This window comes from Megalops cyprinoides, chromosome 25 (genome assembly GCF_013368585.1).
Source record: "Megalops cyprinoides isolate fMegCyp1 chromosome 25, fMegCyp1.pri, whole genome shotgun sequence".
Classification (NCBI taxonomy): Eukaryota; Metazoa; Chordata; class Actinopteri; order Elopiformes; family Megalopidae; genus Megalops; species Megalops cyprinoides.
Genome location: NC_050607.1, coordinates 8,165,669 through 8,228,261, shown reverse-complemented (window position 1 = coordinate 8,228,261; position 62,593 = coordinate 8,165,669). Strand labels below are relative to the sequence as shown.

General features: G+C 42.0%; 6 protein-coding genes across 6 annotated transcripts; all 6 read right to left on the bottom strand.

Moving 5' to 3' along the window:
- Window positions 1-5,132: 5,132 nt before the first annotated feature.
- Window positions 5,133-12,657, bottom strand: LOC118771854 (ubiquitin-conjugating enzyme E2 N). Its single transcript, XM_036519969.1, has 4 exons — window positions 12,563-12,657; window positions 8,293-8,539; window positions 7,859-7,999; window positions 5,133-5,314 (listed from the first exon to the last, which is right to left on the bottom strand). Exons 1-4 carry the CDS (start codon window positions 12,590-12,592, stop codon window positions 5,268-5,270), a joined length of 465 nt encoding a protein of 154 aa, XP_036375862.1. The 5' UTR covers window positions 12,593-12,657; the 3' UTR covers window positions 5,133-5,267.
- An 800-nt stretch (window positions 12,658-13,457) lies between these two features.
- mrpl42 (mitochondrial ribosomal protein L42) lies at window positions 13,458-16,489 on the bottom strand. Its single transcript, XM_036520450.1, has 5 exons — window positions 16,399-16,489; window positions 15,900-15,963; window positions 15,476-15,560; window positions 14,295-14,458; window positions 13,458-13,745 (listed from the first exon to the last, which is right to left on the bottom strand). The coding sequence occupies exons 1-5, from the start codon at window positions 16,475-16,477 to the stop codon at window positions 13,700-13,702; spliced, it is 438 nt and encodes a 145-aa protein (XP_036376343.1). The 5' UTR covers window positions 16,478-16,489; the 3' UTR covers window positions 13,458-13,699.
- Window positions 16,490-17,217: 728 nt separating this feature from the next.
- On the bottom strand, window positions 17,218-24,818 carry pwp1 (PWP1 homolog, endonuclein). The gene is made up of 15 exons (XM_036520145.1): window positions 24,662-24,818; window positions 24,340-24,398; window positions 23,455-23,618; window positions 23,244-23,329; window positions 22,875-22,971; window positions 22,564-22,674; window positions 21,875-22,005; window positions 21,604-21,674; window positions 21,385-21,481; window positions 21,228-21,289; window positions 20,299-20,410; window positions 20,117-20,207; window positions 19,537-19,658; window positions 19,286-19,391; window positions 17,218-18,956 (listed from the first exon to the last, which is right to left on the bottom strand). Exons 1-15 carry the CDS (start codon window positions 24,725-24,727, stop codon window positions 18,853-18,855), a joined length of 1,479 nt encoding a protein of 492 aa, XP_036376038.1. The 5' UTR covers window positions 24,728-24,818; the 3' UTR covers window positions 17,218-18,852.
- Window positions 24,819-26,354: 1,536 nt separating this feature from the next.
- LOC118771730 lies at window positions 26,355-28,465 on the bottom strand. The gene is made up of 2 exons (XM_036519736.1): window positions 28,395-28,465; window positions 26,355-27,462 (listed from the first exon to the last, which is right to left on the bottom strand). Exon 2 carries the CDS (start codon window positions 27,450-27,452, stop codon window positions 26,433-26,435), a length of 1,020 nt encoding a protein of 339 aa, XP_036375629.1. The 5' UTR covers window positions 27,453-27,462; window positions 28,395-28,465; the 3' UTR covers window positions 26,355-26,432.
- A 3,954-nt stretch (window positions 28,466-32,419) lies between these two features.
- ano6 (anoctamin 6) lies at window positions 32,420-52,373 on the bottom strand. The gene is made up of 20 exons (XM_036520053.1): window positions 52,034-52,373; window positions 50,092-50,162; window positions 48,042-48,170; window positions 47,641-47,706; window positions 46,988-47,266; window positions 46,400-46,513; window positions 45,606-45,721; window positions 44,928-45,062; window positions 43,955-44,060; window positions 43,652-43,712; window positions 43,178-43,323; window positions 41,015-41,092; window positions 40,387-40,612; window positions 39,933-40,102; window positions 39,089-39,186; window positions 37,712-37,842; window positions 37,220-37,425; window positions 35,895-36,106; window positions 35,211-35,316; window positions 32,420-34,634 (listed from the first exon to the last, which is right to left on the bottom strand). The coding sequence occupies exons 1-20, from the start codon at window positions 52,116-52,118 to the stop codon at window positions 34,425-34,427; spliced, it is 2,745 nt and encodes a 914-aa protein (XP_036375946.1). The 5' UTR covers window positions 52,119-52,373; the 3' UTR covers window positions 32,420-34,424.
- A 2,430-nt stretch (window positions 52,374-54,803) lies between these two features.
- Window positions 54,804-58,746, bottom strand: LOC118771671 (ADP-sugar pyrophosphatase-like). The gene is made up of 9 exons (XM_036519679.1): window positions 58,684-58,746; window positions 58,436-58,503; window positions 58,048-58,100; window positions 57,846-57,953; window positions 56,968-57,063; window positions 56,311-56,412; window positions 55,809-55,817; window positions 55,635-55,688; window positions 54,804-54,910 (listed from the first exon to the last, which is right to left on the bottom strand). Exons 1-9 carry the CDS (start codon window positions 58,744-58,746, stop codon window positions 54,804-54,806), a joined length of 660 nt encoding a protein of 219 aa, XP_036375572.1.
- Between the last annotated feature and the right edge of the window lie 3,847 nt (window positions 58,747-62,593).

The window sequence follows — 62,593 nt, the reverse complement described above, 5'->3', positions numbered from 1 at the left end:
AGCCTGCTCTGATTTCCCAAATGACGTGCCTTAGCGCCACTCTGCAAACCTAAGTTTATCATCAGGTGAAGTGTGTAAATTTGAAATTTGATTATGGTTATTTCACACAAATGACTGAACATTGATGATGGAAGCATGTGTCTGGGGAGGGGTGTTTGAGAGCAGATTTGCCAAAGCCAGAATGAATCCAGACCAATGAAAACCTTTCCCCCGTGTGTGAAAGGGAGAGGCATGCATTCATTGTGAGGTCAGGGACAGAACATTAGGGGTCTGTTCAAGGCTTCTGCTGCACAGGGAATGACAGGCATGTCGTTAGTCAGAAGGGACATTCAGTGGGGTGCGTGTAATGTCACGGGTCACACGGCCTCTTGGGAAACACAGGCCCAGAGTTGCTTCTGTGACGAAAGCTGCCCTCTCCTCGTCACCTCTTCCCTCTCAACTCTGCCTTTATCTGTCAGTGGCGTTTCAGGGTGGACACACAACAAGGTCCTTGTGTTCTGAAGAGTCACTGCTCAGTTTGTATAGCTAAGAAGAAATGATCAAACCTAAATATATCAGGACCACTGCATCAAAGACATGCAGCCAAAGTGAGCTTTGTAATGTTTACATTTTGTACAAGTATTTTTAATTGCACATTTCAATAGTTTATTGAAAGCTTTGTATTCATTTTAAGCTACAGTTTTGTTTTTAAAATGATCTTTATTGCATGATCACAAATAAAAAAAAATGAAACTGATGTTTAATGCATTCCATCTTTCATCAGCAGTTTGAATACTTTAAATTCTTGGGTGAACTTAAGTTAATGATCTTGAATGTTAGAATAATATTACAATTACATTACCATTTCAAAACCATTTTATTTTTTACTTGCTGAATTATTTCTATACTTCTATAGAATTTCTATACTTATGATTAAAAACGTGAGTAAAATTTTCATCGTCTTGTATGGGGAGATTGAGAATTTTGCCAAAGTATGAATGCAAATGTAGTGTTATACATGGAAATATGTACAAATGCTTTCAGTGCACAAAAAATTACTCCTATGTACAAATTATACTGTATATTCTCTATGTCTGTACTTATACACTTGTAAATATAGGTTTGCCACTCACTTTGTCACTCTGGCTAAGAATCTTTTAAATGACAAAACACCTTGAATGCAACACTGTTTTGATATGCAACAGCACAGGAGCACACATTTTCCTCTTATTTCATGACAAGAGCTACAAATACCAACGTAATGACACAAATTTTGTATGACAGTCTGTTCAAAGGATAACCTGTCGTAGTAGCATTTAGGGATTCCCTTCATTGCGATCAGCTCAGAGCAGTGTTCAATATGGCGAGTCAGAAGTTAACACTAATGTTGTAATAACTTAATTGGAGCCATTGATTGGGTGGAAGCTCAGATAACCTGCTCGAGGTCAACGGATGGATGAATAATCACTCAGTACTCCAGGACTAAATGCAGCCATCAGTTTTGTCCAAATTCATCAAGTCTTTGATTTTGTGTTAGTTTACAGGATTGAAAATCCAGCTGGCCTTTTGGCTTTTTCCCCCTTCCGAAAATAACTTTAATGTAAATATTCATTTTGGGTTAAAACAGTTGTATGGACTCGTTTCAGATGGATACATTGTTACAAGCTTTAAATTTTAATTTTGGCTGCACAACATCGTGCTTTTGGGGTTTTTTTTATTTTGCTGAGATACCATCATCTTGGGATTTTGACATCAGCCTGGCATTGCTGATGGACACTGCTGGCTGAGGCACTTTCACACTGCGAGCTTTTACCAAGTAAAAGCTTCAAGGCTGAGTGGTCCTGCAGTGCTTTAGCAAACATGTACAACTCAACCACAGCAAAATTTAGCAAGCCAATGAAATATTTATTGCAATTTGGCATTTTGAACTTACCAACTATTTGTGAGATATTGCAAACTTCATCAGAACTTGCTTGTGTTGTTTTATAGCCCTTCTTTCTCTCTTTTCCTGTCTTGTTTTGCCCAAACACACACAGAATGGGAAAAAGTAGGAAGGCTGCAGCAGCTGCAATGAGCCTATTTTCCCTCTGCTGCAGCTTGAAATAAACCAAATCAGCATTTATATAATGAGTCCAGGTGTGGAGATGCAAACGCAATCACAAATTAAAAGCTTTCCCCAGCGTCCCCTGGTCTTACTGCATTGTGATGTTGGATTAATATCTTCAAGTGTGATAAACAAGTGGCTTTGCAGTGTTGGGAGCTCTGTAGGGCAGTGGGATGAGATGACTATTTGCAGGGTCGGTGACTGTGGGTTCAAACCCTCCCAGTTGTGTTCCTTTTGGCTTTGCAAAGTCACTTTTTACATTTAGTAAAAGAGAACTGGAGGGTGCAGGGGAGTTTTTGGTGTTGGAGGATGAGATTGTCGGTTTGAATCTGAGAGCTGGCCTTGAGCAAAAGGAAGGGTGGAACTCAACGCTCTTTCCCACACAGTCACACACGCACACAAATCTCCTGAAAGGTAAAAGGGAGAAGTCATAGGACTGGATGAACCATAGAGACCTTCCTTTTGGCTGTACATTTTCATTGCAGCTGTTTTGTTTTTGTGAGGAAATAACTAAGTTTGGGAGAAATGAGGAAGTAAGCTTCTTCTCTCCCCTGCCCATGTGCCACACCTCTCCATGCATTTCTCATCCGATTTCTGAGCCTCTATCCCTTTTCTCATCACTTCACCTGACTGGATCAGACCCCTTCCCTTCCTGCAACAGCCTCAGTACCCTAACAGCCTTTACCTCCTGTTTCAAAGCCTTCTTGGCCCATAAAAACTAAAATGAGAGTAAATGCTGTCTTTGCCTGTTGTACCTCAGCATCTGCCATGAGGAAGATGGCGTGGTCAGCATTAAACTGACAGCCTTGTGAATACAAAGCAGTGACCTTACCCCAGTGCCAATGTGACCATAGATGGGCAGTGATACTCATGAACTTCCATGTTAATATATGGTGAGATAAGCAGATATCTTGAGAAAGACTGGAAAAAGCAGCCTTTACAATCTTTTTGCAACCTTTTGCAACCTTCCTAGCCAATGCAGCACAGTAGCCAAGATGTTGCTGTCAGAAGGAAACAGGAAGAGAGGTTTCGCCCACGATCCTGCATCTACAAGAGGGAATGGAGTCTTGGAGGCAGTCTTAGGAGCAGCAGAGAGTCGATTTGATTCCCCCTGTGCCTTGTAAAGCAGAAGCCGGAGCTGTTTGTGAAGCATCCACCCCGAGGACCCCTTCAACGTGTCTGCTCTGTGTGCTGTATCCCTCCCCACCTCCCTTCTCCCATTCTGCATCTCCCCCCTCTGTGTCCATTTAGGTGTGCGTCAGCTGTCCTTCCAAGCAGAGCCTCAGGACAGGGCTGTGCTGTATCATTGCAGGTTGAGTCAGAAGATGTCAGGCTTCAGAGGGTGGACTGACTACATTGTAGTGAATTTAGACGACCACTAGGTGGCCAAGGCTGAGGATGAGAAGGCTCTTTTTTATAGTCGAGGGAAGGAACTGACACATGAAAAGGTCAGTGCAGGATAAGCCAGCCCGTTGGAGGAAGTTTTGTCATTTTTTAGTACGCTTTTTATTTCTGAAAGCATCTAGTGAGAAATCACACTTTAAAATTATTTTAGCAACTTTGAAAATTGAATGGTATGAAGGTTTTTTTTTTAACCCATGCCACACTTATGCCACTCATCATGGTCTGTGGTGCTTTTAAACAGGATACTTTGTCACACCTTCTCCTGCATTAGGCCAAAGGTCTCCAGCTTTTTGCCTCTCGGGTCTAGTCATACCCTCTCTCTCTGCCTCTCACCCTCCATGAAACAACACTCCCTCTGTCTCCCACCTTTGGGGAGGCTGTGATCCCCCCCTCCTCTCAATTTTTTAAAATTAGATACCCAAGATTGATACATGTTTTGATGGTTTCATTAGTCTCCAGGTCAGGGCCATCTGAAAGTAATGAAGTACAATGTCCCCTGACACCGTGCCCTAACCCTTATCCCCTAACCCCTACACCTCATGGCCAGTTTCTTTCCCCTGACCAGATGGGTGCAGCAGGCAGACAGGTCATTTGGGGGACATATCAGCAAACTGATAATGTGGCCGGGAAATTAAGACCATGTGGAAATGTTACGCATTATCTGGCCCTGGGGAGAGGCAGAATACATGCTGGAGTTCTCATTTTGGAATTCAGACATCCTACCACTCATATGTCCTGAACACACTTAAACCCATGAAGACAGAGATAACCATCTCTCTTATTAATCAACAGACTTTATTTACAGAAAGAACAAAAAGTATGTAGGCGAGTTGCTTTCATGTCATTTTGCTGGAGTAGGAAACCATTTTTTCCTGTTTTCATATAAAGAATGAATTTACAATGAGATAATTTATCACAGCCGTTTAATCCAGAGCAACAAAGAGGCTCTGACTGGTTTGCTGCTGTTTGTAGCACACCCCAAAACACCTCAAACCTACATTTCGGTGCACCCCTTTCTTCGGTAAGTAACACCAGATAGTTGAAAAGTTTTGCAGTAATGCACCAACTGACTCCCCAGTCCTGCTCATATGACAAGATGAAAATAAAATACTAAGACCACATTGAATAACAAAAATATTTTACTAAAACAAAAGATTTACAGAATTTCATTTTTTTTCTTCAAATCTCAGACAAGCCATAGAAAAGTCACAAGCCTATATTAGCTTAGAGCTGTCACAGCAGTGAGAGTGATGAGGATGATGGCGGCTTTGTTATGCTTTTTAGTCGTTTCCGGATGCGTACTTTTTAAAGCAAAGCTTTGTTTTTGTCTCTACACCATCTAAAGGGACGAACCACAACTTGATGAAAGGGGCGTGGCTTGGGTGGGGCTAAAGAGCTGCATCACGAGAAGAAAAACAGTAAAAGAAAAGTAATAATCCCATCCCCACAGAAACCCCCTGCTGGCCCTTCCCGATGAGGCTGACCAATGCCAGCACAGCACAGCTGGACCTCCCTCCCTCCCCCCCCCCCCCACACCCATGCCACACAGACAGCCTCCTGCCCATGCAGTACAACAGTGAAGCAGGACAAAGACAAAGATTCGCTAATGTGCATTTAAATCACCAATGGTCTGAGCTTTGTTTTGTTTTTTTTTTCCTCTTTAATATAAGCTGTACTTGTTTGTATTTTTCTAAGACTGTGTCCTTTAGGAGGAAGAGGTGGTCTTGGCTGAACAGGAGGAGTTGTGTTTGCGCTCGACGTTCACGCTCCACTCCCATGCTTACACTTCAATGTTGTTTCCAGCGTACAGCCGGGTCCATGTCCGGGCTAAAGACACAAAAACCAAAAAAGAAAAAGAAACCATATCAAAAACATTCTGCATGCAGGCACAACCATGGTTTTCCATGCTTTCAGTATTAAGAGTAAGATTAAGAGTATTAAGCTAGCCGCACATTTCTGGTCTTCTAACAGCAGCTGTTAAGTAAAGCAATGCAGTGCCTACTTCTCTTTCAGCTGTACTCTTTACAGCCTACCCCTCTGCTATAACGATAGAGCTTCCTCAAATTCAAGTGCCATTGGGTTTTAAAATAAATGCTATGAAACCCACTTTAGAGAAAATTACTGATGATACTCTTGTATCTTGTACACCCCACATAAAACATTAAGTGGCAAATGATTCAAATGCTTGTCACAAACGTTCAGCATCTAAAACAAAAATACGTACGTATGCGTTTTACTTTCAAACAGCCACCAGTAAAGCTGTGCAGAATTCTGTTACCTGAAACAGACACTACCACATGATCTCAGCCTGTTTCACAAGGAAGAGGGACTCCAGTAACAAATTCATTGCATCAATGGGTGCCAAATTAAAGCACTCTCTAAGGTATAATGAGTTAAGACAAGAAAAATCATCCTATATAGTCTGACGATTACACACTACCTACAAACAATGAGGAAAGGGGAGTCGTGTGACCTCCATAGCTGTAGACTGCCCTATACTCTATGGCTACGCCCACATTAATATCATCAATACCATTTGACGGCATCAAACACTTTCCTGATAAAACTACACGATACAGAGCTGCCTGTACTCAGGCAAAGAGAGGTTGTTTATAGAAAACACAACTAGCAGGATGAGGAAGGAACCAGGCCAGACTAGCTACGCTCTCGAAGCCCTGCTCAATAACCCCTTTTCTGTTGCTGCTACTCAAACTCACAGGCAGTGGCCTGCCTCTTTCTTCCACTGCCCTTTTCAGGTTTTCGTGGGGCAACAAGGGTAGGTAAATTATGGCTATGTTGCTCAAGGAAGGCCAATTCAGGCGTTGGGCAGCTATGGGACCGAGCAATACTTAGACTGTCAGCTTTTAACAGAACTGGGAGGTATGGTGACCTTTTTAAAGACTCTTAACTGTTCCCCAGGGGTGGAACAAGCTACCTACATCAGTCAGAACAGCAGAGCGCTGGGCCCCTGGGTGGCTCATTCATCAAGGCGCTTGTCTCGAATGCAGGCTAAGCCCCACCCTGGATCGAACAACCCGAGTCTGACCCCAGCCATGTCATCAGCCAAGAATGACTGGGAGCCCACAGCAGAACAAGAAATTGAGTTTGCTTCCTGGGGCAATGGTTGGGTTTGTTTCCATTGTCTTCACACTGCTCTGCCACCCTATGAGTCATTAGGTTCATGTTCACTAGTCAAAGTAACATCTATCCTCCAACTAGCAGTCACTTAACTAAGGTGCCTCATGGGACTTGTAGTGCGTAAAAACAGCCCTTGTTAATACACAAGTATATCAGTGGATTGCCTTTCACTTGCCTCAGTACTCCTGTATGAGTGCACAGGTTGCAGCAGTGAGACTAATGCAAAATTGGCCATTCCACAAGAGTAGGCCATCTTCTGGCACAGACTGAAAATCTCCTCTCTCCTGTCACCTTTATACCAGAGGTTCTTGGTCACTGGTGCACTCTACAACTGTGGTTTTAGCTCTTTTTTCTTTGACTGGCTATATGTCATTTGACTGGGGAACTTGCATGTATTGCATTTTCTACTTCTACTCCTACAAAACACACTGCTGATTGGCTGAATGTAAGTGATGTCATAAACCTTTCACAGCAAACAGAGGACAGGTGATGTATGCAATATGAATCTGTTCCAGTTCGATCAAGTTCCCATTACAGTAGGTTTCTGTATTCCGTTTCTACTTTGGTGGGATTGTGTCCGATGTCAGGAGTCAGAGTGCTCGCTTCAATGAAAAACAAATCAACAGGGCTTCCTGTGTCTGTGCCCAAGTCCCTGGTCCTGAGGCCCCCAGGGGCAAAACAACTGGTGAGCAGCAAGAACTGGACATACTGCAGCCAGAGAATCAGCATTGTACACATAGACAGTGTGTGCAAAAGCTAAATGCATTGCTGGACAAAGCAGCAGCATCACAGTGGCAAGTAGCTATAAAATGCACCCTAACTCCAGCCAGCCAGCATCACATTAGCATAAAACAGACACCATCTCTATGGGTACCATGCCATGATGATCCTCAAAACAAAGCCCCCATTGCTCTTTTTTTCCAAAACTTTTCATCCACACAAGGGACTCGGATTCAAAATGAAGCTCGCTACAGTGGCAACCGAAGCAGTGTGGTGAGTCAACTTACCCTCCACTGTTGGCTTCTGGTCATCACTGGCAGATGACATGGCCAGTTTTGAACCCTGGCTGTCAGGCTCAGCCTGTGCTAGTAAGAACTACCTTTGCTGTTCGATCCAGGAGCCCCAATCTCATCTTAACTTTATAGAAAACGTAACTTCATCAAACTCTCAATCTGGCGGCAAATCAAAACATGCATAACAAAACAATACGCACAGACACACCCTAAAGCTCACCTGTCTCTATGGCTTGAGCTTCGTTGGTTTTCCACTGCTCTGCGACATCATTTGCTAGTGGATCATCAGGGTTGGGAGCGCTTAGTAATGCCTGGATGGATAGCAGCACTGTACGAATCTGCAGGGCTGGTGACCACTTATCTGCAGGCCAGAGAAACAGAACACAGAGACAGAGAAATAAAAGGAGACCTGCATACAAAAAGATTTCAGCACAAAGTCACTCTCTGTTGATGCCCTGACAGAAGTAATCTACTGACTGATAAGAATAGGCATTTCATGGGTTCAGCTAGATGCAGGTGGATCTACCTGTACAGCTCATGCCAATCCTACTCAGATATCACACAGCTGTATGACATCACAGCCATACGATGACATCACAAACACACAGTCACGACTGCTCCATAAACACAGTCAAACTGGAACGAGGTTCTTACCTTTCAGAATATCTAGACATATCCTCCCCAGCTTGTCCACATTGGGGTGATATATTTTGGTCATGAAGCGTACTTTCGGGGCAGCCATGGGGTACTCTTCCGGGAGAAAAAGTTCAAGTTTAAAAGTCCCCCCTTCAAACGGGGAGTCCTGGGGGCCCGCGATGACCACATGGAAGTAGCGGGCGTTGCCTTCGTCCGGCTCCGCCTTTATGCCAGGCACGGGCTCCGCCAGCAAGCGCTGTGTCTCCTGCGCACACACACACACACACACACACACACACAAACAGACGGTCAAGGGATGGACTGACATCGGCCGCAGAAAGACTGAATGAGCAGAGTTAGGTTCCCAGTCTACTGAGAAAGTGGACATTTCACTTTCTTTTTCAACACTTCTGAGAATTTTGCCCCAATCCAGCTGAGCAGCCACTCTTGTCTTTGGCTTATGCTCTACCAAACCGCAAGGGACTGAAGCAGATAGCCTGCCTGTGTAAAAATGCATTACCCTGCAAAGCAGCGCTACAGCAAGGAGCAACACAGAAGAATCAGCTCAGGTGTCAACTGGCTTAGCGACAGTGCAGATATCCACTCCAATTCAACGCCTCCGCTAACATTTTTATCAGCGCATACAACCAAGATGAAGAATGTTACATTCCGGAATGTTCCATACTTTGTCCACTAAGTGATGTGATGCTCTGGGACACAGCAGTGATCTTTATTCTGGTTGGTTATTACTTCAGTTTTAAACAGGTCAAGAATTAGCAATCCATAGGTGTCTAGCCATTTTTTTTTCTGGGGAATTACCCCTTTATGGCTTTTCCCCCTCCTCTCTTTTCACTCCACTTAGGAATCACCCATCTTGGTTGCCTGTCTATCCTTATTCAGAAGTGCTGGTGCAAGGCTAGCGCACTTCTCTGGGGATAGGCTCGTCCCTGCTATCACTGAGGGACTTTGCAGGCACCTCACAAGACATCAGTGAAGACATCTGTTAGTAGCGTGCATTGGCTCTGTCCCAAACCAAGTGAATGATGGAAATGTTAAATGAATGAGTCTATACTTCAGCTGACATCACACAAATGCATACTTGAGGACAGAACAGAAGGGTATTGTTTGGGAAGACATTCAGTATAGGCGCTGCTCAGAACTTTTGAAGACAAGAGATTACTTTACTCCAAGAAATCCTCAGTAAATTTCTCAGTTTTAGAAATGTAACAATTTAAATATTACACTTAAAAAAAAATTAAAGTCAGTGGGCTTGCTATACATTACAGTGAATGGTGTTCATTTATAAATCTGACTTTACTGTGAATAAAACTAATGATTGCAACTTGATGTACAGATAAATATGACAATGATTCAGATTAGTTTGACTCTTCATGGCCATATAATTTCTGGTCCCTTTTACTTAAAATGCAAAGGAATCACTTTTGCCAATGTTTTGTGATTGTTTGATAGAAATATTCAATCGTACAGTAGAATTCAATACCATATGTGGTAAATCTGAGCAGCTCAGTGCGCAAGGCACTCAACTGCAAACTGAGCCGTATGGCCCGGGTTACATCCCAGCCAAGCCATCGACAGGCAATGACCAGGAGCCCACCGTGGCAAAAGAAAATGACTTCACTCAGCTGAGCTTCCAAGTTGCGCCAATCTCAGGCACCCGCTGAGAGCAGCTCAAATAACGTCAGTGGAGAGGCTATCCTCCAATCGGCACCCACTTCAGTGTGGCGCACTAGCAGAGAAAACAACAGTCACTGCATGTGAGTGTATCACAGGACTGCATCTGCTTTGCTTCAGCACTCCTGTATGAATGCAGGGGCTGTCATTATGAGGGAAAAAAAATGCAATTCCATACAGGGTTGCCTAAAGGGTCCCGAGACCTCATTTCCACTTCTTCCTGGCTTGATGACACTGCATCAGGACAACACACCTTCTCATGTGACAACCGTGCCTTTGCAAAGCTCCACCCCGCCTGAATATGGTTGCTAGCCATAAATTATCCAATTGATCCAATTACCTCAGGAAGTCATGGATAATTTCTATGCTTAAAATCAACTAATAGCACTCATAAGTAAAAAAAACAATGGTCTTCAACATGATTTTAAGGGGTACATTCCCAACATTATTCTTTCAGAGGAGACGCCTACAAGGAAAGTAACAGATGCCAAAGCTCACGGTGTAAGGAAAAGCTCAAGAGCTATGGCTTCAGACCATGTACCATGACAGAGCAGTACTGTTCCTACACTGTTGGGTAAGTTTACATGGCTAGGTAGTTTGGTTGTTTTTTGGACTCATTCTAACTATATTATAACAAGGTGGATATTAAGTAATGTTTGCCTTTCCTCCTAATACATATATCGGTCTTCACATTACCTCTCTCATATTGTCAGTCTGATGCATAGGCTGGACCTTCGGTGTGCACAAAAAGTCGAGCTCCTACCGTTATAGCTATTCTTTACATCAGCTTATGCAGTCATTTAAAAATGTTAGGAATCTGTCTTTCGCAACTGAGGTATGAGTCAGAGATAGTTAGCTTGACAGCTTTCCCTAAAAGCCGAGATAGCATCAATACCTCAACCTTGCTTGTAATGTGACTCTTGCATTGGCTGGTAAGTACAGAAATTATACTAAGTAAAGAAATTATACTTCAATTAACGGTAAATAAAGATTTTTTACAGATGACCTCTGAGCAGATGTAAACATGCTTTGTTATCGTTCCTGGGTTAAACTGTGAATGCGATCTTCTGCAAAGTTTCATCCCGTGAAAAAAAAATCCTCGAGTAACTTTTGCTAGTGGAAGGCTACGGTGATGATGCAGGTTACTGTGGTTAGTTACGGTTGCTAAGCACCGATTGAAGGATGGTTATACGTGGGAGGAGCTGTGCAAGGGGTCAACTGCGCGATGCGAACGTGACAGTTCTGCCGTGGATGCGCATCTCTAGACTTCAGCCTAGTAACATATAAGGAATGAGCTGTGAAGGGGTGTGGAATCAGATCAGCGGAGTATATCCCGCTAAATCATAAAACCTTTAACCACATACTATTTTTTGCGACCAAATCCATGTCAAACTTGTTCATGATTTTCCATCCCCTTTTCATTTTTACAACCAAATGAGCTCTGCAAATATTTACAGAGAACTAATCACTTAGTCTAGAAGAGTAATTTACAAAATTCACATACGTCAACAAGCTAGGTCCTGTAAATCGCATCAGCTACCGATTTCCCCTTTTATTCTACAGCGCCACAAGTGCGTGCATGTCGCTCATTTCCAGCATATTCTGCCAACAAATCAAAATAAAAAAATATTTCTACTCCTACACAGACGTCAAACTTTCCTTAGCTCACACTATAGCGAGACCATCATTCTACACTCTGCCTAGTTCACTGCCTAAATAACATTAACAACTCGCAAAATGGAAAAAAAAATGCGGCGAGCGAGTTGCAAGCTATAGATGCTTACGTTGCTATTTATTCATTTAAACAGATGCAATGATGCAAATTGTTTCCGCGGTCTTATACAGCTGACTACCTATGAATGTAACACTAACACACACCAACTACTCGACGGTGGACTGAAAATTTGAATATTTGGCCAGGTGGCGAGCTCGATAGCTGCATCTGCGTCTACGGTTGACATCGCCTCATTCATTTCACAGGGCCTGCGGCGCGAGCAGAGCCGCCCACGAGGCCTTCTGGAAGGAAAAAAAAACATGCACGAGCCCATGTTTCCCTGCAACCCAAGCCGAACGTCCAGGCTATCGACTTCCCCGTGCCTATTACACCGAGAAGCTTTATGTCAGCGGAACAGGTGCACTGCGTTAGACAGTAAAATGGCCAGCCACCGGGCCATGCATCAAATAACAATCATTTTAAGGATTCCCCCGCCGGCTGAGCGCTGCTAACATTACTGCTAAGCGAGGTACACCGCCTTCTTTTAGGCAATCCGGTCACAATTTCGGACTAGCTTGCTATACTGTACATGACCATCCAACCATATTCATTATCGCACTCTGAAGCAGACATGAACAAATAATACAAGGGACAGAGACACATTTCTCCGCCATCTTTTACCGGAGAATATATATTTTTAACCCAGCTTTATTCGGGCTTGTGGCCGCGGATAAACGGAAGTAAGGCTACGCAAATACTCATAGCGCCGCTCACGATCAAGATTTGCTGCACGTACGCACCCTCACCGTTATTTTCACTGTTTTCGTGCATTCGTTCAACCAAGGCCACCGACTTTTACCGCATAAAAGAGTGCACATTTACCTTGATGATCCTACGGGGCAGTCCTGCCATCTTGTCTTAATGCGGTTTTCGCTGTGAGTCTTTCACTGCTTCTTCATTCGTTTGCACCGACAGCGCATGCGTATATCTCTTCCGGTCAATTGCGTCAACTCACACGAGGTATGATGGGACAGTTCCGTTCCAAGTGCAACATGCATGAAGTAATTCACGTCCAACTTTGCTGTACATTCCAAATCTCTGCTGTACATTTGAGCTGAACTTCATGTCCCAAACAAAAATATTTTGTACATTGATGAAACACGTTTTCGCTTCTACACAATTATTAAAAGTGGATGCAATGAGTAAGTTTTTTTTCAGCCAAGAATTTGGTGGCTATGCATAAGCATTTTCTAAATGTATCTAGTGCCCTGTGGAAGCTAGCTTGCTGGCATTTAGAACAGAACACTAGCGTATAGTTCCTGCATATATTTACAGCTCAGTGAAGAGCAGACTGAACAACACAAAACTATGGAGTTAGGTCACCAGTTCAGTTCCTAGGGGGGCCCACTGCTGTTGTACCCTTAAGAAAGGTACACATTCCGAATAGCACCAATAAATAACCAACTGTATAAATAGATAACATGTAAAATTTCTGGCAACTAAGTTGTTCTGGATAAGTGTCTGGATAAACAAAAATAATGTATGTGTTATATATGTATTTGGTCCATCCCTTTCAGTTTCAAAAGAGCTGAAGACTGCTTATGGTTCACAATATTTTAAGAAAACCCATGTAAGACAAACCACACAAAAACTATGTAGTTGAATCTTCAATAACACTCAGATTTTATTTCAAAGTTTTTTTCTTTTACAATATGAGACAATTTGGACAATGTCTGCTTTCAATGTGATATATACCAGGGTGGGAAGTGAGTACATTAAAACTAATTTAATTATAATGAATTATAATTAATTTGCTTAATTATCTTTATCATATTTAAATCATATTATGAAACATGACTATCATCAAATAACTACAACATATTCAACATAAGCTTTTCATCTTAAATCGAATCCTTGCTTTTTAAAACAAAATTCACAAACAGTTGATGACATCATGGAGACTGAGTTACATGAAGTGTATGAAAAAGGCTTGAGTTTCCGAACGGGCCGCTGCACTGATCATCTGTCTTTGGGCGGATTTTTATTTATGCGTCTCATGTGATACCTGGGGAATAACAGAAAAAAAATGATTCCATCATGATTCCAGGGTGTTCCTAATTCCGGAATCCAATGCTGCTTACAGAAGGCAGTCCACTGCAGCATGGAACAATATATCCTAATGCAAGAATCATGCCACATCCACCTTGCTTAAATGCAGATTTTTTTGTCAGCATTTCCAATTTAATTTGAAACCAGGATGGTTCTGTGGAAAAAAGTCACTTGCTTCTCTTACAACTATTAACATGTAAATGTAATTGGAGCTCCAAATTAATTGTACATAATCTGGTAAAAGACAGTATTAGATTAAGTACTGATGATTAACTAGATGGATCTGACGTAACTGGATGTGCAAAGCCGAAACTGAGTAAAAGCATCTACCTGGGTTTTCGTTTTAAAGTGACTCACCCTGCACACCATTTAGATAGGAGTGCCTCATCTGCAGAGGAGTGCTGCATACTCTCAATACCCGTAGCACAAATGCTGTCATCAGCACAGCCTGACAGGGACTGGGCATCTCAGGGCTTTATGCAGGTGCAACAGAGAGGAGACTTACTGTCCAACCGGGTACCAGCGGTGCTTGGTGGTGTAGAACATTTTCGAGAGCTCCTCAATGGTGGGGCCTGATTTGTTCTGCAGAACTTCTTTACTCAAGTGCGCCTTCAGAACCTGATCATGTGTTTCCGCAGGGTTTGTCAGAGGGTCTGGCCGGGGGATGGGCTGCATGAGACATTACCGGAAATCAGCCCTTCAGTGTTTCTGATCAAGCTTCCATGTGGGTGGTTTTATGCATCATATCCTATCATGCATAATTCATTATATTAATATAATTATTGCAGCATCACAGGTTTATCCCAAGATGAAATAAGATGAGAAATGTCAGTCCATACAGGTCACTTCAAGCCTTCATCTGAAGTCTCCAAAAGGATATTACTTGGTTTTATAATGGCAAGCATGAAGAACTAAAAATATAACCTCATGATCCAAGTTTGTTACAACCAGCAGAAGGCTGACTATCCAGCTCACAAGTTCAGTGTCTGTAATAAATATGACTTTCAAACAGAGTATTAAATCATTTTTGTAAGTAAATATGGTGTGGTGGTTTGATGTCTGGGAACCACTGCTACTTATCAACTGCTTTGTTCCAAGACAGTGAAGACAATGACAGTAATGGTAGCTTGCACAGCTTTGCTTTTGCATATTAGCCAGGTATTCAAAGCAAAGGCCCATCTATGATATCAGGTCAGGAACAGGAGCTAAACACTACTCATGTTTAACAAGAAAGTAGCTACTTGAAACATTTAATGTGAGTTTCCATCCTCCTACTCTCTCTTGCTAAGCAGCTGGAGTATGAACAAATAGAATTGGTTTTTTGGTGCTAGTTGCATCAGTGACACAATGTCTGACACTGCTGACTTGTTAAGCCACCCAGGTACCAAGCTAGATTTTATCAGCAAGCGAGTGATACAGATAAAAATCTAAATTGCTGGTATTTCCAACTGACACTGGGCTCTTGCCTCAAGACTATGAGAGCATTAACCAGGAAATGAAGATGATATCCCGTAGTACAGTCACAAGGACACATGGTCAAGTGCATGGCTATTTAATAAAGTTGTGTGAAGAGGAATACAAAATACAGGGCCACAATGAACACCTGCGAAAAGCACTGCAATTTGTAACAACATGCATTCAACAGAAAATGTCCTATACAGAGCAAAAAAAATTTCCCAGACTCACCTCTGTGAGCTCATATGGAATGTCCACGGAGGGATGGTAACACACTACAGTTTTGCCATCAGAGGTCAGGCCAATATCCACTTTGCTGAGAAAGACAGGAGACTCACAATGCACCCATTCCAATACCTGAAGCTACACTGCACTGGCCTGTGCTTGCCTCTCAAGTGAACTCAAGTGAAAAAGAGGTTTCCTTGCCTTTCGAACAAAGTTGGTCTAAGCGGTCACACTTTAATAACTTAATTGTACATCCAGTTACACATATACGCTCAGGCAACTTAATGTATTTCCCTACTATAAAACAGAAAATTAATAAATCTGAGCATCATGCACAACCAACAATATAGCTACACATGCGACGACTGGGTTAAGTAAGGCTACACGTAAGAAATTAAGAGTTGACTGCTAGTAGCTGCTGCACACCTACCAGGTAAAATCACCTTCGAGGGTAGGAGATGTGGATTTAGGACGAGCGGACAAGACGGTTCCAGCTGAAGACGACAAACAGTCAATGTGTAGTCATTACATCAAATATTTAAGTCAAATATTTCCCCAATGGGTTTTGACATTTCATACCGTTTCAAATGGCAGTTTCCCTAGCAAACAGTATCTACTATGAACAAGTCTTACGTTCTCATAGCTTGTTTGATGACAGCCAGACCTAGCTCTTGTTAATCTGAATGGATATACCAGCCCTTTAAATCCAACAAACATGAATACTTATTGCACTTTTCTGGAAGATACAAACATAGTTTCCTTAAAACCTGAAGTGATTTTCTCGCTAACTAATGATTTATTCTTTCGTTCTTTAGCGTTAGGCTACCTAGCTGGCTAACGTTAGCTGTAGCTTGCTGGAAATGAATCCATTTTCCGCCTTTCCATTTGGTGATTTTTGGTAGCAGTATGCTTTGTCGTTATTCGCTTACCTTTAAATTGTTTTTGAGAGACAACATGAGAGAACCGTGAACACAAACATTTTAACCTAACAGCTTGACCTGCAGCCATGCTTGTCCGCGGTGCAACAGTAATTGTGTTCCGTGTGAAACAGTGTCTTAGATAAGCGTATACAATAACAAAGTGTGCCATCTACCGGAGTACACAGTACTCACACCGATGTGCCTTCCTCAAATCGCCAGGGCCAGAGTTACGTTTGTACAGCAAAATGTCTTTTGTCCGTTTTAATCGATTTATAAGATATTACATGTATGTTATTATTATTATGAGCGTGATGTCATCGGGCTACACCACAATGCCCGAGTTACGCTACCCATTTCTCATTAGTTGGTGGTCATATTTATTACAGACACTGAACTTGTGGTCAAAATCCATACTTTGTACATTAAGATCAGTGAGTTAAATAGTCTACTCCACTGCATCTTTCCATTCACTGTTATTACTAGGTTAAATATTGGTACATACAGTATATGTACATGACATGACACCAGAGTGTGACATTTGACTCAACCCTCTTGTTCTTAGCCCTAAAATCAAATAGCCATGAGCTGCTGTAAGACTCTGTTGTGTTACCTACCTGATGTATGATCCTATGCCACGATACGCACTGCCCTGGTACTGCTGAACTTTACCAGTATGAAAACAGCCCTTGCAACAAGTTGAGGACAAAACTTAAAAAAAACTCCATTTGACAGACACAAACAATGCTCCACTTTTTTTTTTTCAAAACATCCACTTTTTTTAAATTTATTCCTTTTAGTCAATAAATCTTATGTCTGTTCAATATAGTTATTCAAGGATACTGTCCATTAACACAAGATTACTCTGGTGTTTAGGTCTTTTTTGTTAATGTCCAGCAGAGGGACTTCAAACTCAGTCATTTCAAAGACCTTTATGCCATCTCAAAAATAAAGTTTTTATTCACAAGTACCAGATTAGAGCAGCCATTGCACAGATCAACCAATCTTAATATTATACGGATGCTTCCACTAATTAGGTATAAAGTGACCTTTATCAGCTAAATCACATGGGATGTACACTGTGCCTGCTCTAAGATGATTCTGGTGAACAAGCTGAATCCTAACATTATTCAAAAACCTAAAGCACAACCCCTGCACTCTTTAGCACCTTCATGTTTCAGAGAACACCTGCCATCAAAGAAATATTTGGGCTTGCAACCATCCAGCAAACTACAGCTTTTAAGAATGCTTTGGAGTAAATAATATTTGTATAGGCTTTGAAAACAGTGACTAGCACAATAAATTAATTCATTTAATTCCCCCCGATCAATATCTACCCCCTGTCACATGTTTATGTATAAACATTATGTCTACTAAAATGTTTATTAGTACAAAATAGTTACATGATCAGAGTACACAGTGGCAGAGAAAACTGGTCTCTGATTACAATAAAATGGAGACATCTGGAATGGTATAATCTGGATTTCTATGGTAAAATGGTGCTAAAATTGAGGGGGTGTCCACTTCTTCCTCCATGGATGGGACTTTACTGAATTCTGCACATTTAGTAAATCTGTTATGACAGAAGCGCGTAATTCCTCACTGCAGCGAGAAATGCAACCCTGCCCATTTCCACAGGCAACCTTTGACCTTGTGGATTTGTAAATGCAGTCTGGGGTGTGGTCCACATTTCATCCAATAGATGGTATTGTATCAGGTGCTCCAATAATTCTGAAGGAGGAGAAACAGCTGCTCGAAAACCACAATCACACAGTTCCACTGCCCCTCACTTTCTTCATTCAATTCCCCAACACTGTTTGGCTACTGTCACAACTCCAAAAAAGGATTGTGCCAGAAAAAGAAGGTAACTGTTACCATCTGTGGTTAGTATTGACTATTTTACAGCATTCAATGACTGATAAAAAAGGCACAGCTACATGGGTAACTGCACAGTACTGAACTACAGCTCCCAACACTTAGCATGCTTTTACAGGGTTGTGAGGTGATCTGGCAGTACTGTGCTGGATAAAGACAAATGAGCACATCATGTCCAAGCTTCCATTTCTCATGATCTCATGAGCTAGGGTTTGGAAAAAAATCAATCTATGGATCTCAGACAGGAAGTAAAGGTACATCACATAGGAACTATATGGTTCTGAGAAGCATGTTTGCATATTCAGAACTGTATCTGAATACTGAAACTGTGTCATGCTTGGGCATCTACATCAGCAAGCGGATTGCATTAATCCGAAATGGAACCAAACCAGTTTCTCACACCTCATTTTGCACCTAAGAAATACCACAGAAAGTAACAAGCCAGACATTAAATGCCTTAAGAGAGAGAGGGACAGGGCAAGGTGACAGTCCCGTCTCAGTGGAAGGGGGAGGGTTCCGGGGCAGTTCCATCTGTGTCTGGAGTGGTGGGGTGACTCTAGGACAGTTCCATCTTAATGTCCAGGGGGAGTTCTAGGACAGCTCCATGTCAGCTGCAGTGCTGTTGCTGGATCTTGCTGCTGCCTCCCCCTCTGTGTTCACCACCAGCCGTTCGCGACTGCCGAATGTGGAGGCAACTGAGGAGAGAACACCCTGTCAGCAAAGCAGCACACTCGCGATCTCACATCCACACAGATACTCTACCTCTCTCACATAAGCACACGTAATCTTACCCACCCACACATACACACACCATCTCACTCACTCACTCACTCTCTCACATCCATATACTCTACCTCTCACACATGCACACACATAATATTACTCCTCTCTCACACCCATACACGGGTTCTCGCATAAACAATCACACTTGCTGCTACATCTCTGATCTCCCCTCAGTCCAGAATTATATTTCATGCATCTCTTTCCACTGCTTGCTGCAAACTGACTGATTTTAGTTCAGTACCTGCTGCGGCATCACTGATGTCCCAGACCCGGAGTCCCTCCTTCTGTCCTCCAAATGCATACACAAAAGGCAGGTCCGGACAGCAGGATGCACAGAACAGCACCCCCTATTGGAAAGAATACAGCATGACCTATCTGAGCATGTCTTTATCACGCATAGTAGTGCTGTCCTTGCGGATCACAGTTGGGCACCATGTTAACACTGACACATTAGACTATAAGGTAATGACTTTCAGCGTTCAGGTATTGTACCATCTTCATGTCCCGGCTGTGGACGAGGCTGGGCTTGTTCCCCAGGATGTCCCAGATCTTCACCTGCTTGTCCGCGGAGGCCGTGACCAGACAGCCCTTCACCTGGCTGCTCAAGTCCAAACCTGGGGAAGGAGAGGGTCAGAGAGGGTCACACCTGGCAACTCCAGCCGCCAGCTGCTGCAGGTGGACCAGACCCTGCACTGCCCACACTGATAGGACAGCTGGACTCACAAGTTCATCCGTGCAACAAAACCACACCGTCGTGTCATGACTTTCAGTGATGACTGAGGGGATTCTTCAAGTCTTCAGATACACATGCTATTAAACAGCACGCTGACTACACATTTGAAACTTCATTAAAAAAAGCAGGTACAGTGTTTACATCAAATATGTACTGTTTGGCTGTTTATTCTATAAGGAAAAATATTCAAGACTTCACTCCAACCTGATCCTATAGCTACCTTCATTCACTTCTGCTCAGTGCCTGCCTCATCATGTGCTTAGTGTATCAGACCTAATCGAAATCTGATCTGATATCAGCAGGGATCTGGTATTTGGGGCACGCTGGAGCATTCCCTACCTGACACCTCTCCGTCGTGCGCTCTCAGCGTGAAGACCGGCTTGTCTGAGCGGGCGTCCAGACAGTACACAAACCCGTCCTCTGTGCTGGCCTGCAGGACACGCCCACCGTGGTCATGAGTCACGTGGAGGAAAGGTAACCAATGATATGCTCTGTGGGCGGGCGAGTATTGGGCACGTTACCAGGAAGTTGCAGGGTGAGAAGTGGTTCCAGACGACACGCTCCACCTGCCCGCTAAACCTCCAGGTGCGGTGACTGTCCTCTGGGCTCCGGCAGTCATACAGGATTGCACACCTGTGAGAGGAATGAGTGGTGAGAGTGTATCACTCCATCACACACAGCTTTGTATGTATAACCCCTACTAGCCTCATCCTTTCAAGAGGATCCTTTGATACCCATCTCAACAATGTTTGCTTGAGTACAAACCTCTGGTCATGTTTTCTTTTGTTTTCCACTGATACCTTCCTATGTAACCTGCATCCCAACTACAGATAAAATCAGAAAACTGCATCTACAGTTTGATCTACAGCTTATGTAGCAGAGCTGAAGTGTTTAGCTCGTGTGAGTCCTGCGTAAAGCCTTAGGTAGCGGGTAGCAGGTAGCCGAGTGGTTGCAGCGGCTACGTCACTCCCCCTGAGACCTGGTTAAGTAGCGTTGTCGCCAACAGGCTAACGGCAATTTGCCTTTAGCTCAACTGGCAACGACGCTGGCTTTAAGGGGTTGGCAGCGAGCAGTAAGAACCTCAGTTCGAAACTCGCTCGCTCGCCGACCCACGTAACATCATATTAAAACACAACGCAAGATACCACCCGTTACACTTGATGTCTTGTGCAATTTAGATACCAGTTTCCTATTGTAACCCTCAATGCAGGATGTAGACTGTATGCTCACATTATAATAGAAACCACAATCACACCCATACTGGCTTACAGAGTACCCTTGCTATCACATACTTCTGTTTCACTGAGAACATCAACCAACCTTCCCTGGAATTCATTGTGTGCCACAGCACAATTGCAAAAAAAAGATTCTGTTTTCAAATGGAGTAGTTAGTGTTTAAAAATCGGGGCAAGATTTCCTTTACTGTGGGAAAAGCAGTGAAAGAACTCACTTGTCATATGATCCAGAGATGAGCGTCTGGGCCTCAAATGGATGGAATTTCAGGGTCTGAACCTGAAAGAGAGTTTCTATCAGACCTGCACACCTACAGTATCTGATACACCAGTGAAATTACTACAAAATTACTGAATTTACACTGAAATTACTACCTTGTCTGTGTGCCGTGTCAGTGTGGAGGCAGGCTTTCCCTGCACCAGGTCCCACAGGATGATGGTGTTATCAGCAGACCCACTGGCCAGCACGTTACTGAGGGAGTGAACAGCAGCACGACATCCATTACTAACACAGCAGCGCCACACTGTTACTTACACAGCATGTCCCAGGCCACCTCACTCCAGACACTGTAAAGCATGACCATTCAGACTCACCGGACCAGCTTGTTCCAGGACAGGTCCAGAACTGCGTCAGAGTGGCCTTCTATGGGCTCGGCAGCTGCAGCCTGCGGGAGAGTTCCCATCATGCCCTGCACCATAAGCTCTCACACGCCCTGACAGTCAAAACTGCTATTTTATTCTGTAAAATGAATAATCCCTATTATTTTGTCACAACAGCAAGATTGCTGTTCTCTTGCCATTCATCAGTCAATCCTGAAATGAACCATGCAGTCACAAGACACAGACAAGCAAGTGTAGGACTCACCTTCTTGTTTTTCTTCTTTTTCTTCGGCGCTTTCTTGCTGCCGAGGGAGAAAGCGGGCTCTAAACAGTCTACCACGTCCAGGTCCCACACGTCAATCTTCGGTGTCATGTTGCCGACAGCAGCAAAATTTCCTGCAAAATTGGAGCCAAGTGAATGCTAATCAGACAAAATGCACATAGTCCACATCAGGAATTTCACATTAACAGCAAAATGTCCTCTGAATCAAAGGAACTGAAGTGAGTTCTGCTGAGAAGAGCAGCAGTGTGGGGCAGTGGTAAGTGGAACACTGTAGTTGTCATCAAATGGTGGTAAGCGCTAAATTTTAGCAGAGCGTTGCTGATATATATACAGTCTCTGCTATGTATGACACACTACTTTTGTAAAAAAAAAAAAAAAAAACCAAGATATGCCCCCTACATTCTGCCAGGGATAGGGGTAGGAATGTCTACCAGTGTTTCTGTATCTCATCACTGTCAGGAAACCCTGTGAATTGTCAGGGACCTGCAAGTTGCTGAGATGACATCAATGGAGCAGTGACCTCCGAGGAGCGCCCAACTGTAGTGCCAAAACCAGCTGTTGGCTGTGTGCAAGTGTGTCGGAAGACTTCATCTGCCTCACTGCAGGACACAGGTGGCTGCAGCCCAATCAACACAGAGCCACAAACAAACCCCTCCCCCTTGCAGGGATACCTGGTCGTTCCTCTGGGTTGGGGTCAAAGTTTAACCACTCCACACACAAAGGGTAGGCTGGCAGGAGGATGTCATGGTGCACGTACAGGGAGTCCTCTTCTGAGTTGTACACTGTTGGGATCAGAGAGGCGAACCTGAGCCAAAGCTAACAGCACATACTGACACTTTGAGTGACACTCTGAGTCTCAGGAAGACGAACACAAAAACAAACTACTGTCCTCACCACCCAATTCATAAGTATTTATTCTGCACCAACAAACTCAGCAGAAAAACAAACTTTCCATGTACTTCCGGGTCACATATAAACCCACCATGTATTTCCAGGTTACAACAGTCTTTCTCTGCCCTTCCTGTGATGATGAGATTGTCATTAGGTTTGATCTGAAAATCCTCCCGTTCATATTGATCCTGTATTAAAAAAAAATAAACAATTACAATTACTCACATAACAGAAAAACGTACAGACCTTCTGATGCACCGACTGCCTATGAAGTTGTTTCAGTGCACAGGCAGGATCTACCCTGTTACTCAGACTGACTGCAGAAGACATTTACTGCTCTTACCACAGAAGATATTATTTGGGAGACGTGTACATTTTCTTATAACAGAATCTGCCAACAAGCATTATAGGTAAGTGATCAACATGGCTGACAGGTAGTACTGCCCTCTGCTGGTCTCACCGTGTCCTTGATGGTGATGTAGGGGTCCTCCTCATTACTGGTGTACATAGTCAGGCCTGCCAGGCTATCACCCAGGTTTACTGCGTCTGTAAGAAGCATTAAAAAGACAGCTCTACACCACAGCGCCTAAGATGATTAGTCTGAAGGTAAAGGGCCCAGGATGCAGAGAGGAAACAGCACGTCTAGGACAAGGGGAGGGGTCTCTTCCCACCTGAGTCCTCCTCGTCGTATTTGTCTAGGCCGTACTCCGCCAGCTCATCGTCCTCTTCGTTTTCATTCTGCTTGTCCTGTTGCTGCACAACCTCTGCCTCCTCGCTCATTTCCACAGTGCCGGCCGTCCCCTCATCTTCCTCATCTTCAGCTTCATCGTTCTGCCTTAAGACCACCAGTGCTCACGGTCACAAACACAGCCTTACTACCAGTGCTCATGGCCACTAATTCAGCTTGCTCATAGGTACTCATGGTCACTGACACAACCTGACCAGTTTCCTTCAAACCTCATATACACTCTAGCCTTCAGTGTCTGCGTAGTTTCATCAACAGAGTTTACAAGACTCTATATACTAATTTATACAATCTGAATACATCTCATATACAGGAACTACAGACCAATGCACATACTTATGAATTCATCAAATGTTAGACTTTTCGCACAGCAACTTACATGTATTAAGATACTGACTACTAACACAGACAAGGTGCAACTAAATGGCATACCACTGTACATACTACCTATGTGATATTACGACTGCCATAAATCAATATCAATTAGCCCTTTCACTTTTTAAATTTGTGCCACTGATTTTAAAGAGCCTTCTTTTTCTGTAGCTAGTGCTGCAATTTGTCAATTACTCTAATCTTAATAATTTAATATTGTTTTACTTTCGAGATTTTACGAACTACCATCTCAACAAACACACAAATTTCAGATATCCTTCCTATAAGGACTCCTGTCCGCTGAACATGCTTTACTGATACTTTATATCCATAATTTAAACAAAACAACTAACTTTAGATAGATGACCATGTGACGTGTGCAAATTGGTTCAGTTTCAACCCTCGATCATAAGTAAAGAAACTTTTTCACCCAACTTACCCTAGCTGTTCTTTCGCTTCAGAGATAATTCGTTCCAGTTCTTCTTTGCTCAACTCCACCTAAAACGACGAAGCCATATTACCTAGTAAAGATATCATTGTGCATAAACAGGACATAAACAATTTGGTTTCGCTAAGTGGTTAACGAAACAGCTAATATGCCAACACAAATGTATTAGTCACCTATCAAACTAACCATGAAATAACTGACAAAACACCAAAGCGGAGGCTAGCTAGATTAGCTAGTCAGACTATTGTAACTCAGCGTTGATTTTCAGATCGCTGTACAGCAAGCCAAATAGGCAAATTAAATAATTACCAACCTTATCTGGTGTTTCTTTAGAAACTCCTTTCTTCACCCATCCAACACACGTAATCTGACAACTCATAGTTATTACAATTGACAGACGATTTAAGTGTTCCGAGTGCCTAATGTCAATATTCAAGATGTTCTCGGACAGCTACACGGCACGTGTGGCTGTGCGGGTCCTTCATTGCAGAGGCACAGATCGATGACACGTAATAGTTATCCAGTGCTATGCCTGAATAAATGGTCAATATTCGTCAAAACATAATGTATTCTTTAACCGTTGTCGAAATGATACCAAGGTAAATGGAGACGTTACAATAATGTTAAGACCAGTCACTAACTGTTCTACGTGTCTATTTTCATACAGATAGCACACATTCACAGGCATACAAATACACTGAGCGATTTACTGTATTTTCCAGTAATTGTGATTTAATTTCTCAATGACTTGCGTCCAGGCCATTTAAAGCGACTGACTATGAAAACATAGCTGGGACGCGACAGACAAAATCGCGTTATAATAGTTATGTAAAGTTCGGCTCTTTTTCCTGAACCGATTAATTTTCAGTACGAACATTCAGTTTCTTTAGAATATCCTGTTGCTCAAGTCTTCTCAGTACCGGATGACCTGTTCGTCAACCATCCTCTAACTGTCATCGAGTTCGTTTAGTGCGTCTACCTACGACTGTGTAATGCTGTGTGCAGTATTTCAGCATTATGTAAAACTGATCTTCAATTTGGTGTCATATTTAAGTCAATACGAATGGCTGAGATGTATTTTCATACGATTTGTAATTGTGAATAAGTGTGTGTTATGATAAAAGGGTTTTTGTCAGAGATATAATAGGCTATGCAGATGAAAAAGCAAATTAAGTGAGGGAATTTATTTCCAAAAAGTTGCTGTACTGGTCACTTAAGAGAACAAAGGACTTTCCAGAATTAACTTACACATTTTAATGTAAATGGGCCACCCGTTCGGATGACTGATTATTTTTTAATTCCTGGGTACACACACTAGGTGTACATTTTAGCAAGAGTAATGATTTTATATAATTGTGATTTTATTTTAAAGAAGGCTACATGTTTTAGGTTAGCAAACTGCAGGGCTTTGGTGTCAGACAACACAAAGAATGTACAGGAGCGTAGTTACCTTTAATGTGACAGCCTGGTTTGTATACATAAGGGTGAAATACATTGTCAAAGAAAACATTGATTGTCAAGCCACAAAGACATGTACAGATCAACAGCTTGCAAGAAAGCAACTGCTATCTTTTCCTCTCTCTCTCTCCATGCATCCTCTTTCCCCCACACTCCTCCACCACCCTAAATAGTTTTATTGTCTTTGACACGTGGGCATAAGTCTCAGAGACCGTACACTATACCCTCTGTCAGGACAGCAGCTGAGAATCCTGGATTAAACCGCACTTATTTATTTATTGTAGCCACATTTACTAATAAAAGCAGAGCACAGAGAGCAAATTAAATGTGAGTTAATAAGGCACAAATATCCAAAGTTAAATGAAATTGGACAACTCAGTTGTCTGTTGTCTGTCTGTCCATGTTTCCTAAGTATATTCTCTGCCGTCAAGCATCCTCTTCTCACTAAACATATGATGGACATTTTTGTATAACATAATAATTTTATATAACAAAATATAATGAATAAACACACAAAATATTCATGTAATTTTTAGTGGGAGCTTCCGACTTCCCGAGTTAGCATATTCATAGATCATCATTTCAGCTGGATTGTGGGATGATGGACGAGGCCATACTGATCTGTTCTATGGCTTCATTGGAGGGAATGGTATCTCTGTTGGTGGATCGGGGCTGTGATCAAATTTAAGATCACGACAGAAGAGAACTGGCTCTCTTCCAAAGCCCAGTTTAAATTGCCATACGAAGATCTTTTCTTTTGGTTTGAGGGTAAGTTTGATGCTCTCTTCCTCCTCGGTGGCCTCGTTCCAGGTCTCTTTGGAGGTGTTAATGCCTTTCCCCCCATACTTAGCGCTCAGGCCGAGCTGCGCTTTGACGATCAGTGCTGTGATGTCTCCCGACAGGGAAGCCGCCACCTCCCAGTTGTGCTCGATGCTGGACATCTTCTCCTTCGCGTAGCCCTCTTTCCTCACGATCTTCTTGTTCCACTCGATGGGGGTGCTGGAATGGTTGTGGATGGATTTGATGCTCTCCCACATAGCGAAGGAAGGGCCGTGCGTGAGAGTCAGCCCACCCGGCAGGAAGTTGATGACGTCTCGGTGGAAGGCAATAGGGTAGGAGTTCTGGTCGCTCTTGAAGTTGGTGGTTGTATAGTACTGGATGCTGCCCCATTCGTCTGGGGGCTTCACCAGGAAACCCTGCTTGGCCGTGCCCCAGTAATACAGACCGTTGTGACAGTTGTCATGAAGAGGATATTCAGCGTCCTCTCCATCTTTACCCAGATCAAATGTGACTTTGAAAATGCCTTTCTCTTTATAGATGATAAAGAACCTTTTGTTTGCGGACAGGTAAAAATCACCTCCCTGGTATTTAGGCAGCAGATCGTGGACCTCGGCATTGTCGTCTGTGAGAAGACTGGACACCTTTCTGTAGGTGTTGCCCTTGATGATGTAGAAATGGTGGCTGTTGTCGGCAACGTAGTGGTCCCCGTGCTGGCAGGCCGGGTGCAGGTCAATTATTCTGATGTCACTTGCTTTGTTAAAGTCTCTACACTTCATGTAGCAGCCCAGGTCTGAGCGGATGATGTAGTGGTGAGTTTTATCACCACAAAAATCAATGCCCTTCTCCTTTGGCACAATCCCCTCCATTGCATTTACACTGAAAATTGAAAATGAGATCACCCCTGTTACTGTTACTGAGTTATTTACTGTTACATCTCTATTAATGTCAAGATATTATGCATGAAGTTACAATACAGTTAACACAGTAGATTTTACATCAGAATACTGATGAAGATAATTCAAGATTAGATCAATTACTGAAGATGAATGGGGTGAAGCCAGGTGTGAACCTACATCACACCTGGCACTGTGTCATATACCTATGAGCCATTGTAAAAGCCCCTATGACAAGCCTCTATATCAAACCTGTGACAGGTCAAAGTACTTTTTGCCAGCTTCATATGTGTTGGTTTTCAGTAGACAGCTATATAAGGCCGACACAGGCTATGATCCCTCAATTTCAAATGTCATGCTGTTTCAGCCCTACGAATGAATCCAAGGCAGCAACCTACTGGTATAGCTCATACAGTGTGCTTACACGCATGCTAAAATTGTGCTGTGTTACGGGTTAAAATTGAAATTTAAGTACAATATGTGAGTTATTTAAATGTTTAACTATTAACCACCTGTGAATTATGAATTCATTTAGTTGGGCCATGCATTATTCCTCAGGGGAGCACTCTGTATCTGAGTTACGGCAGTCCATACCATTAAAAGAAATGTAATAAAAACAATTAACTGCCATGTTGTGTTTTAATGATCAACAACAAAATTGTTAAAATTAGTAGTTAATCAATACTTTATCCAAATTAGATAGGTACTTAAAGATGTTAAATTAATGTCTTAATTTCTTTCTAACCTCCACTGAATTGTCCCTGCAGACTTCTACCAGATATATCATCACAATACTCTTTTTCAATTTAAAAGACATACTGGTCCATATGCATGTATCTACCAACTTACAGCGTAGTGTGCCATAATACAACAATATTATCCTAACACAAATTGAATAATTAAGAGAATACTCACAGTGATTTGTGATGAAGTTTGCTTACTGAGTTGTCTCACCTTGAAGACACCTGTGTGAGGTATTTCAGCCTGATATATACTGTGCAAAAACAAACATAGAAAAAAATAAGTTTCAGGTTACAGGAAGAATTTTTGCTCTAATTCACGGGAATGTGGATTTGCATTTTTATATCACTCTGTTTTAGAATAGACTAGATTATCAAGCATAACCTGCTGAAAATGAAATGTTATTTGACTTCACCCATGCATAAGAGAGTAATCTTCCAGCGAAGTGCTTGTTATGAGCTGTCAGAGGACACATGGCTCTGAGCCCAAAGGTGTGCACTGGATTTGGTTAGCAATAACTTTGGGGATAAAAATATTATCTCTTGTCTAAAAAATATTATCTCTTGGTGCAGGGATGTTAAACCTTTTATGCAATAATTTCACAAGTGTTATTGGTTATGGAAAAGGTTCGATAAACAGTGGTCTCCATTTGTGGATGATTTGTGGATTTAATAATCTTGATTTAACTCTATGTATAATGCAGCCCCAGCCCCTGCTGTCAGATTTCACAAAGAAGAGCAGCTGCCTTTTTTCATATGGATCAATAAAAATGAACCAGTTTGAAATTCTTTCCACGTTTCACGAGCAACCCTCATAGCAATCTTATTCAAGCCCCAAATCTGCCAGTGTTTCTGGATTGAGCAACTTTGCAGTGCATGCTGGGGACAGAGCCAACAACAACTGAATACCTTTCTTTGTGGTTTAGAGCTGACACGATGACCACCTGCAGCTCGTTAGAGGAGGAGCTCTGACATACCACATTATTTCAAGTGGTAAACCTTGGTTCGGTGTGACTCTGCTGTATTCAGGAGAGGTATTATGAGCAGGGGCCAAGCACAACCTAGAGGGAGGGAAAGCAAGCTGGCTGAATTGATACAGATAGTACTGAAGTGATGGGGGTTGTGTGAAATGAAAAGAGAAGATAAAGCTTACATGTGCAGGCATGCCCTTGTTCTCCGTTATGTAGCCGCTTAGACATAATCCTCTATGTGACCTTGGGAATACAGGTTTAGAGTCACAGCTACGCCACTCTCCTCCTGATTTGTGGCCCCCGGGTTGTTCTTCTGACCTGGTGATGTCCCGCATTGCTGTGGACTGTCCTGGGGAGGGGAGGCTGGTACAGAGGGCACTGAGGCTCAGCGGGTTACTGTCCCAGCGGGTTACTGCTTCTTTGAAGTCTCTGCAGGTCTCATCAGATTTAATTCTACAATCACTTTCACAAGTGATCTGAGTCATTTTTTCACCTCTCACTGAAGCATTTGATCTGTCCTTACACTTTTAATGTTTCACAGTACAATTTTTTCAGTATGCTTTCTAATGTGTAACATATGCCTTTTGTGCTCTGATGCACAGTTTTATACTTTTACTTACATACTCTTTGAATGTGTTACAAATAACATCCATACTGTAATGTAATTTGTTTCCTGCCTGGTAGCCAATATTACAATCTTCACGTTATCAGGCTAGTGTCTTATCCACTAGGAATTGCAAAAAAACATTTGTCTGGGAGAGAGAGGCGGGTATGTGTGTGCATGTGTCTGCTTGTATTTTCTGTGTTGGGGGGATGGGTGGTAGTCCTGTCATTCTAAAGCGGCCTGGAACAGAGAAGTGTTTGTGAAGAGGATGTGTGGTAGTCCTTTCATTCTAAAGGGGTCTTTCTGGAAGGCGGCCATTGGCCAAAAGGGTACATGAGGGATTACATTGCTAAATAAGAGGTACATTTACAAAAAAGTAACAGATGTTTCAGCAGATCTGCCTTTGTAAGTTCGCAGAGTAAGTAGTATTGTTCTCAGAATTTGAGAAATCAGATAAATGTTCTACCTATATATTTTAGTTATTTCATTGTTGTAACTATATATTGTCCAAATTTTGAATGGGCCCTATGTGAATTTAAGTGAATAAAGCACTCATTGTTTATTAGTAGGCAACCATTTGCTTTAGGCATTTTTAAAATTCCTTTACTAAAAAGGAATCTTACCACTCTGCATACTGTGCTTATGGTTACAGTCAATGATTGTGGCAAGATTTGTATCCTTGTGCTTGGGTCAGTACATACAACTACAGACCAATCCTACACACATGAAGACCGAAAACATGTTGAATATCATGATGTAGCCTACCTGTTTACAATACATAGTAGATAATGATGCTTGCCCTTACCCTTACATAAAAATGTTTAAGTAAACCTATACAAGCACAAGTACAAAGTATATTACTTTGATTACATTTACATTCACATTATTCATTTGGCAGGCACTTTTATCCAAAGTGACTTACAAGTGAGACAGAGTACAACACAAGTGAAAAGCCATATAAGGAGTCAACAATACTAGAAGTGCTGCATGAAGAGGTTTCATTAGTTCCCCAGACAAGGTACAAGCTAGCTGGTAGAGACACAAGTGCATTAAACCATTAAAAAAATCTAAGGAAAACAGAGTTTAGGACACAAACAATTGCAACTTAATGGTGCATGCGTGTAGGCTAGCCAAGAGAGCATTGCAGTAGTCCAGTCTTGAGATGACAAGAGCCTGGACAAGGAGCTGGGCTGCATACTCAGATAGGTAGGACCTGATTTTCCTGATGCCGTACAGCGCAAACCTGCATGATCTGGCAGTCGTCGCGATGTGGTCGGTGAAAGCAAAAGTATGAAAACAACATATCTTAGTTCTGACAGGGTACCATCCACAGCCACGCTGAATGGGGCGTTGACCATTGCTGCTGCGATACAAGTAACACAGAATTAGTTATTTCTGTAAGTATGCTCCTTGTTGAGCAGACAGACAGACACAGATAGGAAGACAGACATATGGGGCGGAGGTCCAGGCAGACGTGAATAAGAGTCAGGACAGAAGGGTAGAAGGAAGGTTAGAGGCAAGAAATGACCAGGAGGGGAGTGCCAAGGGAAGACAGGGACACTGCAGAGGCGCTGAGGCCTGTAAGAGGAACATGTGCAAGGCCACTGTATTTCTCAACACCAGCACCACATGCAAGGTGACACAATTAATCCAAACCAATCTTGTGGCCGAGAGAAGAAACGTCACAACCTGGTATACAATTTACCATTTAATATTGTTTTGCATGATAAATGTATGAAAAAATTTAATTTGCACAAACATATAACTTAATACTGAAGGAGTACATTTTTTTTTCAAAATATGTGACAGATATTTCTTGTGCATACAACAGCCATACTGCATTTACATGGCTTGGTTAACAGAGGACTCCACAGATAACAGTTCAATACAAAATAATGGTTTGAGGGTGACTGGATGACTGCAGTATCAAAAACACTGATTGTCACTTTAAAAGGCACTCCAGTTTAAATACTGTCCCTGGACTCCTAGTTGAACCACATGACTGAGTTGTGTGTCTGTTGTTGCTCTTCGTACCACACTCGAATTCATATCGTATTCATAACACTCTGTACAGCAATTATGTAACTGCACTTTCAATGACAGTTTTGTTAACTGACAAGCTGAAAGCTCCATAACTGGAACTCTGTGGGTGAACCATTTACCAGCCAAACCAGCTAGGCATATCACCATAACCAGGCCAATGTCAGAAAACCCAAAGAATCTGTCCAGGAACACAACCAAAGTACACACAGGTAAAAAGATGTCTTACATTTTGAGTTCACTGTTCCCGTCCTATCTGAATCTACTTGACTGACACTAGCTAAGTTGCCACAGTGTGGCAGCATCAGTTGAAAATTAGGTCTTCATTAACCTTACCAGCTTAATGGAGGTTTACTGCGAAACCTCAGCAATAGCATGCCACAGTGGCACAAGGTATTATTAGTCAGTGTTTGGGTAACTTTTACACAGGGAACAAACATACTCATTAACCCCCCCTCCCCCCCTTCTGTAACAAACAGAGTGGAAATATTTAAAAGTAGCTACATCATCCTGATTTTTTCAGGAAAAAAAAAAAGAAAAATATTTCATCTTAAAATTTCTATTTGCTATAAAAACAGCTTTCTTTTGACAATTTCGTGACTGTTAGTAAAATTTCTAGTGCATTCGAGTACCACATAAGGCTCTTCTCTACATACCACAGGTAAAGGTTACTGCACAAAAAAAAGAAAACGTCAGTAACTAGTAACTTGTCAGTAACTGATTCTAACATGCAAAATGTACAAGCTGGGATGGACACGGAGGAGGTAAGTGACAATGAAGACAAAGAAGTTCAAAGCTAGACAGTGGTTTTGACAGAGCATTTTACATGTATAATAAAGAAAGGTTAGAATTTAACAGAATATGAGTGAGGCAGCACAAGTCAATAGCCCAGACACCTATAACGCTTAAACACCGCACTCAGAAGTGTATTAAAATTGGGGAAGAGATACATTTTTGCATTGTCTTCTGACAGTGCAGTACTTTGATCTATCTGAGAGTTTGCTAAGTACTCACAGGAAGACATAGCTTGGCTTTCAAACTGTACGCCTCAAATGTAAATGGTTACTGTTGCTATAGTCATCATGCTTCCCCTATTTATTGTGAATAGCAAATCTTTCTTCTTCTGTGTTAATGTCTCCTCAAAAGGTGGCATTCTTTAAGCTGTAACTATTGCGAGCTTGCTTTGCATGTGGTAGTAGGAGCAGAAAAGAGTTTAGAAAATATTCTGTAGCGAAAGCAGAAAAATGTATGATTTTGCATACAAGTTCAACAATCTCTCAGACAGACTGGTCTACACAACCAGCAGTGTACACCATCTGTCAGGAGTTTTTGTGGATCTGGACATTAGTAGGAAACAGCTTGCTATCAGATACTGACCCTGGTTCTAGCAAACTGATCCTGTAACAGGCCTGCCAGTGTGGGTGGTGTGGGGTGCATTGCATTACTGCCTGTTTTGCACTTAATTTTGAATCCTGGATGGATCAGAATGGAACCTGACTGACCCTGTGGTTCTTCCACAGAAATCCATATCCCTGAGATTGCCTCACACTGACCTCACTGTCTTTTCCTCATGACACTCTTTTAACCTCAACGAGACATCGCAAAGTCCACTCTGTGTGATAACTACATACATTAATGTCAGATTAAAAGTGACCTACATATCAAAGTGATCTACGTAACACTTCATAATGGTTGTCAGTATACAAAGGTAAACTATGTCACTTGAAGTTGCTTGTCTGCTCTCCCACTATCTGTACATGTAGTTTTGCTTGTAAACTTGTCATTTGGCTCAGTTTTTCTAAAAGAAGACATATCATCTGAAAGAAATAGTAACTCACATTATATGTGAGCATGGCTGTCACTTTTTTACACTAAATCATTTTTGTATGTTAGATTACTTGTAGTAACCTAAAGCAGAAAATTCTTTTCAGACACTGGTTAGAGGCTTAGAGGCCTTAAGAAAGAACACATGAATATTACTACTTACCTATGTTGAAGCATTCATTAAAAACACATTCTTGCAGCTGACACACAGTGACACAGATATGTTATGTAAAAATGAAACCATGCACATGAATATCTACAATATATCACTATGGCAGCTGTTAGGACACACAACAATTACCATTATACATACTTAATGAAAACATTATCAAGTTACACTTGGTATAAACTTTGACCACATTTGACTTTGACCAAGTAAGGCTTCTGTGTTAGTATGCCTTAGCTAAGTATTCTTGATTAGTGGAGAAATGCCCTCTAGGATTAACAGACTACAGTGCATAACATTACGTAGCATGACATAACATAACACAATGTAAGGTAATTAACAAAAGTTAACAGTCCATTTTCAGTTTATAGAGTAGCTCTGAAATTAGGAAGCAGATTTCAGGAGTGGTAAATATACTTAAATCCCATTCTTGTATGGTGATTTCAGGTTTTTGGCAATGACTATCAAACCATCACTTTAACTTTCAACAGTTCGCTACACTGCGATTCTAGCAAGTTCTCCCATGCGGTCCACTTACATTGTGTTACGTTAACGACTTGCGTTTCCCCCCTCAGTCTGAACTCCAGTCTGGCCCCGAAGTCACAGATGCAGGTCAAGTGCTGTCTCTGCCTCGCTGTGGTCCAACAGCTTCTCCAACACAGGTTTCATGCGCTTGGTGGCCATTTTCAGCTTGGCTTCGTGCACAATGACCTGAGTTAAGTACTTCTCTCGCTTGATCTGCTCCTTCACCAAGAGGGGCACATCAGGAATGATGTAGGACAGGATGAACTTTGTGAGGTACACAATGTGCTGGAAAAGAAGCAGGCACAGAAGCACATTACAATACATTACTGTCATTTAACAGACGCTCTTATCCAGAGTGACTGACATGACAGGTTACAGTTTTTACACGTTATCGATTTATTCAGCTGGATATTTACTGAGGCAATTGTGGGTAAGTACCTTGCCCAAGGGTACAGAAGCAGTGCTCCATCAGGGAATCAAACCAGCAATCTTTCAGTTACAAGCCATGCTCCTTATCACTATGCTACACCGCCACATTCCTAGCTTTGATCCTACCAGCCAAAATGAGGGAGAGTCTGCTGCAGTATACTGCTGATCAGTGTACGTGCTCAGCATCGATGAGATGTTGCACACAACCAGATATTACACATACAGGAGTCAGTAAATCAGTAATAATAAAATGGGCCATCTGCACAATATGAAATAAACAAAGAATGCACTTTGAATAAAAACATTCCCAAAAAAATGGAGTATAGATAGTATATATAAAGTATAAACTTTCAAATAATTTATTGACACTGATGATGTGTACAAGATTTTACAGTACTGAATTTAACTTTAGTTTAAATAATCAATGCTTACCTCCACAACAATAATGAAAGCCAGTTTGGCTGCTATTACATGCCAATAGTAAATATTGTGTTCATATTGTTTTGAATGTCCAGGTGGGTGCCTAAAATCTCGATACCTGAAAAGAAAAAAGAAAAAAAAAGAGAAAATGGACTCAAAACAGTGAGCAATAAAGTGCATCCTGTTTTCTCCAATCACAGCTGCATTTACAGTGAGCATGGATCTGCACTGTTTTATCCACTGTGATCACAGCTGCACTAACAGTGAACGGTGCTCCTTCCTGGCCAGTGTAAGAGATGCTCCAGCACTGAAGCTCTTCAGCCAGGTCCACTGTCATCCCTGCTTCAAATCCTCCTGATCAAAACTGAACGACAACACGCTCTCTTCCACAAATATCTCAGATGAGATACAAAAACCTCCCATACACATGTGTTCGACAAAATTATATTATGTGATCATAACCACAATCTGATTAGGACAATAACAATGACAAGAAAATCTATAGACATCTATGAAATGGAGGTTGGAATTAACTTCAGAAACAAATTGTGAAAATCGCTCAGAAACGCAACACTGCAGAGTATAATAGAGAATATTTTTGACCATTTTTAATGAAGTTTATAAAACAGTGAGTTTCCAGACCTTATCTTATTTTGGCAACAATGTACCTGCAGGTGTGTGTGTGAGATGACGTACCTGCAGGTGGTGATGTTGTGAGACCAGGAGACTGTAAAGTTGTTAGGTTTGCTCCGCTCTGAAAAGTCTTTAACGTTGAAGATGGAGAGCGTGTTGCTGATGTAGCCCTCCATGGTGTTCGTTCTCTCGATCCCGTCGTATGAATTTACAGAGAAAGACCAATAGTACACCAACCGTGGGATCATGTCAGATGTGAAAGCAATAATCATGGCCTGCAAAAACACAGAAAACAGCCACAAAATAAGGGAGGAAAAAACAAAAAAAAAAAAACGGCCAAACACACAAGCTCTTATGGAGCGTGCAGGGCTTTACCCTGTAGCTGCCACTAACAGTCACACAAACTATACTTGCAAATGTCTCCTCCAGGCAAACTTCTTTTTTTTATTGCTGGATATGTACACCTCATGCTGTAAATCTAGATCAAGTGTACAACAGTAATGTCCCAACCTGTGTTTTGGAGCAAGGGTACAAGAGTATTGTCCCTACCTGTGGCTGGGATCACAGGTACAACAGTCCTGTCCCCAGTTACAGCTGTGGTTTGGATCACATGTACAACTGTACCACCAACTGTGGTTTGGACAATAGGTACAATAGTACCACCACCTGTGGTTTGGATCACAGGTAGAATAGCACCACCACCTGTGGTCTGAGCTTACAGAATCCCTGCACCACTCACGCCTCCGGATCTTTGCTTTAATGAAAAGACTGCCATTTATTACATGTTTGTTTTGTCCACAGAATAGCTTGCTTTTGATAAATATATGCATACTGTTATGTAGGCTGGGACTATAATCCCTTTTGCGTTCATGATATATTATGCAATGTTTGATATTTACCAAGGAGCTCTGTGGAATAAATTGTCATTTCATGCTTGACAGGTTCCTCCAGTTCTGGAGTTCACTGGTAAATGCAACAGCCTCCTTGATTTTCTTATTTTCCCACACAACCAGACTCCCATTCAGCAGAAGCAGTTACCACTACAGTTAGAGCCACAGGGTGCTCACAGTCTGGCCTGGTCGGCGACAAAAGCAAGATTATGTCGACACCAGGGGTCAATCAAAGCTGCAGGTCAGTTGTCAGAAGTAAAAAGGCACATGAGTGATTGTTTTAAACACAATTTGCAAACTGGAAAATATCTGTAAGCACATTCACCAATCAATCAGAAATATTCCCCTTGTTAAATATTCACCATATTATTTTTATCTTATTATTTCTGAACTCATGACACACATAATCCCATACAGGATCACATTATCCCTTTATTGTGCGTAACAGATCTAACCGAAGTATTTAAATCACGTAGTATTTGAATGGTCTTTGCTTACGTTTGTTGCCACAGCGAGAATGGCGACACCCTGGAGGATGGGCTGCCAGGCTCCGATGTCCTGGGCCTTTTCCGGAACCACTCGGCGGAACTGCGTGGTGGTCTTCCAGGCGTCGACCCGGATCTCGAAGAGATTGTTGAGGAGGGCCAGGAGGGGCGCCAGAGGGAAGGAGGCCACAAACAGCGTCACAAAGCCAAACTGGATCACTGCAAACAGAGAACGGTCAGTTCGTGGCACAGGGCCCCTCATACAGCTGATCAATAAATCAACAGCCGGTCAAGAAACATCTGAACAGTGACTCAGCCAAAACACAATGTGCAATTATAAAAGAAACCATGAGAAGCCATTTTACATTTCAGGAGGCAAAATGATGGTGCAACACTTAAACCCAATGTCTACAAAATGCTTGAGGAACTTAACTGGCCAGTGGATCAGCTGTAATTTTATCAAGCACCGGGTGAAAGTTTAGCATATCCAACATGTCTGCCATACCCATCTCCAGATATTCGTAGAACAGTCCCAGTTTCCCCACTGGCTGCAGCTGGTAGTCCTGCTCCCACCGGGGAATGACCTTCTCCGTCCTCACACTTGTGCAGTACCGGAAAATCAGATTTTTCACCCACCTGACAAAAGGAAACACAGCAAACACATGCGATAACTACCACAATCACAACTGCACTCTCCCTGAAGAACTATGCCGCAGAGATGGAACAGACCTCTTTAGACAGGTACATTCAATTCTCCATGAACATTCAACTATAAATGGAAAAAAAGAAGTCCAAATGGTGCCCATGTTAGCCAATAAGATGATGAAATCATTTACACGTAAAAGAGGCATGTGAATACCATGTGTCCATTTTTCAGACCAGTTTTCTCAATTTTGTGGTTTGATTTAGTCATTGTCAGTTGACACATGAATGTATTTGTCAAACTCTTTTTAAGGGTAGTATTTGCACAGACAAACATATTGGTCAAATCAAAGTTACCACTTATGTGCATAGTTTAAACACAAAAGCAAACTGTGCAACATAAATTACAATTGTTGGTATGCAGAACACATAGATGCAGTATATGCAGGCAGATACTGATACACTTTGTCGCTCAGAAATACTTTTTAACCTTGTTCCTGCATCCTGCATGTTTCCTTTCTTTCTACCTTATGTGTAACTGTTTCAAATTACTAATTAGCACTGATGAATTCCTCACAAGTAGCACAAACTGTGTAATTATTTGTGTGCCTGTGCTGATTGCTCCAAGATTGCTGAGATTAGAATGCCTACAGAGATGCCTGCCGCATAACCACTGGAATACAGGTTGAAAGCCCCAAGGGTCACAGGGTAGGCAAAAACCCTGGACACTAATTATCATATTAATTGAATATAAACAATTCCTTATTTTACCCTCAACCCATCACACTGGATTTGATCAATGGTGTATCATTTTTTTCTCTATGAATAACAGAAAATGTAAAAGTTTGATCAGAAAATAACATAAATAAAAGATGTCTCCAATGACATACAAATGTTGCCAGTTTGATAGGGTCTTCAGCTTATAAGAATAGGAGGCACACTCCCTCTACATGAGAGTACAACAGGACAAGTACAACAGGAGAAAGGACCTTACAGTAAACACACTCCCTCTACATGAGAGAGATGGCACTGCAGGAAAGAGACATATAAGGTTCAATTGGTATCTATAAACAATAAATTTGTCAAATGATACATAAATGCTGCCAGTTACACGAGTTCTACATCTCACAGAAATGGCAGAATCACTCCTCCTACGGGAGAGAGGAGGCACTGCAGGAGAGCGCCCTTATGGTAGACACACTCTGGGCTGGACTAATGTCCTACAGGAGCGGATACCTACGGAAGGAGCACTTCCTGGATGTTGTTCCAGATGGCCTTCCCTCCCATGATGACGCTCAGCTGGGTCGTCAGCTCAATCAGACAGCCGCCTGGGTCACACTGTGGTCAAATGGAAAAGACATGATCACAGAGTGGTCAATGTAACAGGACGTGATCATGCTGCGGTCAAAGGGAGAGGATACAGTCACACTCTGGTCAATATAACAGGACGTGATCACACCGTAGCAACAAACACAGCACACGGTCACACTACGGTCAAAAGGAAGGGATACAGTCACACTGAGGTTACAAGGAGAAGACATGGTCACATTAGAAAAAAAAGAGGAAACTTTTAACCCGGTACTGTCTATAAAGATCAAATATGTAATATGTAATAAAAAAAGGCTGTTAACATAAAATGAAGTATTTTAATCGAACAAATGTATCTGGTTAGCGACTGAGTGAAGGCTAGTATTTAGATCATTTTATAGGTGTTTAGAATGTATTATAAAGCCCTGACCTATTTCCTCATTTATAAGTAGGAATATATATATATATAGGAATATGTATAGGAATACATTAGTGAAAGATATCTGTACAAGGACAGCACCGACTACACTACATCCCTGTGTTTGACTGGAGCAGGATTCTGTGGGGGGTGGGGCACATTACAGCCAGACCAGAGCCTCTTCATAGGAAATGGCAGAACTAGGTCCGCAAGCATCCACTTTCTTGAACTTGACTCTGCTTTGCGGAACACCTGGAGCACACCTGTGGAGGTGGCTAACACAGGAGACAAACGCCTCACCTAGCACCGCTGCACTGTGAGAGAAAGAGCACAGAGAGCCTGCATCATGACCTCTCACCTCCTCATTCCTGTACTTTCCCAGCCAGTACACAGGCTCTCCAGGGAAACCCACCACCTTCCCCTTGAAGAAGGCGATGTAGAAGCAGGAGGAGTAATAATTAACGAACTGGAAGAGAAACATCTTCAGGGTCAAGCTGTTCTCGTACTCCGTCTTTGTCCTCGGCAGTTCTGGAATTGAAACAAAAAAGAAACCACAAAAATTCAACTCTTAAAAGAAAAAAAAGCATCACAGTACACAATATAGTACACATGTCTATTATTTAAAACTGATGTAGCACAAGGAGTTTTATACAAAACTGGCAGCTTGCTCACAAACAAAAACACTACAATTTACTTAAAACCTTGAGTCATCCACAAAAGTGTTACTTCTATGATCAAATCAACACATCTTCCACAAGCTGAAGGTACTAGGGTTTGGAAAATGTGGGTTTAAACGCTTTCCGAGGTCCTACCAAAGTCAGTGATCCAGATGGCGACCCGCTCGTACACGTAGTTGAGGACCATGATGACGATGAAGCTGATGAGGGAGGCGGTGACGGAGGTGGCCATCTGCGGCGTGACGTACTCCCGCAGCGGCTCCAGGTTCTTCAGGTCCTGCCGCAGCCGCGCCGAGAAGGTGAAGAACACGGCCAGCCGGTACACGATCACCCCCACCACCGACGCCACGATCAGCAAAATCTACGCGGCCAAGCATGCCAGGAAGAAGAATCAGGCAAATCAGAGAGCTGATATTTACACACCCCGATGCATTCAATGAGGGGCGGGCCTTCTGTCATTGAACATATGTTCTTTCTACAATTTTTACATCTTCAAAACAGGACTGTAAAACAGTCACATTATCTGTTAATATTCTGTTACTAATTAGATCATCAAAGGCAGCTTACAAACAAATCCTTCAAAATAAAAACTGAAAAAAAAAACCCCCAAAAAGGGTCATCTTCTGAGGGGACCTGAGGGGTGAGCTGGAAACCAGGTATGAGAGAGTCACGGTACATCTCCCAAAGTAAAGATCCCTATAATGCATTAAATAATCGATTAAACTATGACCTTGTATTTTTACTATGTTTATGCAGAGCTTACCCAGAACAAGACAGTCCCGATTCCCAAGGACACTCTCACACACTTCCCACACGTAGTGTAAGGAACCTTCTCTTTTGCCTGAAATAAGAGCAAAAATCACTAAAAATCAGTTAAAAAAAACTGTATGTAAGACACTTTGGGATCCCATTTGTTAAATAAATGAAATGAGTTGAAGGGGGCACATAGTGCATTTTCTGCTAATTTTAAATTATCTGTTGTCTATCTGTCATTATCTGGCATCTATTATTATTCCATGGTATCTAAGACATACACAAATTATTTTTTAATGAAAATTATCATTTCATAATTTTATAAATTCTTCTCAGTGCTTCTCTTTGTCCTACTAAAGGGCTATTTTCAGTGGAAGCAGCACATTTGGCTACTCCTGTTTATGGGCCAATCCTGATTGGCTGACAACACTCATGACAGCCCAGCCCCCTCATTCCCTCAAAATGTGAACAAACTTGCATGGCGGTCTACTTCAGCAAGCTGGCTCACATGACAGATGGTTCACGACAATACCATGCAACCCTCAGCTTGGAACACACACTGGACTGTCAGTTGGCCTGCACCTATTATAGTCTGCCAAGGTCAGCCAATAATCTTTGATAAAGAGGTGCTGTAACATACAGCCCAGGCTCAGGCTGACAGCTTATTTCTAGATGCCGATGCTGTGACTTAACTCTGTCTACAATCCCTCCATTAGCTGCATGTGTAATTACCAAGGAGAGAACTACAACCTAATAAAAGCCTGCACTTTCAAAAATAACCAATAAAGGTACCTTACAGTGGCTGCAAAAAAAATATTTTTTCTTTTCCTTAACAGTTGCTTAAATGCAGACAAACATTTCCATCACATGACCATTATCAGCGTCAAGACATCTGACAGCTTATTCACAAATACATTTTGGGTCTTTGTCTGAAATACGAGCTCAAGACCTAAAGGGCAGCAGTGTCTGCAATTGGAGCTAACCTTTCTTCTACTGGCTAGCTGGTAAACAGTACACACTTGCTACCTTCTCCAACAGAAGTTGAAAAATAACTTTCTAACCTCTGCCCAGTTATTGTTTAACTAAATTTCCGAGCTAATTAACATGAAACAAATAGTTGAGTTAGCCAAACAGCGCTCACTAGGTGGTGCCATTCAGCCAGAGATTGGATTTCATGACTTTTTGAAACTGGATAAATAACAATGCTGCTAGCTAGCTACTTACAGATAGTGAGTTTATAGTAGGGGCCTAGATTGTTGGCTCTGCTCCTTGCTTCAAGCTCAATTTTTTTTGGCAAATCCAGCGTTGAATTGTACCCGGTTCTCCATGAAATCAGCCAAGATATGTGCTGAACACACACAAGTTTAAAGCCTGACTTGCATTGCTCTGTTAAGGTGAAGCCCAGTTGTGAGGTCGAAACTGGGGCTAGATCTGAGGCTCTTTCAAAAGAGGGAGATTTTTTTCTGACTGGAAACACAGCAAAACAGCAGTGACCACAGATGTCATATTTTCACATTGCTTTCCATATTTATCAGTGTGAAAGTGTGGAATTAACACAGAAAACCACATCTTTGACCACATGACCCTTTTAAAGATTAAAAGAGAGAGCAACACTGCACACTACACAGCATTCTGATGCCTAATGAAACCTGCGCGGACTTCCCCCACTTGCTGCCCCTCCCTGTGTATGTGTGCATGCATTTATGATGCACTCTGCATCCGTTTGTGGGTGTATATGTGTGTATTTGCATGCCTTTCTGTGGGCATATTTGCATTCTTCTGCCCAGGGGCCAGCCCAGGTTGCTCAGAATGCCTCTACTATTGTTATTACAGCTGTAAAACGACCTCTTGTCTTCGTAGCTCTTTTCATCACCTGGGCAGCGCACATCCAGTAAGACAAAGATTTGTCAGCTTATCAGCATATAGTACACACCAAGGATTACAACAGAGTTTGCAAGATTATGGGCTTCTGCTTCTTGGGCAATGGTTATTACTGTCCTGCTTTGTCTGGTTATCATTAAGAAAGGTTTGAAGGAGGCTAAGGGGAAGATAAAGACGTGTGACTGTGTGAATGGGGCGATCCCCTCACCTTTAAGATGGAACAGTACCCCTACCTCCCCTACCGTTAGACGGAGCTGATGCCTTAGCTTTGTGATGAGGCCGACCTCCTTACCTTTGTAATGGGGTTGACTCGTTCGTAGGTGCACTTCGCCTCATACTCGGGGCGGGGCTGCTCCTCCTGCTCCAGGAACTCCACCGTGTCCCACTCATACTCCAGCTCCGCCTGGTACCGCTTCCAGAACTCCAGGAACAAGGTGACTGAGAGACAATCCACAGCACACAGTGCAGGCAGTCAGGGATACATTCAGGCCGGTGCTGCATGGAGTCGGTCTAAGAGAGACCTCTCCCAGCGGCAGCCATTTTAACTTAACTCAGACCTCCACAAGTTGGAAAAAGGAGGGTTGGTTGCATAGTGATCCCAGTCAACACTCAAAGCAACAATGAGCAGCCAACTCAAACAGCATTAACTGCCCAAAAAAACATTGCCTAGGCAAAGTTTACAGATATATGCAAACATCTTTCTATGGCCTATTCTTTACTTGTCATGGATTTAACATGCAAATTGAATTCAGATAAATCCACTTACCCCAAATTGACATGAAAACTGCAAACACCAAAGTTCCAAAATTGTCAAATATGCAGAGTTTCTGTAAAAAACAAAGACTACTCTGTGACACACAAAACACACTATAATACTTATTTTATCAGTGCTGTGTTCTACGAATTGATCTTGAAATATAAAGCCAAACCTTTGATATTAGCTTTTAAAAAAGATATAACAATAATACTGGCATTATAATTAGGGGTTTAATTCACCACAACACATTCTCAATAAATACCATAATAAAATTGTAACAATCTTATACAATATTAATGTTAGATGTTTTACTTTGGAGGATTCACAGGTGGAGTTGAGCCTCCAGTAGCCGCACTCTCTGTCACACTGCGGACACATCACAATGGCTCCTCCAATCTGCGGGTCACACACCTCCTTGCTTGAAATGAAAGGATAAAACTTCACTCTGGGGAAACTGCCATGGCATGCATTCTGTATCTATTGTCAGGGATTGCAGTGTGATTCAGATGTGCACTTATAAATGTCCTTTACTAATCACTGAGCAACATTACATTATTGTCATTTAGCAGACACTCTTATCCACAGTGCCTTACACAGGTTACAATTTTTATATTATCCATTCATACAGCTGGATGTTTTACCGAGGAAATTCTTGCGCAAGGTTACAACAGCAGTGCCCCTGCAGGGAATCGAACCAGCAACCTTTTGGTTACAAGCCCTGCTCCCTACCACTATGCTTCACTGCTGCCCCAGCATAGGTATCAATCCACGGTATACTGCCAAAAATTCTAATTTATACTGTCAAATTCAAAAATCGGTCACCCATTCTTTGTGACACAAAAATGTTACACATTTTGACAGCAGCACATTTGCACTGGAGAAATATGTGAAGAAAGTGGAACTGCATTTTTGTGAATCGACCCTGCTGTGCAACAGAGCGGAGACAGATGCTGAGAAAGCATTTAGCAACCAATCATGTGACGTGTGACCACTGTGATTAACCACACGTGCCCCACAAATTCAGTAAGAATGATCTTACCAGATGGAAGGATTACTTCCAGTTACCCACTAATGTTAGTATGCACACAGAAAAGCAATGAAGCTAGAAAATACAAAAACAATACTGCAAGCTTAAAAAGAAAAAGCTACGACGTAACACAAGCATCATAATACAGCGACAGAATAAGAATAGTTAATAATCTTGCAAAATGAAATGTAATATTCTCCAGTTTCACTTCCTGTTACGAATGTACATATTGTTTTTCCCCATAGTGTGGTTATATACCTCCAGGTGCTGCTGTCCTGTGTCTTGAAGCCGTAGATAAAGCAGGCCAGCCCTACCACAGCCGCGAACGCCAGCATTCCTGTGTAGAAGCCCAGCCAGGCAAAGTAAATGCCAATCTTCTCTCCATAGTACTTCCTAAAGGGAGCAGAGCGTTAAACCGTTATCTTTATCAGGACACAACACAAAGTACCACACATTCAGCGGACCATTCACCTTAACTGTGAGGGGAAATGTACCTTGAAAACTTCCTGAAAGTCTAAATTGCACAATAAAAATTTACAGCTGTTAAGTATCAACTGATTAAAGTCACTTCTCTCAATTAATCTGAATATTGTGAACAGGAAGACTAGGAGTCATTCATGCCATTCAGGCATTGCGAGAGCTTTGATGCAGACAGCGATAATGGTTAACTGAGAAGGGAGTCATTACTAAGTGACAAAGGAGTCAGAGAATTCTTAGACAGGTGTTAGGGCTAATGGATGGCTTAGACATGGCAGCGGTAAAAGTCATAAGAGTCACAGCTAACAGAGCGGTATGGTATGGTTTCATTAGTCAAATGACAGCATTAAATGTCTTGCTCTTTATAAAACGAAGACATTAATACATCCAGTGAACCGACTGCTAGCAAAGAGTTCATTTACAAAACCCAGGCACTGACAACAAACCCAAGCATATTACCGTATAAGGTCCAATGGCTGCATCTTATAGAAACTTTTGGGGTGGGCCCACTCTTTATACAGTAGGTATCTCTCATTGGGACAATCTTCTTCTGTGGACTTCACGTTGAATCTACACTGTTGATCATACAGAAAGAGAACTACACAAAGTCAGTTTTCTAAATCTCTGAAACCTCAGACACAAACAAAGACCCAACATCCATCTCTGGAGGTGGGAGGACAGTAATCATCTCTGGTACCTGGAGCGATGGGCTTTGAATTTTGCTAGACAGAAATGCAGGTTTACAACTTAAACTTAACTGAAGTAAGCTATGGGTATAAGTTGAACTATGGAATAAAGACTTTGCTAAGGTGAGCGATGGGTTTAGAATTTTGCAAAGGTCGGAGATGAGTTAAGGACTTTGCTAAAGACAACAAAATACAAAATGCAAATTCCAAAAAAAGCAGACTGAAGTGGGTGAACAGAATGCAAACTGTTTCACTGCTTCACTGAAGCTGAACTGATTTAAGAAACAGATCCCTTACACAGCAAGTACATTCAATGCATCGCTGTCATTTAGAGCATTTGTAATAATATGCATTAATATTATCACAATATAACAATACGTTACAGGACTTAGAAATACAGTGTAAAAAGTCAAAACTGATATAACATTAGTAGAATGCCTATATGAAAACAATAATTGTTTCTATAAGGACAGCAGAATGCCTATATGAAAATAATCATTGCTTCTATCAGGATAGCAGGACGCCTGTGTGAACAAGCTCAGTAAAGTTGTAAACAGACACACTCACATCATGCAGAGGGTAGGCAGCCTTGTACACTGCTCCATCCAGCAGTTTGTTGATGCCAAATTTCTTCACATTCCCCCTTACCTCATAAGGGGCGCGGCTGAGGATGTAATAAGCCTGAGCAACATGAGCTTAGCATTAATACTGGTAATGTACCAACACAGGCTTAGCATTAATACTGATAATGTACCAACACAGGCTTAGCATTAATACTGATAATATCCCAACACAAGGTTAGCATTAATACTGGTAATGTACCAACACAAGGTTAGCATTAATACTGATAATGTACCAACAGAAGCTTAGCATTAATACTGATAATGTACCAACACAAGGTTAGCATTGATACTGATAATATCCCAGCACAAGGTTAGCGTTAATACTGACAAGATACCAACAAAAGTTCAGCATTAATGCTGATAGCAAACCAAAATAAGGACAACGTTACTACTGACAATGTTCACCATTAATACCAATGACCCTAAAACACAAGCTCAACATGTTAAACTTTTATTTTGTTTAGCTCAACATTATCAGTTTTCCTCCTCACTGCAAACGGCAAATGCTGAGAGCGCAGGCAGACCGACCCACCATTCGGCTCCTCATGGACGGAGTGAAGAAGTCGTCCTGGTCCTTGATGCAGAAGCAGTCCAGCCTGTCCTTCTCGAAGGGGGCGGTGAAGTACTCGGCCTCGGCCGAGATCAGGTCCGGGTTGGGGTAGAAGTACTTGGTGAACCAGCTGAAGCGGGAGGTCTTGGGCGCCAGGTCGTTGAGCTTTATGGGCAGCTTGATGTGCAGCACCTCTGCGTAGGTGCAGAGCACGTCCCAGGGCATGTGGACCTTCACAAACATCATCTTTTCATCCACAACCTGCAGAAGACAACAGGAGCTGTTCACTGTTTGTATACCCCTCAGCAGATAACAGGGAGTATTCACTGTTTATACAATATCCAAGAGATAACAGGGACCGATTACTGTTTCTATAACCAACAGGAAATAACAGGGACTGATCACTGTGTATACAACCCACAGCAGTAACAGCACTCATCAGTTTATATAACCTACAGGAAACAAAGACTGATCACTGTCTATACAAACTTCACATCAGCATTAAGAATTTTTACCGCCAAACATGAATCTTATTGTGTTCTAAGGTGCATATTCCCCAAAGAAGACATACAAACAACCAAGGAGTGAGGGTGAGGAGCAGAATCAAAGTGAGCGCTTTCTTAAGGGCCTCTTACGGATGTTGTTGCTTCCAGCTCCAGCCCCATCTTCATCAAACTGGCTTCAAAATACTCTCTCCTTCTCTGCAGAGAACAGCAGGATCGCAACGACACCGTGTTACTCATATTCTCAGGGGTGCTGCGCTTCAACACAATTTTTAAAACGATGAGCATTCAAACAGCGCACAATTTTGAAAATGTACATTTTAATCAAAGCACATATTTGGTGTAGCATAAAGCCAAAGCCCTGCTAAACTCTGACTGAGAAATCTGTGCACCCTCCTTAGTTCTGATTGGTTGGTTTTTGAGACGATTATCAGAGTATGCACCACCCATTTTAGGACTAACTGTCTGTGTCAATATACTCTATAAGACAAAGAACAGAATCAGAACAGAGTTAAAACTTTTTTTCCACATACTTTCCGTCTCTGAAAGATGTGCCTTTTCTCGTATTCCTTCTTTTCTTCATCATCGTACACCAACACAAAATCAATCCTTCTCTTTCCGTCATTAAAATACAAGGAGTCTGACTTGCCGTTGAACTCTGCCTGTAGGCAAACAGATGAAAGAGGGAGAATATTTACACTCAACTCTCCCAATGACAATGCCAAGCAGGAGTCAGGAACAGGAAGTCAGAGCTCCAACCGGAACATCCCATCAGTAAATCTGTCATTCTTTTTCTGTATAGCACCATTTACAAATAGGTTGTCTCACAATGCTTTGCAATGGGTATTTCCAAGAAGGAAAATTCAGCTAATTTCTGCGGGCAGTAAGGGATAGATTCACGCACATTTTAGAAGCTGCTAATACAGAGAATTGCAGTACTCTGTGCATTTTGAAAGCCGGAGAATTTTTTCAGGAACAATTTAGGTTATGTTAGTGCTTACACAAGGTGAAAATGGTCGATAAACAACTACACCATCCACTAGAGGAGAGCACGTATGCACTGTAAAAGAAAAATGAAAGCACATCTCCAGGCTCTGGAATAGGAGGGTTTAATTCAGGAGATAAGTTGTCAGTTGCTTGGGTGACGTAGGCGGAGTAGCTCCCACCCTTCAACTGGCAGCACACAAGCCAGCGGTTATTTCCCCCACTGCAGGTCAAACAGTGCACCACAGCGGTATGACGTCCTCAGGCGGTCCTGTGTTGGCTTGTGTGTTAGTGTTTCGAAGGATTGCGTCGTCTCGTTTCAGCGTTCCTGCACGACTACAGGAACTGTTTTTCACAGTGAAATGAACCTAAAGTGCAACTGGTGGTCCCAAAAGGAGTTGTATAAAGGAAAACAGCCTTACAATATTAAATTCAGAGACATATGAAGAAAAAATTGCTTTTAGTAAGGCATGCAGTAGAAGTACTAGAGGACCAGGTTCAACGGATTCAGCTGTCCCTGTGTGAGCAGCCAGTCAGAGAGGGCCTAACAGTCCCGTCTGAAGAACCACTCACTGCCTCTCATTATTTCACACTTTAGATGAAAACCCAACGTTCTACCATATATGCCCTCGTAATGCAAAAATCTGTGCAACGTTCCAACTAACGCTCTACCATACATGCTGTCATAACAAAGACATCTGTGTGATGCATCCAAGCATCAATTAATAACTAAGCCTCACCTACAATACCGGTTTTACAAACTCGACCGGTGTTTTCATTAATGCAAAGAAACCGCCATCTGCAACATGTGATTGCTTTAAATCCCGCCAGGGGACCCAGGTGAGAGGTTCCAGCTTTAGGGGAGTATGCACCACGGGAGAGGAGTTTCCCTCTTCCAGCCCTATAGTGGTTTAACATTGACACACAGTTCAAACAAAGCTTTATATATGAAATCACAGCAAAAGGGCTAGAAGTTTGAGAAGGTATTATAGGTTCTGCATATTCCTGACAGAAATTAAGACAAAATAACAACAGTGTGATTCAGCAGTGGTCTCAAACCCCACCACAACATAAGCAAACTGATTTCAGGCCTCACTGAATTCTCACAAAAAGAAACCCTTTACCGTAATCTCCAGGATATATTGGTGACTGTGCAGAGAAATTTTAAGATGAAATATCTGCAAAGACTACCATGTCTCTAAAATTTAACACCATTCAATTAGTATTATCAATAGTAGTAGCAGTCCATTTTATCTACATAACCTGCTAACATGACCTATCATCTCATGTGATGATAGGCGAAGGAGAACGGAGCAACACTCACAATATAAATGTTGCTAATTCCCAGGTGGGCCCAAACAGCCTCAGCAAATGTACAGTTGTATAGATAACCAGCATGAGAAAATGATAAGCCATGTAAATTCCTCTAGACAGAAAAACAATGTAATAACGTAATGGGGGATGAACAATTTCATTATTGATGTTATGTACGATGACACTACAGTTCAGAGTAATGTTAAACAATGCACATACATGTGTTATAATGCATGTGTATATGTGTAGTATGTTAGTAGTATAGTGTAACTGTTAAGCACTCACCTGCTCCACTGTGGCCACTGACTCCCCCTCCTCTATTGATTGATAGGTTGGCAGAAACTCTTGAGCATACACTGCAAACAGAGAAACTGCATCATTAGACCCTCATGATCCATAAACCCCGAATGTTACCACTGGCCAAATGGTCAGCATCAAGCTCGTGGCAGAAAACATGAAGACCAAGAAGCCAAGCGAAAGGAATGAATTCAACCATCAGGAAGAAAGAACGATTGATATAAACACATTCTGACTCATGTGTTATAGATGTAAAGTTTGATTTTCATAAATCCGGTTATATCTAATGGTCCCCTCACAACTTCTTAACTGTTCCTCCCTCAGTAAGGGCAATAACCAAGATATACATCTATACATTCTATCCCCACCCCCTATCACCTGCTACCTCTTGCATTTGATGCTAATTTTACAGTATGTGTAGTATTGTGACATTTTATAATTTGTGTTTAGGAACTGTTGTATTGTAGTGCACAAAACACTTGTGGTTGGGCTTGAATAATGTGACACTCACACTCACTTGTGAGCTTGGTCTGACACTGTTGCTTGTTTAAATTGAATGGCTACACTTATGTTGTATTGTGATGGAATTCACTCTGGATAAGAGTGTCTGCTAAATGCATGTAATGTAATGTAATACATGACATTCCACAGAAGTATACAACATCTGGATCACTCAAAATTCCATCTAAAATGAGTTCTGAACTGGCCTGATTGTGACAACTGTTTCTTTCCATAACTGAATAAAGACTTTTTTCTTGTAGATGACAGTAGAAGCCCTTCCTCTGGATGGAAAGTGTAAGTGAAGAGTATGATATTAGCAACATCATTTGGAAAATGTTTCAGTGGACTTCCACTGGAAGAGGTCCCAATGTGCACATAAATTCCACACGCCCGACAGTTGCGCCTCTTTAAATAAAGACACAGCACACACTTGCAACTACACTAGTCATCAAAACAGTACACACGATTCGAAACACGGTAGGTTCTTTAATCAGAAAAAGCTGCAAGCTGTTGGTGTGAGATGAGTCTCTCATTTTCCACTAATGATCAGATAATGTTGCGCTTGTGCAATTCGGCTTTGCGGTAACGGAAGGTCTTATTCAGGATGTCCAATGCACGATGATTCAGGTGTTTCCTGTCAGCGCATGAGCTAACCCTACAGTCGTGGTTTCTTTGTTTTTCTTCTGTTAACTTTATGGGATTACAATTAACCTCTTCATTAGAAGCACATGCTTCCCGTCGCCACGTCTTTCAAAGATACACAAACTCCTGCTAAATTATTGCAGTTCCTTACTGTACCGCCTCTAATTACTGTACTTTGTCCATTCTCTAATGAGTACGGAATGCTGAAACGATTTTAATACAGAAACTGGCCATAATAACACCTGCCCCTGCCACCCCTTCAGGGAGTCCCAATTAAATGGAGAGCAGGCCTCGTGCATTAATTTTAAGAGCAGACCTACTTGTGCAAGTGTTTCTATTGACCTTTAGACAATGAGGACATGACATGTGAGAGTAACTTGTGTTTTGGGCGCTGACATTTTTGAGGAAATCGAATGTCAACGTACAATACAATTACGTGATGTGTGTTCGATGAACTGGTAGTCTATGTCACGTTAATCGGGGGCGGAAACTAGCTCCAACCTGCTCAAGCAGACTCCTCGCGTCAGTGGCTAGCCCGCTAGATGGCTAGTTAGCAAATGTTAGCTATTTCGATTAAACTTTTCTCTTTTGTCTAAGGAAACTGCACAATGCACATTGATTCATCGATTACACTGGGAATACAATGTAGCCCAAATGTTTTTGGCGTCCTTGAGTGTACATCTGTAACAGTTTTACAGTTCCTAATTTTTTCCGACTCCACCGCCCTGTTGCATCACCGTTTCCAAAGAGAATGGATTTAATGAGAAAAACAAACACCAAAACTCACCCACTTCTCCCTCCAGCTCTGTCTCCCCCTCCGCATCTGAATCGGGTCCGGAGTCCATCTCAAGCGCATCGACGTCCTCACTCATATTTATTTGAGTTTATCAGGGTTTTGCGCGTACGCGTGTTTGTATAGATAAGGGGAAAAAGCTATGTAGAAAGTAACGCAACAGTAGCAAATAATAAAACTAAAGAAAACAACGTTCCCAATAAGAATCGAGAAAATCAATATTTTCACTTCTGAAGTGTCCCTTTTGACAGCTGGCTAGCAGGTCCAGTTAGACAGTGCAAATTTTGGAGGAAATCTCAAGACTCGACGTGGGTGTTGGTCGGCTGTAGGAGGTTTTGTGATTCTCCCCTCCTAGAAGCACTCCCCGCGTGCTAGCGCCCTGTAAAACCACGGGCACGCCTTTCTGAATCTAAGAAATACGATACCGATTTCCGGAACTTGGTACAAGACATTTTCGTTCAAAGCCAGGTATTTGCCTTTTAAGTTTCTCTTATCCTCTTTGATGAATGAAAAATGTAGGCTACAATATGCAACTTTTGTATTCATGGATTCTTGCAAATGTATGCAGTGAGGCTCTACCACGTTCTCAACGTACACAATTTAGGCTACTCACACATGCAAACCATAATATCTGTAAATTTGTTGAAATGTGCGGTGGATCTTGCACCAAGCCGACCAGATGTGTTGATTGTGTGGGTATGAACGTGTGGTGTGTTTTTAAAGACACGATGTGTTTCTGTATCTTATGAGGGCATGCAGGTATGTGTGCATATATGTTTGTGTAGCCTTACTGATGTTTATATTTATGAAGCGCTAAAAGATTGATCACTACATATTATGTATAAAAGAGTATTTTGCCTTAATAAAACTTGTATCCAAAATAACTGGAGTAATAAAATTATTATTTGATTTTAATTAATTATGATACCTTTTAGTTTATCTAACGTTACTTCTATTATCTTGTCATTTGCCTTCTTGAGATCCGAAATAGAATTTCTGTATAAAATGCTATTCAGAATTATTGGTCTTTGTGCGAGGAGCAGCCTTTTTGAAAGTTTTTTCGCTTCCCTGTAATGCGCCTTTCGACCCTTCATTTCATTTCAGCAGGCTGTGGCGCCATCTAGCGGAGAAAAGCAAGCGCACAAATTTTTAACACGCGCACCAAGAAGTTTCAATACAATGCAGCGATGTTTTTACACCCATTCCAAAATAGGCGTGCTAACAAATTTAACTCATTTTTTTCAGCAGAACTCTCTGAAATACTTATACATTTCCCTCAGTCATACGTATATTTAAATGCTAACGCTGATGTGACAGTTCCATTTTAGTATGCCAGGACAGTATAACACAACACAAACGCATAGTTTATCAAACCGTATGCATTTTGCAGTACCCTCGGTCAAATAGGTACAAGAAGCATTTATTAATTCGCCGTCATTTCAGTCACCATAACTTTAAACAAATTGTGGGAAACATGAATTCAGAGCCAGTTAGCCAGCCGGATATGCCAGCATGCTAGACGCTATCTGGTAAGGTTACTTTGTTACTCTCAACATGGAAGCTGTGGGCAGGGCCCAGTTTTAAGTCAAAGAATCCCTCTGGCACAAGGGAAATGACGTTGCGAAAGCTGCTGGAATATCAGCCACTGACAACTGAGAGGATTGCCTCTCAGTGGCGAAATACCCATCTTTTGAGGTGGGAATCCTCTGACAAACCACTAAGTTTTGCAACGAGGTGAAATACATGCTTGTGTCAGACTCAGACGTGCTTGAGGAACCTGCCACAGATGCTGTCCCGGTCCTGTCTGTGCTACCCTGCCACACTGTATTGCTGAGGCTCTTCGGCCCAGATATGTGCAGAAAACTGAGCCGAAGAACAGAGTGTCCCTGCCAACCTCTAATTCAATTCTCTTGATGCGATATCATGCTTGTGGTTTTTGGCTCCACATTTAAGGCAACACAAAGCACTTCCTCTGGGTCTGGCCTCCTCACTCAGGGCAGGACAGTGATCATCAGGAGGATATCCTCAATATCAGAGGCTGCTTGGTTCAATGCCAGACACAAAAAAAAGTAAAAAAAAGTCAATACTATGCATATGTCACATTAATTTCTTCAGTCCAAAAGGTCTAATATTGGTTTATGACTGTGGGAGTATCCAAATGGACATGTTGGAAGAGATTTAAATTTTTAAACATTTTATTGTTAAACTATCTTTGCTTCAATTTATTTGCATAATGGAGCTATTCAGTATTAAAATCAAATCACCTTTAAAGTTACATGTTTAAAAGGTACAGTTTAAACCGCTGTATCTAAAAGATATGTCCATTAGTGTTGTGTTTCAGATGGTATCAAGGTAATGTTTAATGTTTATTATCAAACATTATTCTATCCAATGATTAAAATGATCTCAGAACACAGTAGTCAGAAAAGTTCAGCCATGTGCAAGGACAAGAACTCTCAAGATTCCACTCAACAGTGACGCTAATCAGGCAGCTGTCTCTGAATTGCCTTCATTCCATCAGTCCGGGCACCTGCTGGTATCAGTTCTTCTAAAATACTAACAACAAGTTCCCTTTCTGTTAGTGGGTGTTAGGAATGTTCTCCCCAATCACCATGGCGATGGCAGAACACTGAAGACTCTGGGGGGTGAGTGCAGTGAGAGGGGTGGAAGTCTCACCACCTGAGCACTGGAATCCCAGTCAGAGGAATGAAAGACTCCATCACTGCCTGAGCACTGGAACTGCAGCCAGAGGGACAGAGGTCTCTCACTGCCTCACTGCTGGAATCTCACTGGGCTTTGTGAAGGCCTGCAGTCCCACAGAGTAGATGTAGACCTTGGCGTCCACCACCATATCCTCCTTCTGCAGCAACTCTAGTTTGGGAGAGAGGTGAGACTGTTAATAGCAGGCAGGCACCTATTTTACTTTGTTTTCAGATGTTTAGGAACAATCCTATGTTTGAGCTTAATGAAAAAATATGAACTGAATACATATACTCGGGTTTAACTTTGTCTTTCACAGACAAAGCACCTAAACTAGATCAAATTGGCAAAAATTGTGCTAACACAGAGACACATCTGCACTGAGAGACACCATAAGTTGACGGTTCAGTCTTACTATGTTATCTTACTCTCCAGCTCTAAACGAGGGAGGTACGAATTTCAAATCAGTAGGAGCTATCTGATTATTATCAAACAATGGCATCAAAACTGAATCTCTGTGTGTCCCTTTTTGCTGTGTCCTCTGAGTCACCAGGAGCCTTAAGTTGATGCCGTTTTGCCTTTTACACTGTCCACAGTATAGGCCTGTAGTTTTTTCTTTTACTGATTATCACAGAGATTATCACAGGACATGAAGGGATTTATCCCCAGGAGGAATGAAAAAACCTGTTGCTGCTGGTGTTTCCTTTAACAGCATTCCACACACTCAATGCTGTCAACATCATAGATTCGATGGAGTAACATTCACTCCTCAGACCTTTGAATTCACATGATTAATCTTCCTTGCAACGTACTCTTGTGCACTGAAAAATTTCCCTCCATCACCTCTCATAAGACAAGCTGATGATGCAAAAATAATTTTTTAACAGCAACTTACCATCAATTTTAATTTGAAATCCGTCCAGAGGCAGAAGAATGACATCAATAAATTCTGAAATTCAAATCAGCGTTTTCATTTAAATGAAAACTAACAAACAAAAAAACAGAGAGGAAATGAGGAAATGTATAAAGCTATATCATGAAAAACAACTGAAATCGACCATTAACATACCTCCATCATCTGAAAAAAAACAGAAGGAACAGAGGAAGATCAGACAAAATGTGACATTATAATGGAAACAGAGTAAATTTTTCCTGAAATACACAGCTTCAATAGTATAACAGGCAATATGGATATAATGTATTGTTATCTCATTCCTTTCCTGGGGTAAATCAAGTGATCTAAAAGCTGGTGATGGGAGGGTGATGCTTCATGAACCTCATATTGGGTGCAGCTACCGTTTGCCCGTAGTTATTGACTTACTGAGTCAAGAGTTGTTCTTAACAACAAAAGAGTATGATTGGGTCCCATCAGTCAGTCAGCTACTACCTCTACTACTGTCACCATACCCTCTACAACCCCCCTGTCCCCTCTCCTACGCCTTTATGTTCCACCCATCTCTACCTCTCAGACCCTCTGTTCACCTCTCTTATCCCCCTGCTCCTCGTCCTAGTTGTGCTTGTGCACAAATGCATGTCTTACCCAGCTCCCGGGTCGGGTTGAGGTTGCTTACCGAGCTCCTGAGTGGGCCTGAGGTTGTCAGGATCGTCTCCATTGATGCTCACCATGACAAACTGTGTGGTGCAGTTGGACAGGCCAGGGTCCAGACACATCACTACGCAAACACAGAAGTGACTTCATGTCAGTCCCAAGTGCTGTGTAATTATCTCGCCAAATCCAAGCTGCATTTCATATTCCTGAAATATAACTCCGACACAAGGCTGTTCATTAACACTAGAAGCACAACTCAGGAGGTGTTCAGATGCATGCGGAGATTACACCTATCGATGTCTGATTGGTGGAGAGGGATGGGTGCCGTGTATCACATTACATTACATTACATTCATTTAGCAGACACTGTCATCCAGAGAGCGACATCCAGCACAACAGCACATGAGTGTATCCATTCAAGCTGAATGAGCAACAGCGTCAGACCAGGCTAACAACACTCCCATACCAGTGAGTGTGAGCATAACACTATCCAAGCCCTACCACAAGCTAACTTGGGCAACCTGACTAGACAAGGGAAGCCAAGTACACTACCAGACGTCACAGAATTCAAAACACATTGCAATAATAAATGTAACATAAACAGCAACTAATACACATGCTATGAAGCCATTCATGAAAATTTTCAAAGAAGCACATGGTGCAAGAGCAGGAGTGCTACCTGGAGAGACTCTGACAACTTCCCCTCTGTAGCCCGTTTCCTCCTTCAGCTCTCTCAGGGCTGCTGTCTCTGCACTCTCACTGCCATCGATGAGCCCTAAGACATGACAGCGTTCACCTGAAAACTACATTGCAACGCTGAAAGCAAACCGTTCTCTCCACCTCATCCGTGAAAGACCAAAGCTTGGTTGAGCTGGTCATTTTTATAATTATTTACACATCTTAATATGTAATTTATACATAAAACAAATTAGTAAACTACATCATGTCCCCTTCCATTATCAGTGGCATGATCCTTGAAGTGCAGTAAAAATGAATTGACTTGACTTCACTGTTGAATTGTTGCAGGTTGCAGTATTACACTGTATAGACTTTGTTACACTGCCTGTATCAGAACGAGAAGACCTAGAAAAATATTGAACCAGTTTGTCAATTCAGACAAAAGTCAAAAAGTTTTAATTCTAAAAGCTTAATGTTTCTCAGCCATTACAAAAATAATGGAATGATGCTAAGTATTAAACAGAAGTGGATTGACCCTGGAAAATTATTTCATCTTGTTGACAGGCTTGTCAACAGCAGCCAGACTGGTATTTTTACTAGCTAAGTACAAGTGGAATGCAGATGGTTCAATTATCTTAGCAAAGAACTATTTGATAGAGGTATAACCATGATGGATTAGCATGGGGGATTGTAGAAAGCTTTTTATTGCATCTGAAAACCTGTACTTTTTAGTTGCATTTTTAAAGCTAAATTTTTATTATGCAGCCAACACTTCTACCCTAACCCCACAGACACATCTGAACGGAGTCAGCGACATATGCAACTGTATCATTACACTACACTACAGGTCAATCCAACATGGTTCAAAAGACGTTTCACCTGCTGGGAACTCCAGAGTGTAGCACCCCATCGGTGGTCGAAACTGCTTCACCAGGACAACAAAGTCTTTGTGGTGAGCTCTGCTCAGAATGGCAAGTATTTGCACGCCTGTGACCAAAGGAAAAAAATAGACCTATCCTGTCATCCATTTCCATTTGTGCTCTTTCTCCATCACATTCCTGGCAGGCCTAGACTCACACACCGTCTGTGGCAGTGTGACTCCGTCGTGTTGTCCTCTTCACTGTCTCCCAGGTCCTGCAAAAGTAAATAAAGTAATAATCTCAGGTACAAATAGCTTTTCACACATGCTATAATTTAAAAAAATCTCAGGAACAACGATTTTCAAACAAAAGAGAGCATGACTCCACAGCATTCCATAGCACTCTCATCCTCCGTGTTTCTCAATCATTTGTCAGCTCCCGCGGGCCTTGTGTTGAGTGGTTGAGATCATCCCCACCCGTTTGCTGAAAGGGTGTTTTTTCTAGCTCTGGCCGCAAGACAGCCACACTGGTGGGGCCCAAATAAGAGAGCTAAACAATATGACAAAGACTCTTAAGTAACGCCTTATACAGACTCTGTGCACTAAATACCTTGTTTTTCCAGAGGGGTCCACATACGTCGTCTTCTCCAGTCTTGCCCATTTCCCGGCTGCAATGATCTGTATTAAAATGTGGGAGAAGAACGGCGTTAAAAAAGAAACATTTCAGTAATATGAATGACTGAAAGGAAAGAGGTAAATAAATAAAATATGAGAACACTCAAATGTACGTAAAAAGAGCTGATATCATGAAATGCTGTTTTAAAAATACTATCTTTATGTCCGGCTTGCATTAATTACCTCCTCTTTTACCACGTGAGGCACAGTTACATTGTTTTTAGCAGCGTCTCCAATGTTACTCATGTTGCCCGCGTAGCTTCTCGGTCGTGGTCACTAATGCAAAGTCCACACGCTTTTGTCTACATGAACGATAAAAATAATGAATAGAGCACCTTTGTCAGGTGACATCTCGCTCGGCAGTTCTAGAACCGTAGAACATCAGAACGTGAGCATGAGGCACAATGAGCTACAGCACTGTTATTCAGCTCATATAACTAGCAATATCAATTACGATGACATGAAGCTGGCAAATAAGTATGCAGTTGTAGTAAGTAATGAATTACAATTACTTCAAGTAATTAATTTAAAACAAGTAATTAAATAGTTATTAACTAAAATAAGACAATATTTACAAATACATAGCCCGTATGTTTTCCAAAATATGAATATTTGCAACGAAGTTCGACAATCAGGCTGGAATGTGAACATTACTATAAAGTCCTGATTTCAGTATATAATGCTATCCAAAATTTGCGCACATTTACATAACGTTATTATGATTGGCTGGATTTTGCACATGGAGTGTACTATGACAATCATATTATCTTGATTGCCTCGTTACATTTGCAATTATTTGTGAATTAATTATTTTTCAACTTAACTATCAGGGAAATATAAATCTAGCTTGCAAGTTTTTTTTTTTTTTTTGTTTTTTTTTATCTCGTCGAGTGCGCACAATTTGCCGGAACCATGCACACGTTGCTTCATATTGGTTTGGTGAGGTGATTTTGTGGCTGGACACATTTCCTGTTATTTTGTTTTGATGCAGCATGAAGAAAGAGCAAGTTGCAAACTGTCAGTTCTCTGTTTGGCTTCCTCTATTCAAGAGGCACGCAATTAAAAGGCAGGCCTTTCATTTTATGATTAAATTTTAAAATTGCTTCTTGGTACTCTTGCTATTTATTTAAATGAAAACGCTAGGTCTACATACAAGCTAGCTGTAGCCTAATCTTACAAGCTTATTAACTAGTTTAGCCAGGCATTAACATTGCAAGCTGACTTTTCAGTAAATTCTATAAATACACTTGCTGTAGGCTCAGTGAATAACTATGTATTATAGTTAACAGCAAGTAAAGTTCTTGCTATGTTTATTTCCCATCTCCATCTACAAACTTTTTTTTCATAGTGTTATATTTTGCAGAATGTAATTGAATATTTGCTGGACGATGGGACCATGGTAGTTTCTGGAAGGTTAGCTTTGCTTTGCATCGCAATGCATACAGAGTGATGATGGAGAAACTGTAGCTGAAACTATCCCCCAGTTTGTGTGCTAAATGGAAAGAGTATAACACTGTTGTTCTATTTAATGCAATACACGACAGTCTCAGACAAGCAACAATGACTCAGATAAGGAAGATGACATCCAAGTAAGGTGTGATATTACATTTGAGGTGCTTACCAGATCCCCTAGGCAACATACAGCTTGTACATGATATCAATTTACTTGTTATCAAGCTGGATATTTGCTGAGGGAATTTGAGATCAGCAACTTACCTGAGGGTGCAACAGCAGTGCCCCACTGTGGAATTGAACCAGCAAGCCCTATTTCTAGGACTGTGCCACACTGCTGCCACACAGTGACCAGGTGTGACCTGGTGTCTGGACAAAGGCAGAGAGGTAGTGCTTTCATGGAACAGGCCCCATTATTTCAGTTTTGCACTTTTGCACATTTTACATACATTGAAGCCCATTTACATAGCATCGCATTACATTTATTGTAGCAGTTCAGTTGACATCACCCCCCCCCCCCCCATGCAGGTACCCCCTAGAGCGCCTATGCACAGCACTACCCCCACATCTCCATGCTGGTGCATGACACATTATGCAGCACTTCTTCAGGGACCGCATCCAAAACAAGTCCCTGGACGAGAACTGTGAGTCTGCCCAAATGTGTGTGTGTGTGTGTGTGTGTGTGTGTGTGTGTGTGTGTATGTGTGTATGTGTGTATGTATGTTTGTGCTGCGTCTGTGCATGCATGTGTGTTTGTGTATGTGTCTGTGTGTGTGTGTGTTTATACATGTGTATATCTATGTGTATATGTGTGTGTCTTCAACATGTATGAGTGTATGTGTATATGTGTGCTCGCATATGTGTGTATGTCTATATATATGTGTGTGTCTAAACACTCGTATGCCTGTCTTTGCATGTGTGCATGGGTGTGTGTTTGTTTATATGAATATACGTATGTATGTTTGTGTCTTTGTTTGTCTGCATGTGTGTATTTGTGTATGCTTGTTTATGTGTGCTGGGATAAAACAGGATAAAACCTTAGTCAAGTTCATAATCAGCTTTAGTAATTCAGATAGGGGTCACAAACAAAGGCCCTGATTGGCTGCCTCTAGTGCTGGTGAGAGTTTCATATTTCATGCCAGACACGGAGTGCTTCAGCATCAGTTGTTTTGAAGTCACCCGACATTCTGGCTGTCTGATTGTATCTGCCTGTTGTAATGGCAACATTTAAAACATGAAGTTTAAAAAGGCCACAGACATTTGTATGCACATAACAACTCACTTTCTTGTTTGTTCTCCCCTCGGCGGTTGTTTTCGATGTCTACAGAGACAACTGTGTAAGTATGAGGGTGTTATCATTTTTGGTCACTTTGCGATGAACGTCTCAGAGCACTGTTGGGCAAAATCTCTTGAGTTGTTGCACACCAAGCATTCGATCATGTGACTCATTGTTTTCACATGGAAAATATTTCCATACCACAAACGTACCAAACATGTTTGGTTGCATTGCAGTCCCATTTGAGTAAATCGCTGGTGGCACGGTTAGCTGAGTCACTGAACCACTGACCACCAGTCCGGGAGCATAAAAAACATTCACAGATGATAAAATCCCAGAGGCATTAGGGGAAAGGCAGTTGGATGCAGTATAAATCTACTGTGAAATAAGCAAACAGTTCCAACATGCCAGATGAAACCTGTTCCCATTCAGCTCTCTGCAGATGTCTGGTTTAAGACTCTTGATGATGTTTTCGTTGTTGTCAGGGTGAGAGGAGTGTGCATGGCAGGTGTGGGTGGTTCTCTTCGAGCAGTCAGGTGGTCATGTTGGTGTCTCACGTGCCGACAGGGCAAGGTGTGGCTGATTGATCTGAACCCCTCAGAGAGGTAACTGACTCCCTGCTCTTCCCCTGGGAGGAGCTGACCTCTAGGAAGACCAATCAGGAGGATGCATTTGCCCCACAGGTGAGTAATGATGTCACCACACACACCAGGTTGCTGATGAACTAATATGAGCACACTGCTTAGACCAGAGAGCTGATGTCCTTGAATTGCAGTGACTGCCTCACACTTTACAGTCAGTAACCCTACTGCCCTCACTGTTTATTGTATGTTTGTGGATTTTGACCATGCCAAATCATCCTGTCACACAAGACTTGTAACAAAGATGTGGTCCTGTGTACCTGCATGTCTGTGTGTGTGTGTGCGTGCGTGCGTGTGTGTGTACACGTGGGTATGTGTGTTATCCTCAGGGGGTCCTGTGTTCCGCTACACCGCCAGCGAGGTGACGATGCAGTCCATTTCCTGCCTCAGGTACCAGATTCCAGGTGACTTTGTGTACCTCGCCACCGGCAAGGACAACTACAAGCTCATCTGCTTCCTCAAACTGGTGAGAGACGACCCCTGGTGGAGAGGACAGGAACTACACACAGGCAAGTTCTGCGCTCAGCTCTGACGTACTTCTGAGGTCCTGAACAGTGAGGGGGATCCTGTCCCAGGACACAAACCAGTCTTATTTCAGGCCCAGTGCTAGTCACAGCACTATCCCCCACCGCTGCAGGTCACCCGCAGCTCACAGTGCTTTGGAAGTGTGTCACAGGTGTGCTTCACCTGTTACTCAGTCTACTCCTGCACAGCAGGTAGGGTT

What these genes read in the sequence shown, in the direction of transcription:
- pwp1 (XM_036520145.1), bottom strand. Translation starts at nt 24,727, where the DNA reads ATGAGTTGTCAGATTACGTGTGTTGGATGGGTGAAGAAAGGAGTTTCT. An exon ending in ATACGACGAGGAGGACTCAG is followed by an intron (nt 23,330 to 23,454) that starts GTGGGAAGAGAC and finishes TGCTTCTTACAG; the next exon opens with ACGCAGTAAACCTGGGTGAT. An exon ending in TCCTGGAACAAGCTGGTCCG is followed by an intron (nt 21,482 to 21,603) that starts GTGAGTCTGAAT and finishes TCACTCCCTCAG; the next exon opens with TAACGTGCTGGCCAGTGGGT.
- mrpl42 (XM_036520450.1), bottom strand. Translation starts at nt 16,477, where the DNA reads ATGGCTGCAGGTCAAGCTGTTAGGTTAAAATGTTTGTGTTCACGGTTC. An exon ending in CTCGAAGGTGATTTTACCTG is followed by an intron (nt 15,561 to 15,899) that starts GTAGGTGTGCAG and finishes TGTCTTTCTCAG; the next exon opens with CAAAGTGGATATTGGCCTGA. An exon ending in CGCTGGTACCCGGTTGGACA is followed by an intron (nt 13,746 to 14,294) that starts GTAAGTCTCCTC and finishes GTTATTCCCCAG; the next exon opens with GTATCACATGAGACGCATAA.
- LOC118771854 (XM_036519969.1), bottom strand. Translation starts at nt 12,592, where the DNA reads ATGGCAGGACTGCCCCGTAGGATCATCAAG. An exon ending in TGCCCCGTAGGATCATCAAG is followed by an intron (nt 8,540 to 12,562) that starts GTAAATGTGCAC and finishes GTGTGTGCGCAG; the next exon opens with GAGACACAGCGCTTGCTGGC. An exon ending in ATGTCTAGATATTCTGAAAG is followed by an intron (nt 8,000 to 8,292) that starts GTAAGAACCTCG and finishes TCTGGCCTGCAG; the next exon opens with ATAAGTGGTCACCAGCCCTG.
- LOC118771730 (XM_036519736.1), bottom strand. Translation starts at nt 27,452, where the DNA reads ATGGAGGGGATTGTGCCAAAGGAGAAGGGCATTGATTTTTGTGGTGAT.
- LOC118771671 (XM_036519679.1), bottom strand. Translation starts at nt 58,746, where the DNA reads ATGAGTAACATTGGAGACGCTGCTAAAAACAATGTAACTGTGCCTCAC. An exon ending in AGTTGTCAGAGTCTCTCCAG is followed by an intron (nt 56,413 to 56,967) that starts GTAGCACTCCTG and finishes GTGTTTGCGTAG; the next exon opens with TGATGTGTCTGGACCCTGGC. An exon ending in ATTTCAAATTAAAATTGATG is followed by an intron (nt 54,911 to 55,634) that starts GTAAGTTGCTGT and finishes CTCCCAAACTAG; the next exon opens with AGTTGCTGCAGAAGGAGGAT.
- ano6 (XM_036520053.1), bottom strand. Translation starts at nt 52,118, where the DNA reads ATGAGTGAGGACGTCGATGCGCTTGAGATGGACTCCGGACCCGATTCA. An exon ending in AGAGCTGGAGGGAGAAGTGG is followed by an intron (nt 50,163 to 52,033) that starts GTGAGTTTTGGT and finishes CTCTGTTTGCAG; the next exon opens with TGTATGCTCAAGAGTTTCTG. An exon ending in TTCTCGCTGTGGCAACAAAC is followed by an intron (nt 36,107 to 37,219) that starts GTAAGCAAAGAC and finishes GTGTTTTTGCAG; the next exon opens with GCCATGATTATTGCTTTCAC.